This window comes from Lagenorhynchus albirostris, chromosome 2 (assembly GCF_949774975.1).
Source record: "Lagenorhynchus albirostris chromosome 2, mLagAlb1.1, whole genome shotgun sequence".
Classification (NCBI taxonomy): Eukaryota; Metazoa; Chordata; class Mammalia; order Artiodactyla; family Delphinidae; genus Lagenorhynchus; species Lagenorhynchus albirostris.
This window is the reverse complement of record NC_083096.1, coordinates 89,774,463-89,844,847: the sequence shown is the minus strand read 5'-3', so window position 1 is coordinate 89,844,847 and position 70,385 is coordinate 89,774,463. Positions and strand designations below refer to the sequence as shown.

General features: G+C 51.6%; 1 protein-coding gene across 2 annotated transcripts; it reads left to right on the top strand.

The window, feature by feature from the left end:
• Positions 1-13,688: 13,688 nt before the first annotated feature.
• SLC6A17 (solute carrier family 6 member 17) lies at positions 13,689-66,280 on the top strand. 2 transcript variants are annotated; one of them, XM_060139401.1, is made up of 12 exons: positions 13,689-14,024; positions 31,391-31,752; positions 35,129-35,286; positions 36,930-37,056; positions 37,801-37,982; positions 39,680-39,790; positions 56,130-56,371; positions 56,669-56,861; positions 59,147-59,339; positions 59,925-60,084; positions 61,750-61,912; positions 62,401-66,280. In XM_060139401.1, exons 2-12 carry the CDS (start codon positions 31,479-31,481, stop codon positions 62,767-62,769), a joined length of 2,172 nt encoding a protein of 723 aa, XP_059995384.1. In that variant the 5' UTR covers positions 13,689-14,024; positions 31,391-31,478; the 3' UTR covers positions 62,770-66,280. The 2 variants fall into 2 exon arrangements, with proteins under 2 accessions (XP_059995384.1, XP_059995385.1); XM_060139402.1 differs by having other exon boundaries at positions 13,689-14,122.
• Positions 66,281-70,385: the final 4,105 nt, after the last annotated feature.

Here is a 70,385-nt window from a genome sequence, read left to right as displayed (position 1 = left end):
CCCCTACCCGAGGGGCTGGGGCTTCAAGACAGCTTCTGACTGTCACCCAATTCCCACTACAGGGCCTGGGTTTGGGCTCTCATGGCCGCCAGGGGTGGCAGTATGTCACGGTGGTTAAGCACGTGGGCCTTGGACTCTAACCTCAAGTCTGCCACTAACTAGCTGTGTGACCTAGACAAGTGACCTAACCTCTCTGTGCTGCCGTCTCCTCACCTGTAAAATGGAAATGATACTAGATACCACACCTTGTTATGAGAATTAAATGAATTTATATACACAAAATACTTAGAACAGTGCCTGGCAAAAACAAGTATTCAACAAATATTAACTTTTGTAATTATTGCCTGGAATATAATCACCTCCTCAATGGTCTGTGCTTCCAATTTTATCCCCTACAATACATTCTGCACTCAGTGGCCAGAGAGCTTTCTCTGTCACTCCATGCAGGGTTGCCAGATAAAATACAAGATGCCCAGTTTAAATTTAAATAGATGTTTGGTATTTGCTAAATCTGGCAACTCTTCTCCCGTGCTTAAAATTTTCCCCTGGTTCTCCATTACCTTTAAAATAAAATCTAAGCTTTTTAGCATGACATTCAAGGGTGATTCAGACCTCTGCCCTCTCCATTTAATCTCTCACCTCCTTATTTCTTACCATCCCCAGCCCCCTCCTCTTATGCTCCAGCCATCTCCATCTGCCTTCTTGGAATCCCAGAGAATGACTCTTAGCATTTTGGAGCTAGGATGGACCATTTGTCACATGTTTAGATGAGGAAATTACGGTCCAGAGAGATTAAAGACCTGCCCAAAGCCACGCAGCGGGTAAGTGAAACTCACATCCCCTATGTTCTTGATGGGACCTCAAACCTTGGTTCCGCAGCACCGAAAGCCAGGCTCAGGCCAGAGAAAGATCCTCTTGGAACAACAAACATACTAGGTTTAAAATTCCTGGCCTCAGAGGACCAGCCGTGTGCTTCTCTTAGGGTCTGAGAGTGAGGGAAAGCTGGATCTGCTGGCCTGGAGCAGTTCCCAGGGGCCAGCCTCCGCAAACTGTGATGCGTGAGAGGTTCTGGGGAGTTCTGGGGGGCAGAGAGCTGACCTGGAGGTGTTCCAGGCTCAGGTAAGGAGCTCCTCAGGGTATAGGGAAGTGCTTCTGAGACTCAGGGCTAGGGAAGCAAGGCCCAGTTTGCAGCTCTGTACTTGGTGTTTCCCCAAGTCCAGGCAGCTGAGAGTGAGGCTGGGGATTATAAAATAGGCAGAATACTCATGGCTGTGAATAATCCTGCCCAGAAGACTTGTGGTGGCCTCAGGGCAAACAGAGTGCAGGCCATTAGAATGGGAATGGGGGACCTTTCCCACCGGGCTCCTGGGGCAGGTCTCAGCACTCTACAGTCACCCCCAGCATCAAACTTGAAGTCGACCAGCTTCCCAACGAGGTCCCTGGGAGGCTCTGGCTCTGTTTTAGCCATTCAATGCAAATATCTCTGCTCAGTGCTGAGAACTTGGTCTCCGTAATTGACTTGTATGATGTCCAAAGACTCTGTGCATATAACAAGCTCAAAGTGAAGCATCATCTTTAGCCAAAAGATTTATCATGGAACCTGTGACAGCTTCCCATTTGTCTGGAGCAGAAGTAGGAGCGACTCTCCTTGCCAGGAATCATCCTTTGTCTTCAGAGCAGATTCCTCCCAGGTTGGAGTCGTCCTGGGCCCAGGCTGAGACCTGTGGCCGACTTCCTGGCCGAGGTCCCAGAGTCCTGGTGTCTCCATCTCAAGAATCTCAGCCACAGGCAGCAGGGATGAGGGAGAAAGTGGAGCCCTGGGTTTAGGAGCCCCGAGTTCTAGAACTGACTCTCTTAGCAGCTGGATGTGACCTTGGGCAAGTCACCTGATACCTCAGGCTTTTACTGTTCTATCTGTAACATGGAATCTGTGATTCCTGTTTAACTATCTTACAGCAGTAATGGAAGAAGAATCACCCATCACCTACTTCGCAGGGAAGCAGTGTGGCCGGTCCTCAGTGTGGGCAGAGTCTCCCCGAGGAACATCCTGTGGGTGACAGCAGGGAGGAGTGACACTTAGATGGGGCTTTGAAGGACAGAAAGGCTTCTGATGAGGGGAACCAAGGGGGAGGGCCTTCTAGGCCGAAGAGATGATGCTGGGGGAAAGACTCGGGAGAATGCTGGGGCCCGTGAGCACGGAAGCTGGAACCCACGAGGAGATGCTTCCATTCATCCGCCCACTGCAGTAGAGGTGACTGCCTTTTAAAATCGCTTTCTATGTGCCGGACACTTGGTAATCACTCTAACTTTCACAACTTTCTTCAAAGTAGATAACCTTATCCCTTTCACAGATAAGGAGCTGAGGCCCAGAGAGTCTAAGTAAGCTCCCCAAGGGAGTCACAAGTGAGTGACAGAGCCAGGACTCAGATTCAGGTCTGTCTCCCCAGGGTGCTGTGACACCCCGCCATGCTAACTACCAACCAGCGCTGAATGAATGCGTGCCTCCATTCCACACCCACTGCTGGGAGCCAGGGGCGGATTTTCTAGAAACAGGTTGGGCACTGGTTCTGCACTCCAGCAGCTGGCGGCCTTGGTAAAGGAAACACGCACAGCCTGGGTGCTTGGCTGGCGGTGAAGCACAGAGGAAGTGTGGCCTGCGTGGCACGGCCTCCTGGCTCAGAGTACCTGCTCTCCACGCCCCCCGCCGTGAGCTCGGGCACGGGCTGGTATGGTCAGTCCACTGTTAGGCCGGCTAAGAGCCGGTGGGGCGGGGACGGGCAGGGCACTCTGTCCTCAGCTCCACGGAGACTGCACAGGTGATGAGAGTTAGGGAGACAGAGGCTCGCCCTGAGCCACTTTGGCTGCTCCTGGCCTCCAGCCCGGTGGATTTTAACCTCTGTGGAGCCTGCTGGACACCCGTCCAAGGCCAGGTGGTGACAGAGCCCATGGCTGATGCTGACAGAGGCAGCCCTGTGATGACGTTTGTTTTTCTCTTTCGATGCACGAGTTTCTTTGTCTTCTCTGAATCCACCTCCCCCTGGACCCTCCACTGCTGGCAGCTTGAGCCCACGGGATTGAACCAAGTGAATCAGGTCTGTGGTCGGCAGTGTCCTATCCCAAGACGTGGCTAGTGTTTCCTCCTCAGCCCACCTCAGTCAGAGCTCTGTCCCCCTCCCCAGGTCCTATCCCAGCACCCAGTATCCCCTGAGAATGCTCCTTCCCATCTGCCTGCCTGGCTGTGTTCTCCCTTCTCATCCTCCAGGAAGCCTTCCCTGACTTCTGTGGCCCAACCCTACTTCCAGACCCAAATGTCCCCAGAGCGCAGCTAATGGTTCACAAGATTCTCTTCTGTTCACTTATCCATATGTACGTAAAGCAGGGCAGCTCTGCAAGGGCAGGAAGAGTCCTTTCCTGCCTTTTCATCTCATCCTCAGCACCAATCAAAGAAGGGCAAAGGACCTGGTGATACTTAAGGGATTCAGCTGGATGGGGGCAGATCTAGGACATTCTGATCAAAAAAAAGATTTCCACAGATTACCATGGATGACCTCTGGCTTTGCTCGACACTGCAGGACTTCTCATGGTATATTAGCCACTCTCTCCACACGTATCAGCCAAGGGGCCAGGGCCGAGTCTCGGCACAGAATAATTAAGCTCTGTTCTCCTTCCTTGGAGGACCTTTGACTCCAGCCAGGTGGGATAACCTGGGAGCCAAGGTACCGAAATCCCCACTCATCAGAGTCACACTTATATCTCAGTGGCCCCTCGCAGTCCCCAGTCCAGAGTGGGGCCCCAGTGAGGCGGGGGGTGGGGGTGGTGGAGCCTGCTAAGGACACGCATGCTGATTCTTGCCCTGGTTTTCAACTGACTCGCCGCGTGACCTTGGACAAGTCCCTCGACCTTTCTGGGCCTGGTTACCTTCATCTGACAACAAGGGGATTGTAACAGTCCTCGAGGGTTGTTAAGGTGCTTTATGGCTCTGAACTTTTGCTTCTCTGACTCAGAGGCAAAGATGTCGATTGCTTCTCAAATAAAAATATTCCTCTCCTGACAGCCAGCTTGGGAGATCAATAATTCTGTCAGAGCATCCTTGCAGTAAGGCTGGAACTCTGCAGTTTTCCCCAAGACTAGACACTTTATCTTTATTCATTGTTCATCCCTTTTCTCCCTCTCCTTAGCCCTCCCTCCAGCCCCCTTCATCACCCCACCCCCAACCCAGGATGCAGCAACCTGCCTTGAATGAAGAGTGGCTGGTCACATGGCCTGGTCACCATGGAGACGGATCCCCGCAGACGAGGTAGGCATCAAAGTCACATGAGAACCCCAGAAAACTGGCTGAGGTATTTATAGAAGCAGGCTGGTGCTTTTACGGAAATGGGTCTATATTTGACTCCGGTACTGAAAACTTCATGCTGGCTCTGGGGCGAGGCAGGTTTTGCACCAGATTTTCCCTCCCCAGGTCGGGTGAGGCAGATAGCCCCCTGCCTTCCTATTGTCTCCTGGAACGTTCCCCTCCCCACCTCACGCCCCGCTGATGCTGCTCCTACTAGAGCAGAGCCCCACTCCCTCCTGTTTACATTGAACAAGGCTTCTTCCCAGGCTGGGAGTTTGGGGCTCCAGGATGCTGGGCATGTGGGCAGATTGGGACACCCTCTTTCACTACTCCCCCACCCCAAGTACAAACCAGAAGAATGTCCTTGCTGCTCTTCGTAAATGTTTGAAGATATTGCTCAAAGGCTTTGCCGCTTCTTTCTTCCTTCAAAGTTTGGAGACAGCTGCCAAAGGGAGGAGGGCTTCAGCCACCCAGCCCTTCGTGGGTGTTACAGCCGTGTTCCAGAAAAGCAAGTTCATGCTAGTGGGAACCGTTATTTATTGAGCCCTCACCTTATGCTTGTTATCTCATATACGCCCGCCTCACACGCCCTAGAACATAGATACTGCCGTTATCCCCATTTCACAGATGCGGACGAGGAAGCTCCAAGTCAGGATGAGAACCCCAACCTATCTGATTCCACAGTCCCCACCCTTCCCACCGTGCCCTGCTGTGGAGAAGGCAGAGCAAGCCTGAGCGAAGGGATAGGAGGGGAGGAAGGGGCCAAGGAGAGCGCGGCAGACAGTTGCAGTCTAGGGGAGCAAGGAGAAATGCATTTTGCTATTTTAATGAGCAGGTAATACATGCCCACGGTCAAGAAAAATTTAAAAACTCAGTAAATTCAATGCCAAATTTCTGTTCCCAGGGCCCTCCAGCCCCCAGTTTCCTTCTGCAGAGGAAGTCACCATGGCCAGATTCAGATGTCCCTTTCTAGAGGTATCATATGCACTATAGAAGCAGATATGGGTATACTGAATCGACATGGTACGGACATAAGGTATAAAATTCAAAAGGTGAAAAATAAATCTTTCTCCCATGCCTGCCCACAGCCAGGCTCACCCTAGAGGCATGCACTATTATCAGTATCTTATGTATCATTCCAGAAATATTTTATCCTCTACAAGTATGTGCAGCATACACAAATGGTCACACCCTCTCCACGCTATCCTGCATCTTTTTATCATTTAACAACACATTTTGCAGATGTTTCCAAATCAGAACATGGAGCAGACTTGTTCATTTTAATGGCTGCAAAAAGTTTGATTGTGTGATGGTACCATAAATTATGTAAACAGTTTCTTGTTGATAGCTAAATAGTTTCCATTTTTTAAATTACAAATACTGCTGAAGGAGAATCTTTAGATGAATGTCTTTAAACAAACACATATGCAAAAGGAGTGTGTACTTCCATAATTTTGACAGATGTGGCCTAATGGGCAATGGGATGCACCGTTGTAATTTTGAAAAATATAGTCTAATTATCTTCCACAGAGATTGTACAATTTTTAACTCTTCTCCCACTAGCAACATGTGTGTTATCAACCTTCTTTTACTAAAAAAAAAATTTGCAAACATACTGGGTAAAATATGGTATCTCATTTTTCAGTGTGCATTTCTTCTACTATGAATGAAACTAAACATCTTTTTATATATGTAGGAGCCACTTGTATTTTATTTTCCATGAACTTTCTATTCGCGTCATTTTCTCTTTTTCTTACTGATTTTTAGGCACTCTTTATATATTAAAAAAATACCTCCTCCACTTTTTAAACAGCCACTCCACAGATATCCCTCAACACCCACTACATGGCAGGACTGTTCTAGGCTCTGTTCTAGGGAATACAGAGTTCATCTGTCTAGTTGGGAGCAGACAACAAGTAAATAAACATGAATGTGAATTGAGTGCCAGATGTGAGAAGTGATATGGAGAACAATAAAGCAGAAGGAGGCAAAGGGAGTACCAGTCATTATATCAGACTTAGAAAGGTCTTCCTCACTCCACATTGTGACAGTTTTTTTCCCCATGTTTTCTTTTAGTCCTTTTAGGTTTCATTAAAAAAAAAAATTAGACTTTTCAAAGGACAAACTTCTGACTTTGATGATCCTGTTGTATGTTTACTTTCCTAGTTCATCAGTTTCTACCTTGTCTCTATCATTTACTTTCTTCGGGTCTATTTTCGTAAGTTCTTGAGATGATTGGTTGATTCATTGATTTTCACTCTTTCTTCTTTTCTAATATATCTATTTAAGGCTGTAAATACCCCTCTAAGTACTGCTTTTGATGCCACCTATGGATTATTTTTTTCTTTCATTTATTATCTCAATACATCTACAATGTATAAGGGTATAAGGGTGGGTATAAGGAGTAAGGCAGGGATTCAAATTTACTTTTTTGCAGATGGCCAAACCAATACCGTCTATTAAAAATCCATCTTCCCCCTACTCATTTGAAATGTAATCTTTATTATATTTTAAATGACTGAATATGGGTTTATTCCTGGACTATGTTCTGCTTCATGTATTTCTCATAACTAGGACTACATTAATTTAAACACGTAGCTTTATACTATGCTTTACCACCTGGTAAATTCCCACACCACACCCACTCTCTCCCTTAATTTCCCTGGATATTTTTGCTGGTTTCTGTTTTTCAAATGAAGCTTAGTATCAGCTTGCTTAGTTAAAAAGAAAAATAAAACTCCTTTGTTATTTTCATGGAGGTCATTTTAAAACATAGATTAACTTAGAGAGAATTAACATGTTCATTATGTTTTGTCTTCCAATCTAAGAACATGTGTCTTTTCTTATGGTCAAATGTCCTTTTGGAGCTCTCAGTGGCATTCAGGAGCTTTCTACACACCTTTTAAAGTTTATTTCTAAGTAGTTTTCTTTTTTTGTTGCTATTGCAAATGAAGCACTTCTTACGTTTTCTTACTGGTTGTTGTAGATCTGAAGGCTATAGATATCTTACATGTTAATTTTGCAAACAATCACTTACTGAATTATATTGTTTAAGATTTTTAGTTCTGAGTTATTTTTTAAATGAAGTTTTCAGCTTTTAAGGAAAGAAAGCACATTATATTTTAAAACTTCCAGGGTAAATGGCTATTTAATCATTCAATGAGTTAATAGCTGTAAGACGCTTAGAGTAGCATTGGGCACATCTTAAGAGCTAATAGCAACAGTGGGAATATGCCTTGAGTTTACACAGGGTTTTATCTCATTTAATCCTTACAAAGATCCCATGAGGTTAGAGAACACATTATTTCTATTTTCCAGATAAAGAATCTGAAGGTCAGGAGCTTCCCTGGTGGCGCAGTGGTTGAGAGTCCGCCTGCCGATGCAGGGGACACGGGTTCGTGGCCCGGTCCGGGAAGATCCCACATGCCGTGGAGCGGCTGGGCCCGTGAGCCATGGCCGCTGGGCCTGCGCTTCCGGAGCCTGTGCTCCGCAACGGGAGAGGCCACGGCAGTGAGAGGCCCGCGTACCGCAAAAAAAAAAAAAAAAGAATCTGAAGGTCAGAGATATTAAGCAATTTGTCAAAGGTCACCTGGCAAGGCAGTGTTGGATTGGCACCTGAGTTTATCTGACGGTATGCATAACACTGTCTCAGAGAAAGAGAACAAGGCAAGTCCTTCTGTCACGTGAAGGGTCCTTTAGAATCGCTCATCCCACAGGTGGGTTTTGATTTGTGTTTTGGATGTGTACGAAGGGGTGTGTTTAGTTGGGGCACCCACCGTGCTTGATAAGGGCCCTATGGAGTCAGAGGCCCCGGGGCCAGCATTCTAGGCCACTGAGTCCCCATAAGCAGGAGGTCGGGCTGCCTTTGGAGCTGGGCAGTGGGGCCTGGTCTGCCTTTGCATGGTACCTCTTGTTCCTGTGAAGAGCTGTCCATTCCTCTCCTCCAGCACTGCACATGACCACCTTGCGATGCTGATGCCGGGGGTGGGGGTGGGGGACGTGAGGAACAAGTGGCTCACAGGCTCAGCTGAGTCACACGTGGGGAAAATGAGGTGGAGGTGCAGGAAGAATCTGGAGGTCCCCTCGGTCCTCCTGGGCCTCTGACCTCTCACTGCCTCTCTCTCTCCTCATATTTCCCCAATCCTGCTCACCTCTGGGGTTCTCTCAGGCCCGGAAGTGAGGCTTCCACTTTACAGCCTGGGGAGTTAAGGTCAAGAACGAAGAGACTCTCAGAGCTGCTGTGAGGTGGGACCTGGGAATAGAAATTGCAGTCTCCTTTCAGGGAGCAGTGATGCTTCTGAAGGGCTCTGGGGTTGCCACCTCCCATTTAAGTCTAGATAGGAAGTCATCCCTATAATGTCACTATCATGCTGTAAAACGTTCAGTGGCTCCCTATTACCTTCTGAAATAAGTAGAGGCTTTTTTATCCTGGCATGTCAGGCCTCCACATTAGCAAATCCAACTTGCCTTCTGGCTTTATTTCTCACTTGTCCCCTAAGCCCACAGCTTCTAAATGGCCTGGCTGGATCCAGACCTAGGTCTGTGAGGCTGGAGACATGGTAAATTCCTTCACAAACTGAGGAGGAATGGTTGCTCTCTATTCCTTTAGAGTGGTCCTCTAGCTCCAGAGAGGAAGCTAGATAGACTGGTTATACCCATCCTTTCATCTGAAAATGATGATTCTATTAGTGCAGCTCAAACTTAACATCAGCTGCTCTAGCAGCATTTCACATGGCTGCTTCATATTTATAGCTTAAAATAAAATAAAACTCCAGTTATTTTCATATAAACTCTGATGGAACTGAGAAGGATGGATTTTGAGAAGAAACATGAAACAGAAATGTAAAAGGGAATGAAATCATCTGTGCTGTTTCTACAAAGATTCTTACATGAATCATATATATATTGCACATGCCCAAGCAGAGACAGAGAGGGTTGGGGGGGAAGAGATAGAGTCCTGTTCCCTTTTCCAAACAACATAATACTCAGAGCAAAAACTGAACTCAACACAAACCCCTAGGTGCTAACAAAGTCCCCTTTTCACTGCTTCAGGAAACATTTGCTTCCTCTTACGGACATAAGATGAATTTCATAGTTGTCTTCTCCCATCTGGGGCTGCCTTGGGGCTTTTGTTAGGCTCTGGCCTAGGCAGAGGAAAGTTGTTTAGCTCCTAACACCTTCCAAGTTGTCCTTGACTGGCTGTATAAAACCTGCCTCTGAATTTAGCCACGAGCTACTGAGTTTAGTACAGTGCCCGACACGGACTAGCTCTCCCCACATATGATGTCGTTGGATTTGAAGACCAGATCACTGCCTGTAGACAGGAGCAGGTGTGCTCAGAGCTATATGAAGGGCTGACGTCCTCCAAGGTTGGCACCAGGTGAGGCAGGAGAGGAGGGACAGCTGCCTGCATGTCCTGACTTTGCCCAGGGAAATCCCTTCCCCGTTGAGGTTCTCGCTGCTCCCTCAACACATGACTCGTTTGGACAGGTGACCTCCTGGATGGCCTGGTTTGCAAGGCAGAACTCCAGGTGCTATTGCATCTGCATGGGACCCCAGGACAAAGAGATCTGGCCTGAAGCCCCCCTTCCAAGCCCCTGGCCCAGCTCCTCAGTGTGTATCTTCACACCATCATCACCATCATCATCATCAACACAGCAGCAGGTACATGTACTGAGTCCTCCTATGGTCCAGGCTGCTCTTAGAAACGTGTTACTTGGGAAAAAAAAATCTCATTTAACACTCAATATCCCATGAAGGGGTACTATTATTCTCCCTATTTCACAGATGAGGAGGCTCGGCCCTGAGAGTTCCCAAGCTAGTCATAATGGGGTGAACTATGAATGCTGACACCTCGACTGCAGGGACCAAGTTTTCAGGCACAAATATCTTTCTTCTGTGATAGACGTTGTCATCTCACCTCTTGACTCCTCCTCTCTGTCTTCTTTCTTGACCCTTCTTGCTTCTCCTGCCCCTTAGAAGTGAGCACTGCCCTGCATCCCCCAAATTCTATCTTCTTGACCGTCTTCTATGTACTTCCTCTGCCACCTTTTCCTCCGCTTAACGACCCTTTTTATGCTTATGACTCCCCAGTCTGCATCTCTACCCTCTTTCCTGGACTTTATGCCCCTATTTCTAACCACACTTTATTTTTTCAGCAAATTTTTATGGAGTGTCTGCTCTGTGTTGAAGACGGTCTCTGCCCCATGAAGCTTACACCCCAGCCAAGGAGACCGTCACTCAGCCCCCAGTCACACCACTAAGTCCTCAGTTACATTCATGGTGAGGGCCACAAAGGAGAAGCCATGTCTACCTGGGAAGTGGACTGAATTCTTCTCCAGGTCGGGGGAGTGGATGGGGAAGGGGGGAAGAGGAGTGGGACGTAGCAGCTGGGGGCAGAGAGGGCACAGGGACTGAAGGCTGAGTCAGGAAGGAGTGGGTGAGTAAGCATGAGAGCTGAGAAGGTCGTGGAGGTAGTGGGCTGCAGGGAAGGCTGAGGGGAGAGGGGTGTGAAATGAGGCTGGAGATGATGAGGGGCCTTGAAGGACATGTTAAAGATGTGGGCAAAAGTCTGCAAGCTGGAGGAGGGTGTGAGCATATCTGTGCTTCTAAAAGATCACGCTCGCTGCTGCGTGGAGAAAAGGTGACGGGACTAAGTCTGAGTCAGGAGGCGATTGTGAGAGTTCACGCGGGTGGTGACTTTGCCTGGACTAGGGTTGTGGCAGCAGAATTAAACAGAACTGGCCAGATTCTAGAGGTACTTAGGAGATAAAATCTCCAGGATTTAGTGATAGATTTTGTGAGGGAGTAAGAAAGGGTTAGGGTTAGAAAGAGCAGGGTGGGTGTTAGAGGACCGTGGAGAGGGTTGGAGTGACCTTCATCAGAGTAGGGAAGTAAGTCGACCAGGGAGTCATAGGAAGGTGATCAGGCAGCAGGAGCAGCCCACCTGAGGTTGGAAACCATGAAGTTAGAGGGGGACCCATGTACCCCCATAGTGTGTTTTTCTCTAGAGAACTTGGTCTAGAGAAACCAAGTATTGAGTTCACTCAAGGTTCGGGTTTTACTGGGTAGACGTGATACAAAGGCAGACAGGCAAGGACACCTGCTTATGTCTTGATATCCCCGGATGCTTCATTCTCAATATGCCTCAAATCCATTATCTCATTACTTTCTTCCCCAATGCTCCCCAAATCTGCTCCTCTTTCTAGATTCCTTACCTTGGTTAACAACAATACAATTACCCAATAATATCAGTAATAACAGTAATTTATTAAGCAGGTGATATCAGATGTGAAACCAGATGTTTTAAAAGAATCATCTCCTCTGATCACCATAATAACTTTACGGAGTATGTGTTACCCATTTTACAGATGTGGAAACTGAGGCTCAGAGAGGTTACATAACTTACTCAAGGTTTCTAGTAAATGGCAGTCAGGATGAAAAGTTAGGTCTGTATGAGTCCAAAGTCCTTCCCCTTTCTCCTCACTGCACCACCTTCAAGTTCCCTGCCTTATAACCACCTATCTTGGATTCTTTCCTTTTCCTCCCTCCTACACAGGGTCAGTCATCACGTTCCGTTTGGTTTACGTCTGTCAAGCCTCCTGTATCACTTGCTACTGCCTGCCATGCCCCTCCACCCCGGCTCTGCATCGCTGGCTGGATCCACCAGAGTGGAAGCTCCACAAGGGCAGGGATCATTATCTGTCTTGTTTTCTGCCGTACCCTCAGGGCCTAAAACAGTGTAGGCAAACACTAGGCTAACACTAAGTAGTGGTTGAGTCAAGAGATAAATGTCTATCAGAAGATAATTCTCCATGAGTGACTCAAGTTTCTGCAAGTCTCATGGGTAGAGGCATTGATGGCTTTTCGTTCCAGACTATCTTTTTGAGGAGGTTTGCATGGCAAACAGCCTTGAAAGACAGAGATAGTGTCTCCCCCACGGGAGGCCAGGTATATTTGCCGTCCAGTATAATAAAGATAATGTCTCCCTCAGGATCAAAGGTTGGCAGGTTTGCTTGCATTATAAAAAGACTGGGGTTTCCTAAGCTTGGAGCTCCTCAGCATGTGCAGTATCACCTGGGCCCAGCCGCACATCCCTCCCATGGGACTTGGGGGTTAGAGAAACTGATTTGAATGCTAAGCTCATGCTACCTGCTGTGCTATGAGAACGAAAGTCCTTTGTCTCTGGCCCAGGAGTCCTTTGTCTCTGGACCCGGAGTGAGATGCAAGGGTAAAATCTCAGCGCCTTCAGAATTCATGACAACGGTCCTACTGCCTTTCAGTAGAGCAACCGATAAGGCCTCCACCTCCCATCCCTCCCAGACACCTGCCTCTAATGCCAAGGTCCCCTTAGTGTCCTCTAGAGCCGAGATAATTCATCCAGACTCCCCACACAGCCCTCCCAGGCCCTGAGGGATGGCTCCTACCTCCCTAACTGCACCTCCGCTCAGCCCACCCCTGCTCCAGCTCAGGCAGTCATCCCAACTGCACACCTTCTCCACACTCTTGCACCTTTGCCCTTATCATGCTGTTCCCTCCACAAGGGTCATCCTTCACACTTTCCACTGAAATCCTGTCCACCCTTTGCGGTCAGGATCCTGTCTCACCTCCTCCATAAGGTCTGCCCAGAGCTCAGTCACTCTCCAAGCTTCACTCACTTTACTCATCTTGTAGGGTCCTCCCATCCTTCTGTCTTGAATTGTGGCCTCCTGGGTAAACCCCACTCTGCCTCTCCCCGAGGTTCCATGCCTTCTTCTCCCAGAGCGGTGATCTTCACAACTCCTGCAGCCCCTGGCATACAGTAGGAGCTCAATAGATGAGCGATGTATGGAGGAGTTGAACGGCACAGGAAAGGGTCTTGCAGAATGGTAGGAGGGAAGGACAGTGGAATGGAAAAGTGTGGAGAAGAGAGTGAACAAATGCATTGAGGTGGAAGTGGCTAGGGCAGGGGAATAACCACTTTGTCGGGCGTTGAGTTCATACCAGGAGGCCGAAAGAGATGCGCCTGGAAAGATGAAGGAAGTGAGGCCCAGGGCTCAGAGGGCTTCGGCCATGGGGCTCCCATTCCTCTTTGAGGTTAGAACCTGGCAATGCTCCAGAATCTGGTTCCCTTGGTCAGGGGCCTCCAGAGGCTGCTCCCGGGGCAGCCCCCTGCCTCTCCTGCCCACCCCCTCTGTCTGGGTCGTCCATCAGAGCCTTGCTCACGGCCCCAGAGCCTCGCATTGACGCGGGCCCGTGCATGAGTCAAGCCTGCGTCACGGCGCCCCGCCGCCAGGGTGGCCTTTCGCAAAACGAGGGAACAGTGCGCGCTGCGCTCCGCCCCGCTCCGTTCCGCTCCGCAGAGCCGGCGCGGCCAGGGCGCAGGGAGGGTGGCCCTCGGCGCCGGTGCCTGCAGCCTCACGCGCTATCTCCGCCGCGGGACCTGGGTTCCCGGACCGCTCCCCCGAGGGCCGAGCGCGCCGCGGGCGGGAGACGGGCAGGGACAAGCGGCGAGGAGAGGGAGAGAGGAGCGAGCAGAGTCTCGTGCGCCGGCGCGCGGCCCCGGGTCCCCTCCCAGCCCTGGCCGGGGCCCGTCGCCGCCACAGTCGGACTGCCCGTCGTGGGAGGGGCTGTGCGCCCGCGACCCGTCGGGAACCGCAGCTGCTCGGTCGGAGTGCAGCGGCCGAGACCGCGCGACGGCCACGCGGGACAGGTGAGTCGCCGGCCGCGCCCCGTCTGGCTTTATGGGACCAGCCACCGCAACTTCAGCTATTCCGGCCCCGCCCCAGCCAGGGAGGCCTAAGGACCGAGGTGAGAGGCGGCGTTGCCGGGGTATCGACCCAGCTTTGCGAGGGCCCCGGGCTCCTCCCGCCACTCCAGCCGCCGTTGCCTGGCGACGGAGCCCCGGGGCCAGCGCTTCTCGGGCGCTCCGGGGGTGCCCTGCGCTGCGCTCACGGTTGGACACCGGACTCCAGCTTCCGGGGCTAAGAGGGCCCAAGAACTCCGGAGGTAATCGGGCAGAGTTGCAGAGGCAAGCGCCCGCGGAGGACCGGGGAGGAGGCCCGGCCAGAATCGCCGCCTGGAGCTGCGCGCCCAGGGCGCAATTCCCTCGGGGAGGCTCCTGCGCTGCAGGAGACCCCAGCCCCATCCGCTCGGCTTCAGGCCCGTGACCTTGACAGTAACATTGGCGAGAGAAGCAGAGCGCTCACGCGCGAGATGAATATTTAATTCTCAGTCTTGGGGCTGGTCCTCGCTGAATTCGGAGCTAGCGGGGAGCCCATCCTCCCTCGAGGAAAGCGCATCTGGGAACCGAATGGCGGATATGGGGGGCGTGCGCGGGGTGCAGGTCTGGAGGGGGCACCGCCTCGGGAGAGAGGCCTCTGCCACGTTTATACCTGTGCGCACCGTGCTCTCTAGCGATGCTAGTGTGTCTAGCGCACAGTGCTCTGGGGAGGGCCGCTCCTGCAGGGGCGCGGTCTCCTGCTCTATCCTTTTAAAGCTCAAACAGCCCTGTCAGGGCTGCAAGTGTTCAGAAATCCCGAGGCCACTCACCTTACAGGACCCAGTCGCTGTGACGCGGAGTTAAAAAAAAAATTGTTCCCACTCCTCTTTCATTCATTGAGAAAAAATTTAACGGACCCTTTGGATTAGGAAATTTCTAACCAGAGCTGCCTTTGGGGCAATTCCGCTGTGAGCATGAGGCAGGTGGGGTGGGGTTGGGGAGAGAAGTCAGGGGTGTAGAGAAGGAAGATTCTTTTGAGGGCACTGCCCCTGCCTGTTAACAGGAACTTTCAGGAACTAAGAAAATCCTGTAATGGCTCGCCCCCAAATTCAACCAAAACTTTAGTTATGCTGTGCTGGACCTGCCGACTGATGTCTGAAGAACAAGGCCAGAGTGTGTGGAGGTTAACAGAGGGCTTCTTCCGTCTCATGCTCTGCTTGCATTATCCCATGGTCTGGTGAGGTGGACCCATCACCTGGGCAGGAAGAGCTTTGAGGTCACACCTGCTTGTCCTTGGCCATGGCCCATCCATGGGACCATGAGAAGCTCAGCTCCTCTGCTGGCTTTTTGTCTAATAGAGCAGCTGTGGCTAAGTAGGTGGTGAATTTCAGCAAATCCCTGCATCTCAGCCTGGAGGGTGACTCAGTGTAGAAGGCAAATTGTGCCCACCAGCTCTGATTGGAGTGAGTGTGTTTGGCCTGAGTCACACACAGTCATGTGTCAGCTGTTTGTGAGTTGAATGGAGTTTACCAGGACTTGTGAGTGGCAATGACCCAAGCTCTCAGTGTTTTGGAGTCACTGACCAAAGGTGAGCAAGTCTCCAGAATGAGCTAAGCAGAGCTCAGGCTGCCTGGCTGCTGGGCGAGAGTCCTGGAGCTCTGACCCCGTGGGGAAAGTGAGCAGGGCCGGGTTGGGCGGATGTTGGAGGAGAGGCTTGGCGGGGGGGCCCTGTGATTTCAGTGAGAACTTGGCCCAGTGCTCTGCCATGTGCCAGCATGGGGTGACCTTGGGCAAGTCCCTTTACTTCCTGAGCCTTGGTTTCCTCAGCTGTGAAGCAGGGATGCCAGTGGTACCTTTTCTTTTTTTTCTTTTTTTTGCGGTACGCGGGCCTCTCACTGTTGTGGCCTCTCCCGTTGCGGAGCACAGGCTCCGGACGCGCAGGCTCAGCGGCCATGGCTCACGGGCCCAGCCGCTCTGCGGCACGTGGGATCTTCCCGGACCGGGGCACGAACCCGTGTCCCCTGCATCGGCAGGCGGACTCTCAACCACTGCGCCACCAGGGAAGCCCCGCAGTGGTACCTTTTCTGCAGGCTTATTTTTGAGACCAGTGCTAGACATGTAGCAGATGCTCGTTAAATGTTAGTTCCCCACCCCTTTCCTTATGGGCCTTAATCAGAGGTGATTCTTTCTCTTCCTGTCCTTGTTTCTTGGTGTGAGAGGGGGCATGGAGACAAATGAAAGTGGCAGGGCTTTCCATGTGGTTAAGAAGGACGCATAACTCAGCTTCAAACTGACCTATTCCAACCCTTCGGTCTCCCCTGGGAGACCCTGAATGGGGAAGCCTGAGTAAGAGCAGTGCTATGGTGGGTGGAGTGGAAGGTGGGGGGTGAGAGGGGCTGTGCTGGGTCTGCTGGGTGCCGTTGGTTGCCTGCAGTTGCTTCAGGGTGAGACTCTAGCATAGGCTTTGACTCCTGAGATTGTTCATGGCTGTGGCCTACACCCAAGTTGCAGCACTCGCTAAACTTCAGGGGTCCCTGCTCTTTGATCAGGTCTTGCCATCCCCCTCCGCACCTGTCCTGTCCGTAATGGAGTTGGGAGCTGCAGAAGAACAGTCCAGGGGAGGCTAGGCTGGCCTTCCTGGAGAGGAAAGGAGTATATCTCCTGCCTTTCCCGAAAGATCCTGGGCCACTGGCTCCCTCCTGTAATATGTCTAGACCTGGTGCTGAGCTAAGGTGTGTGCACCTTAAGAGCAAAGGAAATATGGGGATCCCCAGGGCAGCAAGAAAGAAGCCATGCTGACCCAGGGGACTCCAGTCTGCTTCTGGAAATGTGCGTGTGTTTGTGTGTGGGGGGGTGTTACGGGAACCCTGGAATCACTGCCCTCCCAATTGGATCTGGGAGCAAATTCCAAGGATGATAAATACAGAGATGGGAGGATTCCTAAGAAGCAAGTTCCTTCTGCCTGTGCAGCATCCCTTCCCTGTGCTCCTTCCTGTCCAGGTTTGCTGCAGCAGGACAATTCATCATAAATCCCTTCAAAACTGCTAAGATAAGCAGCAGAACAGTTTAAAAGGAAGATGGATTTCGTGTTTTTTTTTCCTGAAAACCAGGTCTGAGTTATTGCTTGCTCTCAGGCTGGGCTGCAAGAAGTCCTCACAACAAAATATCCGGGGCACCAGAATGGAAAAACTCTGTTAGCCCGTACAAAGTCCTTTTATAGCAGCGCTCTCCTGACTGCTGTCCCAGGCTTCCAGAGGTCAGAAGCACAGAACCGCAGGTAGATCTGTGTTAGCGCGCTGCCCCGAATGCAGGTGGGATGGTGATCTGTGGGGAAATGCCTACTTGGCCTGCTTTTAGGAGGGCCAGGTGCTGGGTTCCAGCAGCTCACTCGGTGCTTGGCACACAGTCATAACATCCAGGTTTTTATTGAGGCGTGTGCTAAGTGCTTTATTCATACACTGTCTCGTTTAACCTTTGCTACAGTCCCAGGAGGCATATTATTGCTCTCAGCAGTTTACAGATGTGGGACTTGAGGTTCAGAGAGGTTAACTAATTTGCTCAAGGTCACACAGTAGTGAATGGCAACCTGAGAATTTGAACTCAGGTCTGTCAGATTCCAGACTTCATGCTCTTGATGTCTATGTGGTGTGTCTCTGTAATAAGTTCTTAATAAATGTTGCTGACAACCTAGGCATTTACCCAGATGAGCTTGTCTAAACCTGTGAGTTTGGTTCTTTAAGCTGGTGCCCCGAGAAGGGGGTATGAGCCTCTACTAATGGGAAATTGGTAGAGGATGAACATATCTCGGTTTCTGAGTTTGGGGGAATACAGTATGTGCTTCCAGGTAGATTGGAATCCAGAGAACATCCCAGGCTCCATCTTGTCCTGTCCTGTGCATCTTTCTCTTTCTGACCTCTGCCACCCCTGACCTCATTCCCTTAAAGTTTGTCCAAGTCTGGGGTTGGTTCTGGGAGCAGTGAGGGTAGAGTCAGAGCAGATTGGAGGTTGCCCTGAGGATTTCTGTGTCTGCAGAATCAAGGACAGCCAGTCGCTGGTGGGAGCTCTGATGTGTCAGGTTTCTCTGCTGGACAGGGTGTGCTAGGGACCTGCAGCAGTTTCTGGTGAGGTCCCAGACCCCAGAGCAAAACTGCTAACACTCCAAGGTTATTTACAGCAGCTGCGGCATGGGCTGCCCAGAGGCATGTTGCTTGCTACCTGGTCCCGTCCTGTGGAGCCCACTCTCTCTATCCTTGGGGCTCCACCACTTGCATCCTTGACTGTTCTGGGAAACTTGGCATCCTCCTGGCTCTCCATCTCTTCTCTCTCTCTGAGAAATCACCTGGAGGAATCGGCCCATACTGTCCTAGCCTGCCTGGCACCTTCAAACCACCTTTGATCACCGTGGGGAAGTTTCTGAAAGTGAGGGTGGATAGTTAGAATGTAAGCATCTCCTCCGCCCCCAGCAGACAAAGAGGTCTTCCCAGGAACCCTTGCTCCACAGGCAGCCATTTTGAGGAGATACAGCCTTGGGGTAATTCTCTCCCCCCATCTCCCATCCCCCATGAGTAATTTTAAAAATTAAAACATGGTTCATCTCTGGATAAATCCAGTTATTTAAGAAGAATATAATTAGATATTCACTGTGTACAGAAAACTCACATGTGAGAACATAAACTCAGATGCAAGATGGATTACTGTACCAAATTATTCTCACATTTAAAACCAGGTATATATTGTTAGAGAATAATTTTGGGTCAGGTGAGGCCTGGGCAGCCTGAGTCCCCAACTTGGGAGTTGACACCGAAAGCGCTTTTGCTCCGAGGCCTCCTGTGGAGTGAGGGTGGGGTGAGCAGGGCCAGAGGAAGTAACACCCCAGCTCCCAGGCCCGGGGGTCATCGCATCAGCTGCATTTGACCCACTGAGCTGCCACTCTGTCTTCCAGGGCCTGATCACAGTTCATTTGAAGATAACAAGTTGCCTCTCGAGGTGTTCCATCATTTCTAATTTAATTACTGGTTTAATTAGAACTTCCATTGGATTCTTTGCACCACTGCTTTGCCACCTATTATTTCACTTGCAGATAGAATCTGTTGGTCCCCACCCCAAATTCCTGCTGGTTGCATTTTCTTTTTAATTATAAGACTTCTGGGCTCTGTGGTTTTAAATCCAACTCCAGGTCAGGAGTGCTGTTTGAGAAAGCTACCATTCAGGAGATGTGAGCAGTCACCTGGTGGAATGGCTCCAGCAGGTGCTGCCAGGTGAGTATTCAGGGAGGACGTGGACCTCCTCTCCCTGGGGGTCTACAGGGCGGAGAGCAAGCGTGCTCCTCTGCTGGGCAACCCGGCACTGGCTCCCAGAATGGCCTGGTGGGTGCTGTCCACGGTCCTGGCACACCTCTGAGACAACCTGCCTGCTAGGTTCCTTTGGAACCGCTGGAAGGAATCTCCTTGACCAGTCCCCAAATTGTATTATGACTCTAGCTTTGGGAAAGGGCCCAGCCAAGTGAGGGCTCCTGACCTCAGGGAGGAATGATGGTAGATGGACTTGTTCCATTGTTGACTTGCTGAATGAGGTTCACGTATGTCACTTTGCAGTGTGGCATGGTGCATTGGAGAACTTCCTAACCAGGGCCCCAGAGGGGTGGCATGAGGCCCAGAAATAATGATGCCTTCATTCCTTGGAATAGCCTTGAGTGGCCTAGGGTGGTGAAGCCTCCTCCATTTACCCCAGTGTGCCACAGCTGTATTCTCTTCTCTGTGTGTCATCACATGTGGAAGGGTGTAAAACACCAGTGTATTGGAAAGAGTATGGGCTATCGAGTGAGGTAGACCACAGTTTGGATTCCCTCTCCTCCGCTGCATGGCTCAGTAATCTTGTACATGGTAGTTAGCTTCCCTTAGCTTATGCTTCTTCATCTGTAAAATGAGAATTCCATTTTATCCCAAGATTTTTTTTGGGGGGGGCGGTAAATAACATATGTAAGCACAGTAGGTCTTCAAACATGTGTGCTCCCTCCGCTGTGATCTCAGGTGTCCTGCTGGGAGTGCTTTTCTGCCCACCCCTCCACAAAGCCGCACTGAAGCCTGGTGAGGAAAGAGACACAAACGTTTCTGGTTCTCAGGAAAGAGACATCATGTTGGGAGTGTAATTAAGGGTTTCTGATCACTGTTCCTTCAAGTGCTCTTCACAGTCTGGTGGGTAACTCAGGTAATTGGACACCCTTGATTCCTTCTGTCTCTCTCTGAGACAAGAGAAAATAGTGACTTTAAGAAAATCCAGGTCAGTGGATTTGGGCAGTAGCTGTGAGGACCCATCTGTCACCACCGTGGGCCTCCCATGAATAAGAAAAGAAGGGAGTGAGGCCTTCACTCGTTGCTCCTGGACTTTTTATTTTCACAACTGATTTAAAAAAATTTTTTTTTCCAAATCAGGACAGTCTCATGGATCTTCTGTTTGGGGCCTGTGTGCACTTCAGCACCCTGGGGTCCTCTGTTTCCCTCTCTCTTTAAAACCTAAACCTTATCCAACAGCCAGCCCAGGTCACCACCATCTCTAACCTACCATCCCCCCTTTTTCTTTTTTTTAAATTTATTTTATTGACGTATAGCTGATTTACAACATTGTGTTAATTTCTGCTGTACAGCAAAGTGCTTCAATTATACACACACACACACACATATATATATATACATTCTTTTTCATATTCTTTTCTATTATGGTTTATCACAGAATATTGAATGTAGTTCCCTGTGCTATACAGTAGAACCTTGTTGTTTATTCATTCTATATATATATAGTTTGCACCTGCTAATCTCAAAGTCCCAATCCATGTGCTTTTTAATTTGTACTATACTGATCTATTTAAAAAGTCAGGTGACATCAGTCCCCTGCTCGAAAACTGCCAACAGCTTCCTGTTATCCTTGAGAGGAAACCCAAACTCCTTTCTATGGCCTGCGGGTCCTGCCTGCTCGGGATGCCAGTTATCCTCCTGTCTCAGCACCTCCCACTCTTCCCTGGCTCAGGATGCACTAGACACAGGGCTCTTCCTTTTAGTCTTTGAACTCACCAAGTGCTGCTCCTGCCTCAGGGCCTTTGCACTTACTGTTCCCTCTGCCCTGAATGCTTTCCCAGGATATCCACATGGCTTATTCTCTCACACTATCAGGTCTTTATCAGAGTTGCTTTCCTAACTCCCCTACATATTGTAGCATCCCTACCTCACTCCATCCCTGCTGTATTATATATTTACTTGTTATCACTATGGATGCAGTCTATGCCTATATATACAATATTAATTACACATTTGTCTGGTTTTTATTTGTCCTCTGCACTGTAATATACATCCCCCAGGGCAGGGACATTATTTGCTCTGTCCTCTGCTGTACTAGGACAGGACGTGGTGCATAGTTAGTGTTCAGTAAATATCTGTTGAAGGAAGTAAAGGACAGGAGGGAGAGAGAGAGGGAGGGAAAATATAGAGAGGAATTTTTAAAGTCCCATATTTCAGCAGTATCCCTAGTTCGTGGGAGTTTCTGGGCGTTTTTCCGTTCTCCTTCAGCCCAAGAGGGGAGTGGGGAATCAGTCGGAGCTCCAAGCACCTGCATCCCCCACCAGCCCCACATGTCCTCAGGTACCTGCATGCTTGTTCCACACCAGTTCCTGGCCATTTCGGGACTGTGGGTGGTTGGGCCTCTGTTCCTGGTTGGACCCATTTCCCCCATGTTCTCACGAGGAGGGGCAGCTGGTGTGGGTTTATGGTGTGGCCCCTGCGTTTATCATTTTATCCTCATGACAACCCTGTGAAGTCAGAGCCTCATCCCCATATTTTCAGGTCCAGAAACTGCAACCAAAGGAGAAGGTGTACTTCCCCAAAGACTCCCAACTTGTAAGTGGCAGCAGAACTCAGACCCAGGTTTCCCTGGGTCCAAAACCCACGATCTTTCTGGGACAGTGTGGTGGTTGGGAGATTCTGAGTCATCCTGTGTTGGTTGGGACTCCGGGCCTCCGCCGTTTGACGGTGTGCCGTATTTCATCAATTCCAAGGTGTGGAATCTTGCACGGTGCCACGTCTTAAAATCAGGATGTGCAGTCAACGACGTCTCAGATTGGCTGTTGGTCAGGTGGAGTGGTGGCCTAGTTGGGTGAAAACCTTCCATGGACACTTTCTGGTAAGTTCAAGAAAGTACCAGCACCAGAGGATCTTAAGTTCAATGAAATATAGGTAATGAATCCCTCTGCGCCTCTACTTCTTCATGTGTAAAATGGGGATAAGAGAGGCACCAGCCTCATACAGTTATTGGTGGGGTTAACGGAGACGATGTCTGCTCTACACAGTGGCTGCTGTGGAGGTGACCCTCGAGAAGTATCACCTACGTGCTGCTGTTGTCATTGTCATTATTACCACCCCACTCTGCCCTCAGCAACCTATATTCTAGTGCAAGGCTCAGGCGTCTGTGGGGCAGCCGTGGTACTGCTCTTGGCTTGTACACCCACTGGGCGTGCATCTCCCCCTCACATGATATGGTAGAACCGAACCAAAAGATTTTGTTGGCACTGGCCCCGCCCACATTTTCCAGTGCCAGTTCCTCCCCCTGTGGACCATCTGCCCCTTTTCCTGCTTTCTTTCCTCCTTGACTAAGAAAACAAAATACCAGCTGCAGAGAACACGCTCAGCAAATGCAACAGGAAGGTGAGACGGGCTGCAGAAGATTCCACTGGCCCCTTTGCCTGTTTGTTGTCTGGTATGGTCTACCAGCCTCAGAAACGCTCCATGCCAAGACTGTGCCCGTCCAGTGTTTATTTCTCTCTGGTGAGGGTGGATCCTGTCTGCAAAGTGGAGAAAAGGAGGCACAAATCATGGCTCCTTTATAAAAGGCAAAAAGTCAATGAGCGACGGTCAAGCTTCTTAGTTTACCTTAGCTTTAAACTGCCGCTTGGGGCATCAGATGCTCTTGGGATCAGGATGTCCTGTCAGAAAATGGGGAAAATTTGAAGCTGGAAGATTACATCAGACCCTAGAAAATTTGGGGAGTTCAAAATACTTTAATTCATTAATTCACACACTCACTTCATTCATATCATATTTGTTGAGCACGTGTGGTAGTAAGTCACCAGGATTTGGCCTTGCAGAAGCAAAGATGCTGTCAATCTGGATAAGGACAGGAGACCACAGCACAAACCCAGCAAATCTGTGAAATGGAGTCAGAAGTAACCATCCTATTGATTTGACTTCTCAGTAAGCTTTTCTTGCTCTTCCTCCTTCTATCCATGTGGTAACCAGATGCAGTTGGTAGGTAAGCACTGTTCCCTATTTTCCAGATGAATAAGGAACAGAAAGCCGTCTTCCAAGGCCTGGGGTCCCCCTGACATGTGCTGCAGGGCTGTGCCGGATTAGAGCCCCCGGCTGGGCAGGCGACTTCTGGGAGGTTTACCGCCTCTTCTCTAGTCAGAGCTATTAGCTCTTCGCCCCAGCCTCTTTGTTTCAAAGGCAAAGGCAGTGGTTCAGATTTCAACATAGGAAGCGGGTTGTTCTTGGAGGGTAGGCAGGCAGAGACCCTGGAGCATCTGTAAATACCACATTCTGTCTGGTGTGCCAGGCCCTGCTGGGCCCGGGGCAGGCAGGAGGGGCACAAAGCTGAATACACCTTGGGTCCTGCTCTCAGGGAGCCTCGTGGTTAGAAAAGGAATCGGGCCTGTAAACAGCTAGCTATGCTAGAAAGCCAAATGGCAAAAGTGTAAAATAATCTTATAAAGAGCGTGCTGAGGAGAGAGACAGGGATACTCATTCTTACTTAGAGGACTGCGGAAGGTGTCGCAGGTGAGACGGTGGGCCTCGAGCTGGGCCGTCAAAGACTAGAAGGTCCAGGAGGCAGAGGATGGGGAGTGGTGGGTGGGCAGGGGAGGTGGAAGGGGGCCCAGAGGAGGAGCTGCACATGTCTTGGCCAGGGCAGTGCGTTGGCAGTGGGTGCAGAGGACGTGGTACCCAAGAAGCCGCCTCTGAAGGCCTGGAGGAGAAGTGAGCCAGGAGCCTGTCGCTGGCCTCTAGTGGAGAGAAGTTCTGAGCTAGAGCATGAGGGGTGGGAAAGGACAGATCTGAACCCACTGACAGGAATTTGTGACGTGGGCATGAAGGGTGAAGGAGGGAGAGGCCAGGAATGGTGCTGGGTCCCTGCCCGTGCGTCCTGGGTGAGAAAACTCAAGGCGGGTGGCCAGCAGGCCCATCAGGACCAGTTTGCCCCACGTGACTGCCAGAGGTTCCAGTAAGACAATTAAAAATAATTTGGAGGATAATTTAGGTCTCTGATAACAGTCTGACCTGTTTCGGGCTCAGTGGAAGCCCAGAGGCTCTGAGGTAATTGGGACAACTGTGTGGGCCACCACCGCTTGTCACCTGGAAATCAGGAAGCTGTCAAGTTCCCTGAGAGAAAGGGGCCCGACCTTGCTTCCTTCTCACCACCGCCTAGTCCTGAGTTGGACCTTGGCAATATGGTGCGGGGAGCTGGGTGTTCTCCACAGCTTTCCTCTGCTGGGGGCTCTCACGGCTTCCCTGTGGTGGAGGTTTGCATTTACGAATGTGCAGCACTCTCTCCAGAGCCCCCCCCGACCCAAGAGCAGCAAAACTGGGCACGCCCCCTGGGGCTCAGTGAAGCCAGCACTCGAGATCTGTGGTCCCCTTGGCTCCTATATCCCCAAGATGGCAGCTTGTCCACTCAGCTCCCCCGGGGTCTCCCTTGGAAAATAAGTGGCTCCCTTGAGCTTGTCCCTTGAGGTATCTGGTACAAACTTACTGACCCCAGGAGGCAGGTGCTCAGAGGGTCCCCGCCCCCTCTCTGGCTGCTGTCGAGCGGAGGGGCCTCTGGCTTGGCTCTGGTTTCAGGGTGAGCAGGCACCCCCTTGGGGTAATTGCTGAGCGCTGTGCTTGAAAAGTCGTGGAGCCGTCAGTCCTCTGGCAGGAGATATTTTTACCTGTCTGCCTCCTAGTGGCACTATTTTTTTCTCTTTTTAAGAAGATTCACAGTTCACTCCCTGGTCCTGCTTCTCTCACATGTGCTATTCTGAGCCTAAGCTGCATCTGTTGCTAAGCGACGGATCTGGCACCAGGCGCTTTCTTGGCATTCGAGCCCCTCTGCATTCTGCTTTAAGTAACTGAGGCATTCCTTTCCGAGAGTACCATGGACGGATGCGCTGCTTGGGAAAGCAACTTTATAACCCCCCCCCCCAACTACTACAGGGCGATGATCTGAGTACGACTGGGTTGGCCGTCAAAGCATCCCCACAGTGCACCAGTGAGCTCTCAGCTGGCAGAGGGTGGCCTGACAGACCAGCCCAAGGACCTGCAGTGTCTAGTGCCTGGGGCTGGTCACCCCTTGCTCACACGCACGTGCAGGAGGGGCACTCCCTGGATAGATGCAGAGCTGAAAGAGCTTCAGAGATCATCCAGACCAAGTCATTTCACACACAGGGAAACTGAGGTCCAGAGAGGTCAGGGTGATGGTGCCAATTTGCACGGTTGGCTGGTGGCTGGTCAAGACCAGCACCGAGCCAGCCTCCCACTGCTTGGATCTCGGCTGGCTCCACGGTCCGCAAAGGCAGGGGCAGAGAGGAATCTGCCCCCACCCCCGGGTTTTCTCTGATCCTGGCGCTTGTCCCCAGCAGTGCTTTGGGGTCCCTGGCTGGTACACATTGGATTCCTGGGCCCTGGTCTGAAAGCTCACCTTTCCCCACAGACGGCCTCCAGGCTTCAGGGAACTAGTGCGTGCAGGGAGGGAGGGTTGTTCTGAGTCACTGCTGCCACCTTCCCTTTAAAGGCACGGAGAGAGCACAGGAGTGAGGACGCCTGGGTGCTGACAGCTGTGTGATGTGAGCCATGCCCTGTCCCACCCTGGGGCATAGCTGTCCAGCTCACTTCCCGGGCCGGGCTGTGAATCCGAAATGATAAGAAGAGGTGACGTTTGTGAGCACTTGGTGGGGGCCGGTCCCCTTCTGAGACCTGTACAACCTGTCCTCCTCATGACATTGCAGAGTGAGCACTGCTGTCCTCGCTGACGCTGAGGAAACGAGCTCAGTAAGGTGAAGAAGCTTCCCAGGCCGGCAGTTGGTAAGGAGCGAAGCTGAGATTCGAACCCAGGCAGTTCGGCTTCGGAGCAGAATCACCCCGTACTGTGCCCGTAGACCGTGTAAAACATGTTTTTAAATGGTTTCAAACTATTGCAGATTTGAGCTATAGTTTGAGTAATAACACTGCTAGACTTTACTATGCGGCCATGTTTTTATCAGTAATAACCTTACTGATCTTTGGGCCCAGGATCTGGCGCCGCATGGCCTGTACCTGCTTCCCTTTGACCCTGGGGCGGGTGAGTGGGCCTGGGCTTCGCGGGGTGCTGCGCCACCAGCCTCAGGGTGCTGTCACTTCTCGCAAACAGAAAAAGACATCTCCGAGCTGGTGGTGTTGCAAAATGCTCTCCACCCTCCACCCCACTCCCCCCCGCAAACTCATTTTGGCTTTTCCTGAGGAGAAACAGGGCACTTATGTAACAAAATATAAATAGGGGGACTTACATATTTTTAAATGAATAAAGGCAAACAACACCAGGCTTCCAGGTAGCAGCCTCTGTCATTTGGGTCCTTCCTGGTGTCAGGCCCTGCACTAGGCACTTGGTATGCATCTGCTCATGGAATCCTCACGCAGCCCTGCCCGGGAGGCAGGAACTGTCATTAGATAGAACATTTTCACCCAAGAGGGAGCCCGATGCTCGCATAATTCAAGTGAGGTGGCTGCCCCCTCACTCGGCACCAGCTGATGTCTTTTTTTTTTTTTTTGCCATGGTTTCCTTTTCTTTTTTTTTTTGACATCTTTATTGGAGTATAATTGCTTTACAATGGTGTGTTAGTTTCTGCTTTATAACAAAGTGAATCAGTTATACATATACATATGTTCCCATATCTCTTCCCTCTTGCATCTCCCTCCCTCCCACCCTCCCTATCCCACCCCTCCAGGTTGTCACAAAGCACCAAGCTGATCTCCCTGTGCTATGCGGCTGCTTCCCACTAGCTATCTACCTTACGTTTGTTAGTGTATATATGTCCATGCCACTCTCTCACTTTGTCACAGTTTACCCTTCCCCCTCCCCGTGTCCTCAAGTTCATGCTCTAGTAGGTCTGTGTCTTTATTCCCATCTTACCCCTAGGTTCTTCATGACCTTTTTTTTTTTTAGATTCCATATATGTGTGTTAGCATACGGTATTTTTCTCTTTCTGACTTACTTCACTCTGTATGACAGACTCTAGGTCCATCCACCTCACTACAAATAACTCAATTTCGTTTCTTTTTATGTCTGAGTAATATTCCATTGTATATATGTGCCACATCTTCTCTTTCCATTCATCTGTTGATGGACACTTGGGTTGCTTCCATGCCCTGCCTGTTGTAAATAGAGCTGCAATGAACATTTTGGTACATGACTCTTTTTGAATTATCGTTTTCTCAGGGTGTATGCCCAGGAGTGGGATTGCTGGGTCGTATGGTAGTTCTATTTGTAGTTTTTTAAGGAACCTCCATACTGTTCTCCATAGTGGCTGTATCAATTTACATTCCCACCAACAGTGCAAGAGGGTTCCCTTTTCTCCACACCCTCTCCAGCATTTATTGTTTCTAGATTTTTTGATGATGGCCATTCTGACCTGTGTGAGATGATATCTCATTGTGTTTTGATTTGCATTTCTCTAATGATTAGTGATGTTGAGCATCCTTTCGTGTGTTTGTTGGCCATCTGTATATCTTCTTTGGAGAAATGTCTATTTAGGTCTTCTGCCCATTTTTGGATTGGGTTGTTTGTTTTTTTGATATTGAGCTGCATGAGCTGCTTGTAAATTTTGGAGATTAATCCTTTGTCAGTTGCTTCATTTGCAAATATTTTCTCCCATTCTGAGGGTTGTCTTTTCATCTTGTTTATGGTTTCCTTTGCTGTGCAAAAGCTTTTAAGTTTCATTAGGTCCCATTTGTTTATTTTTGTTTTTATTTCCCTTTCTCTAGGAGGTGGGTCAAAAAGGATGTTGCTGTGATTTATGTCATAGAGTGTTCTGCCTATGTTTTCCTCTAAGAGTTTGATAGTGTCTGGCCTTACATTTAGGTCTTTAATCCATTTTGAGTTTATTTTTGTGTATGGTGTTAGGGAGTGTTCTAATTTCATACTTTTACATGTAACTGTCCAGTTTTCCTAGCACCACTTATTGAAGAGACTGTCTTTACAGTTGCTGGGGTGGAGGCGTCCAGGGTGGAGGGCAGGGGCTTTGAAGTCAGACAGACACTTCATTCATTCACTCACACACTTAACATACATCTCCTGATGTATACGCCTCTGCTCCGATGTCTCCTCCTCAGAGACGCCTTTCCAGACCATAATATAGCAGCCCTCCAGCTCGCGAGCCACCCCACTCTCTACCCCATGTTATTGTCGTTATAGCAAAAATCACCCCTGGCTATTTTACCTGTGTATTTCTTTCTCTAGTATCTGGCTTTTCCACTAGAAATATAACCTCCGCAGGAGGAAGCCCTTGGCTTATTTTGTTTGCTGCTGTATCCCTCACACCTGGAACAGAGCCTGCTACAGAGAAGGCACTCAGTTAATGTATGTCAAGTCAATGAATGAGTGAGTGAATGAATGAATGAGTGAATGAAATGGGCTCTCAAACCCGGGCCTCTCTGACTTCAAAGCCCCTGTCCTTTACCATGAGAGACGACTGTCTTCTTCCAGTGTCCCACCCCCCTTGCTGCTGAGTCTGACCCAGTGGCTTTGGGCAATTCACCTCCTGTCTCTGGGCCTCAGTTTCCTCATATATAAAATGAAAATGTTGCTAGGATCCCTCAAACTTTAATATTCCAGATGTTGGACTCTGCTGTCACATGAGCATATTCACTGGGCACATACGGTTCTAGTCATGATTGAAACCCAGCCCAGTGTCTCAGCTTGCAAGTTTGCACCAGCACTTTGCTTCCTGCAAACCCGATGGCCTAGGAGGACCCCGGGCCCCCATCCTGCAGTGCAGGATGTTCGTGCACATCAATGATGTCTTGGGAAGGAGGAAGAAGCTTATATTGAGCTGATGCCTATGGTTTCCGTGATGCTGCTGCGGGTATCCTTCTCTGGATTTACCAGAAGGTGTTCATTTTGTCCTTGAGCCCACTTAGTTTAAAATGATGCCTTCCTCCCCTCCCCCCTGCTTCTCATGCTGGTGACCAGAGCTGCCACTCACTAATCTATTTATGGGGAAATTAGAGAATTTATGTTCTCTGATTGGTCAGCCTCAAGATAAATTCTGCAGACTTGCAGGAATCCCCCTCGGTTTTCTCCACTTGTGGCAAGATGAACAGTACGTCATATCTCACGCACAGCAGATTGTTCTGATCAGATCCTGCTGCAGGCTGGTACCTGTAGAGAGGCTCCGGGCTAAGGTACCTGGTGATTGTGGTTGCAGGAGGGACCCACCCTCACCCTGCTCCCCATCTCTAGTTTTTAATAAAACTCTTGACGTAAGCTGAGGAGAGATGGGGTAGCTGGACAAGCAACCACTGCATGTGCCTTAGGTTTTGTCCTCCATTTGAGAGCCTGGGGACAGGGCCCTACTGACTGGGGAGGGGGAGGGGCTTGTCCTGGCGGCCCAGGCAAGAGCACAGGCCTCCCCCTTGCACAACTCCTGGGGGCACCATCGGCTTCTGTAGCACAGGCACCGTAGCAGCCCGGGGGGAGGCTGAGGGCTGGAGGGGCCACAGACACAGAGTCCCACCTTGGAGCACCCTCCAGGACATGATGGAGTGTTCAGCTGACCCACTGTAAAGTTGAGTCCCAACAGAGAGCTACATTTCTTGTAGGGAATTCTGAGGTCTTTCAGGCAGGCTGGCTCTGTCCCAGTCACTCCAAAGCCCAAGACCCTGGCTGTGCCTGAGGTGGAAGGGGACAGTCCCTAAAGAATCACTGTCCCCCTTAGATGAGGAGAGCAGGGAAGTGTCACCTGCTTGTGTGGTCCGAGGCCTGGCCTGGGGAGGGCTGGCTAACCCCACAGACCAGGGTGGACAGTTGTCCCCATCTGCCAGACCTCCCAGCTTCATTACGTGTGTAACGGGATCTGGCCAGCCAGGTCTCCTTGAAGGTCCTTGTGGCTGGAGTCAGCCAGGAGGTCTGGGTCAAGCCCAGCAGGACGGGCATCCCTGCACGCTTCCGCTACAGAGGGACCTTGCCCAAGAATTCAGGTGGCACGTGCGAGGAGAACAGAGGCAGCTCCTTCCCTTAGTAATGGCAGAGCCGGATAATTTACATCCCTAGAAAGATGCAGGGCAACTGCCGGCCGGGGTGTATGTGGTTTAATTTTAAATCCTCCAACCTTCCCTTAATGAGGAGGTGCTTCAAAACAAGCAGAATGTTGGGATCCTTCAAAGGACTCATTTCCTTGGTGCTTTCTTTGTTTAAGGGAAAGCATGATACACGATGGGGAATTGCAGGAGTAGGGAGGGTTTTGCCTCCCCCGCCCACGTTGTGCAGACATTATCTGCTGTAAAACTGTCACTGAAGGATGGAGAACTGGCTCTTGGCTGTGGTGGCCTTCAGATAATGTCACTGCTGAGTGATGACCCAGGATTTGTTGGCACTGAGCAAACATCTCTAGGGCTCTGCTGCCAGAATCCTTAGCTGAGCCCGGCTGGTGCTCCTGCCTGGGATGCTGGTGTCCAGAGGCTCCATGGTAAGAGCTGTAGGCTTTTTTTCCCCCAAGCATTAATGTCCCTCTGAATCACCAAAGGTTTTGTAGAAATACAGAGAATGATTCAGTAGGTCTGGGGTGGGCCTGAGAGTCTGTGTTTCTGACAAGTTCCCATGATGCCACTGGCCCCAAAACTGCATTTTGAATGCAGGCGCTGGCTTCCTGGGTCCCACCAGGTGGTCTGACTAAATAGAACACAAGAGGGCTAGGACTTGGCTATACCCTGTGCTGCCCTGGGCAGGGAAGGCAGTGGAGGCTTCCAGATGTTCTTGAACATTCTAGGATCTGTGGTTATGAAAGGGGTCAATGTTGTCGTGGACGACCCCTTATTTGGGTTTGGTGTATGATGTTGCTTCTTTCGTCCCATTAGGCTTGCCTTTCTGATGATGCTCAGGTAAGAAGGCCAGTGGGGAAACTGAGTGTGCAGACCTCGAGCTCCTCAGCGGGCACCTCAATGGGGAGGAAAGCGAGCTCGATGTCCAAGGCCACTGAGCAGCCTCTGAGTGAATGACGGGGAGTTGATGAATTGATTGGGTCGTGTCCACTTGGGCTCCCCACCTCTCTGGCGTGGTCAGCTAATCCTCTCCTGCTCATCTGGTTTCAGAGGTCCCTGGATGAGAAGGAGCTGACAGCGGCCGAGTCCCACCTTCTCTGCGTGCTGGGGAGCAGGGCTGCGTCGCCCAGGTGGCCCAATGCCGAAGAACAGCAAGGTGACCCAGCGCGAGCACAGTAGTGAGCATGTCACGGAGTCGGTGGCCGACCTGCTGGCCCTTGAGGAGCCTGTGGACTATAAACAGAGCATCCTGAATGTGGCCGGAGAAGCAGGCGGCAAGCAGAAGGTGGCGGACGTGGAGGACCGGCCGGCCTGGAACAGCAAGCTGCAGTACATCTTGGCCCAGATCGGCTTCTCTGTGGGCCTTGGCAACATCTGGAGGTTCCCCTACCTGTGCCAGAAAAATGGAGGAGGTAAGAGGCAGCCCTGCTTGCCCTGGGGGCGCCCTGCAAATGGGCCGGGCTGAGGGGAGAAAAGAAACACCCCTTTGCGAGGCAGAACCAGAGCCCTCGTAGGTTGGAGCTCAGAACTCGAGTGAGACCCCCCCAGGAAGAGCTAATGGCTAACGGCTCTCAAGAGGCTGCAGGCATGATGATAAGAATGTGGGCTCTGGCCCTAGACAGCCTGGGTTCAAATCCCAGTGCAGCCACTGGGACCCTGTGCAAGTTGCTTAATTTCTCTGTGCCTTGCTGTTCTGTGTTTGTAAAATGGGAATAATAGTAGTTCCTGCCTCACAGGATAGTTGGGAGAATTAAATGAGCTTTACATGTAGAACGCTTACCACTGTATCTGACACAGTAACTCTTGGCCATTGTTACTAAATGCGTATTACTGCTGGGCACTGTTGTGAGCACTTCCTGGATATTAGGCTGAAATACATGAAACTGCTGATATGTGAGTGTCTTGGAACAGCCAAAGCACCAATTTCATATGGTTCAACCATCATATCCTCCCAAAAAGCCTATGTGAGGAAGAACTATTCTCATCCTCACTTTAGAAACTGCAAAACAGGCACAGAGAGGTTAGATCACTTGCTCAAGTCACACAGCTAGTGATAAAGTCAGGATTCAAACCTGAGCACTTAATCACTATACCCGCAGCCTCCCAGGTAGGAAGGGTCTTCACGCTGCCCCCTGAGTTTCAGTCCCCCCAGAGGATCCTGCCCGTGGTATCAAACCCCTTCTACTCAATACTTCTAGCTCCCAGGGAGGGTAGAAGCCCACAGGCCTTATCCCCCAGCACCTGAATGCAGACTAGAAAGTTCCAAAGGCAACTTGCTTTGAAACCGGGGGGAAACTAACCAAAAATAAGCAAGGCAAAACCCAATGGACTGACAACAATGACGCTTCCAAGCTCAGACCTCTGGTCCTGGGAAAGTGATTTGAGTCAGAAGAGAGCTTTCATGCCCCTGAGTCCCTGTGCCCTGGGACTGCCACACTCCAGCCTGAAGGTGTGGCTGCCGCTTTGCAGGCATTTTAACCCTGCTGCCTCTCTCGCTGCCCCGTGGGACTCTCCTCCCAGTGATGGAGCCCTATTCAGGGACCCTCCCTCCTCTCTGGGACACCCTCCCTGGTCCAGAAAGCAGAGTCTGGCTGGAGGCTTCCCCTCCTTTGCGGTTTCTAGTGAAGGGCAGGGAGTGAGAATGCCCGCCTGACTTAGGCCAGAAACTTCCATCTCGCCACCAGGGCACAGTCTATTCCCCCTATGCTCTCTTTGCTTTGAAGGATCTTTTTTTTCTCCCCCAATCAATAATTGCCGAGCAGAGCTTTCAGTCTGTATGGCATGGCCAGGCCCAGGTGGCTGAGTTGATATAAGACCAGCCCAAAGCAAAGATACAAATGGAAGTGTGTGGTTCCCTTAAGTGCTGTGAGATGTTAAGAGCTCAGAGTACCCGAAACAACTTTGGAGGACACGTTACATTTGGGAACTCCGGCTGGCAACCTGCAACCTTGTCCTTTGTGGCCGAGATAATCAGTCTGCCTGAGCACTGGTGCTGAACACAGAGTCCTTCTCCCCACTACACATTCTGCCCGCGCCGCCGCTCCCCCGGGCAGCGTTCTTGCCAAAGTCTGTTAGTTTCCAGTGTCACCAGACAGTTGCCACGGCACCAGACATCACGAACAACCCCTGGAAGAAAAGCGTTGTCGGGTCTCAGGACTCTGAGCTCCCCATCCCATGTTCCTACCTTCATTTTCCCATCCTTTCTGACTCCTGGAATCCCTCTTTATCTCTACCTTTAACTCTCCAGTATTTTACCGTTTTTATAGTAAGTCATCTTAAATGTATTTTGGAAGGAGGCAAATTATCACAGGAAGGAGATGATTGGTCTGAGAGTCAAAACTCTGGCTTTGGGCCCTGGGTGATCCAGTCAAAATTACTTAATTTTGGATGGAAACTCTGGAACTCTGCCTCGCTCTGCCAGATGTTGACAGTTTATTCTGCATCCTCTCAGTTTACTTTTTTTTCTCTTTATTTTTATGAGAAGGAGGCAAATGGTCATCAGGTGCTTGCTATGGGTAAGTCACTCATTTAATCTTCACAACAGCCCTGTGCAGTAGGTATACAGTTGAAGCATATGAAATGGCCATTTTCATAAGTCAAAATGATCAAATATCAGCAGTTTCATATGGTTCTACTTAATATTTTCATCCTCTTTACATAGATGGCAGAACAGTGGCACAGAGAGATCAAGCAATTTGCCCAAAGTCACACAGCTAGTAAGTGGCAGAGCCAGGATTCAGACACAGGAGGTCTGGCTCCGTGGTCTGGATCTTAACCCCTACTCAGTGTGCATCTCAACAGGTTGAGACCGAGATGGTCTTTCAAGGCCCAGGAATAACCTTGGGGTTTGCAAGAAGCGAGACATGTATAGACATGTCACACAGCCTCCCGGGTTTTGTATTTCACCCGCAAGTCCTCAGGTCGGGCAAGATGTGCAGGGAGATGTGTCCCTGGCCTTTCCTGCAGATCACTTCTCTCCTCTTCTGCATCCCTGAGCCAGAGACCAAGAGACAGAACTAGGTTAAAAGACAGAGCCAGGGGTCCTTCAGGCCCTCCTCCTTTTAGGATCGTGATACAGCAGGTTGTTAGTGACAAGTGGAATTTCTGTGTGCACGTGACCCTGTGCACCTGTGTGTTTAATGTATTAGATGCTGTTATATGAGGTGTGGGAGGTTGCTCACCTGGAAGCCTCTCCTGATTAGCTCCATGGGACTCACACCCCTCCCTCAGGACACACGTGCTCAGTTGGCCGTGTGTGATGTGTGTGCATGCACTGACATTGCTCGTGTGAACCTGAAGGTCCCGCAGCTCTCTTGGGATAGCGTCTGTGCCTTCTGTTGCCCTGATATCCCCACTGCACACACCTGGTACAGAGTAGATAACAGCTGACTGTTGCCAAGTGCCAGGTCGTGCGCCCCGGAGATGCCCGACCCCCTGGACTCATTGGCAGTTTGGGCACATGTTGGGGGGACAGGTGTCCACGGAATATGTCAGGAGGTGGCTGTGTCTGTCTCTGCGTCTAGCCTCGTGAGTGGGAGGCATTGCCATACATCTGGATCCTCCTTTAGTGTTTCGGGTCAGGGGAGCCAAGGGCTAGAAGGAGGTCTGGGCGGCGAGCGTGTGGTAGGTCGCACGTGTGAGCCAGACCGTTCCTGGAGGAGCACAGGGACTGGTGACGGTTTGAGGATGATTGGAGATGTGGCCAATGCTATGGGACCTGGCTGCCACCCCTCCCTTACCCTGCTGCTGTGCTCCAGACACCCTCCAACATCCCTCCCTCCTCCCCAGGTGCCTACCTGGTGCCCTACCTGGTGCTGCTGATCATCATTGGGATCCCGCTCTTCTTCCTGGAGCTGGCTGTGGGCCAGAGGATCCGCCGCGGCAGCATCGGCGTGTGGCACTATGTGTGCCCCCGCCTGGGCGGCATCGGCTTCTCCAGCTGCATAGTGAGTCGGGGGCTGGTGGCGGGCACTAGCCAGGAGGCAGAGGGGCTGCTCTTGGGCACAGGGTTTACAGACCAGAGTCCTGGGCGGGGGTGAGGGCAGGGAGGGAGACTCTCATCATGAGAATTGCGTCCAGCTGGTGTCTCAGGGCCACCTATTTCCTAAACCGAAAGTCGGCACCACTCTCTGATGGTCTAATATTTGGGATTATTATGAAGGAGGGAAGGCCTGGGACATCTCCGCCAGAGTTCTCTGGGGACATGTGGACCATCTCAGATTCCCCTTTCTGCCTACCAGCCCATCAGCTCTCTGTGAGGGAGGCCCGTCCTTTTTCCTGGGTTAAAGAGTATTTTACTTGGGTAAGTGGGTGGCACGAGAAAAGGCAGCCCTGGGGTATGGCGTCTCCTTGCCAGTTTGCTGTGCGCATGAGCAGACCGGAGAAGGACTCAGGAGCCTGGGGCTGACCCACGAGGGGTGAGGCTTTGGAATAGTGGGAGACAGGGAGACCCCACTGGCCTGGATGGGGAACTCCATGAGAGCTCCAGGCTGATCCACGGGGCAGCAGATGAGGCCCTGCTTAGCTCTCTAGGTGAGGAAACCGAGCCTCCCTTAAGGGCAAAGCCCGCAGGTGCCCATGCTCACACCTGGGATAAAAACTGGAATCTGCTTCTGGAAGGGACTGAGGCTCTGTCAGCCCCGGCAGCAGGGCCAGTCCAAACCTGCCTCACTCAGCGCCTGGGAGAGATCACCTCTACACAGGTTGACATGGCTGGGGCTGGCCGGGGTGTATACGCATGAGTGTGAGTGGTCTGCCCCTTGGACTAAAAACATCCAAGTAAAGATAGCGGGTGTCTCTCCTTCTGTATTCCACATAAGGTGTGCCGTAGGAGTGTCTGCTTGTGCATACCCGGGCTTAGGTGAAATTAATAAAGCGAGGGGCTCTCAGCTCTCACACTGCCCGGCAGTGTCACTGATGCATCATGTAGTTGGGCCCCTGGAGATAGAAGGGATCTCTTGACATCCAAAGTGGATGCAGCAGATCTCTGCATGTAAAAGCATTGCTTTCAGAGAAACCCCTTGAACCCTCAGTCAGAATCCATGTGCTCCTGTTTTCAATACAGTTCTACCAGGGTTGGTTATCATGTTTCCAAGAACGAGAAGTGATGTCTTTCTAGAGGCAGACTGCTGACAGTACCAAAGAGAAAGTAGCATCCCGAGAGAAGGAAAGACACGGGAAGCCAATAAGAAGCATTTCCAAAACCTCAAAAAGCACAGCCGTCTGGGGCCATTTACTGTAGCGGCAGTAGCTGTACATGCCTCCATCGCCCTGGAGGGCAGCTCTGGAATTGTAATCCTGAGTCATCAGGAAATGATGGGGAAGTGCTTCAAGCATCTTAGAAGAATTTCAAACTGGAGAGGATTAACATTTTAAGAGTTTACTGCTTAAAGGAGAGAACTTTAATATCTGAAACATTCCTCTGTGGATTCCCCAAATAGCAGATGAGTGGAGGATTAGGAACAGGCCCTCAGCTGCCACTGTCCCAGCATCCCATCCCTTCTCCTCCTCCTCCAAGGCTGTGCGTGGGGAGGGGGCGGGGGTGGAGTTGCCTGTAGCCTCTGTGACCCCCATGGACCCCCATCTGCAGGTCTGCCTCTTCGTTGGGCTGTACTATAATGTGATCATCGGGTGGAGCATCTTCTATTTCTTCAAGTCTTTCCAGTACCCGCTGCCCTGGAGTGAGTGCCCTGTCGCCAGGAATGGGACCGCGGCAGGCAAGTATGGTTCTTCTGAGGAACCCTCCTGGGGATTCCAGCCAGCTCTGTCCCAGGAAGGAGTTGAAGGAGCCTAAGGGGCTAAGGCACAGATTTGGGATTTCATTGACTTGCTGTGCCACCTTGGATAAGCCACCTGCCCTCTCTGATGCTCATTTCCCCTTCTGATGGTCTCTTGCCAGCCTATCCCACAGAGTTCTTACAGGGATTGAATGAAATAGTGAGTGTAGGTATAACTCTGGAGACTGTGACTTTCGTTTAGTTATTATTAACTACCCTATGTTACTCTAATACCATCCTGTCTGGAAACAACCTTAATTTGCATGCCAGTCCCCTAAAGGGCTGGCTGACTTATCCCACCCACAGATGGGTAAACTGAGGCCCAGAAACAACTTTCCCATGGTCACACCACTGATTTAACCAGGGATGAAGGATGAGAATGCAGGTCTCCAGCTCCTCGCTCAGAACCGTTCCCAAGGAACTTGAGGCCAGTTCTGCCTAATCCTTCCTGCCCTCCATGGATGGATGTGGGCAGGGGGATGCCATGAGTGGGAATTCGGTCAGATCAGTATATCCTGAAGCCTCCCAGGCCCCTTGAGAGCCCAGGAATCCTCAGGGTCTGCCAGATCCTGGCTAACCCAGAACGATATCATTCTTCCCGGCTGCCCTGGGTGGGGGTCAAGCGGAGGAGGTGGTCCCACAGGCCCCTCCGCCGAGGCCCTGTGGCCTTTGCTGCCGTTTCAGTGGTGGAGCCGGAGTGTGAGAAGAGCTCGGCCACTACCTACTTCTGGTACCGAGAGGCACTGGACATCTCCAACTCCATCTCAGAGAGCGGGGGCCTCAACTGGAAGATGACCCTGTGCCTCCTCGTGGCCTGGGGCATCGTGGGCATGGCCGTCGTCAAGGGCATCCAGTCCTCGGGGAAGGTGAGCGGTTGCGGGGGGCACCCACACTTACACGGGGGAGGGGGTGCCGCAGAAAAGTGTGGGAGGCAGGGGTGGAGAACTCTGGGTCGCCCCTGCAGGGTTCTTTGGGTGGGCCTGGCCTCTGGATGGCTCAGGATGAAGACACAGGCCTCTGAGGAGGTGATGGGAGCATCATAGCCACAGTATTGTTCCCTGTGGACAGCCCGCCAGGGATGGGCTTGTGGAAGATCACTGCCTTGACCCCAGCTGCCTCCGTGCTCACATAACTCTGGGTTGCTCCCACAGACTTTAAAGAGAAGGAAAACCAGGAGTACTGAGCTAGGACATTCGGCTAGACCCTAGCCCCTCAGCTTCCCTAGCAAGAGCCCTAGAAGGGCCTGCTCAGCAATTTTTGGTGAAAACCAACAGCTCAATGTATCTACAACTAATGAGCTCTGGGAACGGGTGGGTGCTGTGAGTGAAGGGGGCTTTGGGGGCCTCTGAGGGAGCAGACCAGCCAGGCCCCACACACACCTTCTCCCAGTAGGTCAGATTCCCTTCACATAAGGGCACTTTCTTCTTTGTCATGTGTACCAGTATTCGTGGACTGCCAGGGCTGGAAAAGATATTAGAGATCCTATAGCCCAATCCACCCATTTTACAGATGAAGAAACTGAGGTTCCAGAGGTGGGGGGAATATCTCACCTGAGATCAGGCAGCCAGTCAGCCCCAGGGCTGGAACTAGAATCCTGGCTGTCTGTCTGTCTGAGGCTCCAGGCTCTTTGGTGGATTTGACGAGCAGGGAAGCTAAGCCCTGGAAAGGTGGCGTGGTCTCAGCCACCACTTCTTCTGTCTCCAAAGGCCAAAATAGTAGCTGGCACATCGTGGCACTGATCAGGCACTGCCACCTGTGTGAGTGCCTTTGGGCCACAACAATCTTAGGAGTTAGGGGTTATTTTACCCACTTTATATATGAGGAAAGGGAGGCACCCCGAAGTTAAATAAATAGCTCAAGGTCATGTGGTTGGAAAATGGCAGTCAGGATCAGAACTCAGGTGGTCTGGCTCTGGACTTGCGTGCTTTTAACCTTTACACCATCCTCCCTGAGCAGCCTTCTTGGTTTGTTTCAGTGCAGCAAACTTTTTGTAAGCATCTCCTTTGTGGGAGGCTCTGTGCCAGGCCCATGGAGATATAGAAATGTTCAAGAAATGCACGTGCTAGGAAGTAGCATTTAATTTATAATCACAAGAGGCAGGGCCTTCTTCTGATGCTTTTGCTTGGGAGCCGTGCCTATAACCTCCTGGATGCCTTCTGTCAAAGGAGCTCTAAGGACAGGGGAGATCTTTAGGGGGTCCACTGGAGTCAGGGACAGAAAAGCAGGCATGAGATATGAACAAATGAAGAGAGGAGAGAAAAGGGTTCCTCGCCCCCTTGGGGGCCCTTGGGGGCGCGGAGGCTGCGAGCCCAGCCCCACCAGCCCTTGAAAGGAGGAAACAAGCCTCAGGCACAGCCATGCTGACTCCAGCTCGTCTGTGTGGCTGCTTCTGCCTTGGCTCGATGCCAGACGTGCAGTGGGTTTGGCCCCGTGCCCAGGGGTCCGGGGCTCTGCTTTCTGCTGCCATCAGAGGAGGCGCGTGTACCCCAGCTGCGAGCAGGGAGGCGGATGCCAGCTGCAGGAGGGGCTCTGGCCCACAGTGCGTCCCTGTCCTCTCTTGCAGGTGATGTATTTCAGCTCCCTCTTTCCCTACGTGGTGCTGGCCTGCTTCCTGGTCCGGGGGCTGCTGCTGCGGGGGGCCGTCGACGGCATCCTACACATGTTCACTCCCAAGGTAAGGGCCTCGGGCTCCCCAGGAACACGGACAGCTCTTCTGGGCCTCGTCTGCTTCAGGCAGTTTAACGCTGCCTGAGGACGTGCTGTGTGGCGGGCACTGTGGTGGGCGCTGGAGGGAGGCACCAGGGAGGCTGCCCGTGTGGTTCCAGGGAGAGGGACAGGGCAGGGACACCACATCAGTATGGGTGAAATCAGAAGAAGCTTCAGGGAGGAGATGATATCCGAAACGAGCCTCGGGGAGCAGATAGGATTTCAGTGGGCGGCAGTAGGACGTTGCAGTCAAAGGAACTGTATGAGCAACAGTGTGCAAAAGCACTGGGCGTGCTTGGGGCCATGGTGTGAAGTCAGTTTTGGCTCGGGTGTGGGGGTAGGGCACCGTTTCATTGAGTAGATTTGTGACAGCAGGAACCAAGGAGATGCCTAAGAGAAGAAGCTCCCTGGGAATCCCAACTTGTACCCCAATCGGGGGAATGAGGTTACGATCTTATTAAAGATAAAAGACCACGTGGATAGAGATTTTTACCCTTACCAAAGCTATCCACATCTCTCATTAGATCCTCCCGGTAGCCCAGTGAGGGATGAGCAGGACCACGGTGCACGGTGTCCTGAAGGTGGACACCTATACTCCTTAGGGAAATGGAAACAGCCAGTTTCCTAAGCATGGTCTCTGCCCACCAGGTGGCCCTGCCTCTCTGTTGCCCTCCAGACCACTGGGCACAGCTGGCATGAGCCAGTCCACCGAGGAATAAGAGAATTTCAGATGCAGAAACGGCATGCCCTTCAATGTAACCCTAAGCAAAGTACATTAGTCGCCCCAGCAGGCAGGCTGGGAAGTCCACCTCCAAATGCCAGCAGATCAGTAAGCAGCATCGGGGGCCTGGTGAGGCTCCAGTCCACAGGCACAGGGTCAGAACCCTGCCAGGCCAGCTTAAGGCCCTCAACACTGTCCCTCAGTAGTGCCATCTCACTCATGTGTGCGCACACACACACACACACCCATACACACATACACACACATACACACACGCATTAATGCTTACACAGAAGGTTCATACAAATGGCACAGGGAGAAGAATCCAGATCTCGTGGGGTTTGAAATCCCTGTTCCCTCCCAATGGCCCTGCTCTGCAGCTGCAAACAGCCCCTGATGTTTGGGGCTGGGGAAGGTGGGTAGCAACGGGCAGGGCATAGATCCCTCCATATCCACTGGACAGAGCATAAAGGGCCCTCAGCGTTCTTGGATGTAACATCCGAGGTTTCTACGTGAACAAGCGCGGAGGTCCGCTGTATGGAGCACTTAGTGAATCTTCCGAGGCATGAATGTGACTACCGAGCCACTTGGCTGGGGCAGGGTTGTTGTGAACATGTGATGTCTGACAAAGAAGAGAAAAATGCAAACCTGGTTTCTTTGGGGGAAAACAGCCGTGAGACGAAAGCCGATGGTTTTTATGAATGAATTCAACTGTATTTCTAGAACCGTGATCAGTCTAATGTGTTCACTTGAGTCTTTCCGTTATACTTTATTGAGCTTTATGAGAAAATTATATACTCTGGAGATGTTAATAAACATGGAGATTCACACAGGTCTCCAAACGGTCCCCTGGGTGGTGCTAAGAGAGCCTGGTACGTAACTCAGAAGCCAGTGGAACCGATTCATAAGATCAGTTGCCAGTCCCAGCACACACAATACCGCTCCCCTTCTGATTCAGACACTCTTTAAAACATTTTTTTAAGTGAAACATCTCAGACATATAAACACACATATAATAATATAATAAACATTCTTAAGAAATAAAATATTACAGGTGTCATAAAAGTGCCCGTGTAGCCAGCCCTCATCCCATTCTCTTCCCTTCCCTAAAATAACCACTCTCTTGAATTTGGGGTTTAACCTGCTAATACATTTTTAAAATTTTGTAATACATATATGTGTATACTTAAACAAGATATAGCATTATGTGCGTACTTTTAATCTTTTTTGTATCATATGCAACCTTCTGCAACTTGCTTTTATTTTTGCTAATCACTCTTTTTTGAGATTTTAGCTATATTGATATATGGAGGTCTAGTGCATTCATTTTCATGGCTGTATTGTATTCCACTGTGGCACTAAACTAAAATTTATTTATTCATTCTCTAGTTGATGGTCATTTAAGTTGTGTCCAGTTCTCACCATTGCTAATAAACATTATGACACAGGTCTTCATGTGCACACATTTCTCTCGGGCGTATATGTTTTGGAGTGGAATTGCCATCTTAAAGGGTATACATGTCTTCAGTTTTACTAGGTGTTGGCCGAGTTGCTCTCCAAAGTGGCTGCATCTATCGATATTAACACTCCCACCAGTTGTATATGAGAGTCCCAGTTGCTCCACATGTATTACATTGCAATTTTTGCCAATCAGGTGGATGCAAAAAGGTTGATGTACACTTTGAATAACAGGGGCACTCTTTTCCCAAAGCTTTTCCTGGATGTTCAGGAAACAGATGTTCAGGAAACAATGTTCAGGAAACACTGTTTCCTGGCAGGGTTCTGACCCTGTGCCTGTGGACTGGAGCCTCACCAGGCCCCCGATGCTGCTTACTGATCTGCTCATTGTTCCACTTTAGCATTTGCAGAGGCCCCGAGTCTTCATGAGGTGAAACTTAAATCAAATCCAGAAGGCCCTAGAGGAGCCAGGTCACCAAGAACCAGCAGGTGTGGTCCCTGGTCCGTCTAGCTCTTGTGACCTTCAGGTATGGATAGAGCCTATGGGGCCCATCTTGAGACCTTGTCCACGGAGCAGTGCCATGGGGCAGCTCCTGCCCTTGACCCTGGAGGGATGTATTGAGCAGGGAAGGGGAGGCTTGAGGGCTTCAGAGGCCAAACCCCTCCATCAGGGATCTCCTTCACAGCCTGTGTCACCATTTGTTTTAGGCAGGTGAGTTCCAGTAGTGATGGCTGGGGTGAAGTTCCTGTTTACAAATCCTTCCAAGTCATCTGCAAAGAGTGTGGACCTACTCTCAGACACAAATGTCTGACTGTCCATACATGGCAGGCTACTGTTGCAGGGCTGGGACTGTTTCAGCATGGACTTGGTGGGATATGAGGAACCCAGGAGCCTTTTCAAGTCCTGGCTCTAGTATAGTGCTGTAGAGTGCCAGGGTCGCTGCACACAGCTGCCCAGCCTGTGCACTGCTCCATTCATATTGACCGAAATGTAAATGACATCACCAGGGGTCATGCCACTTGGCAGCCATGGGACAGTCCAAGCAGATTTTTGTCCAGGGCATCTCAGAATCCACCTGAAAGAAGCATAGGCCCTCCGTGGGTATGCTGAATAACCAGGAAGATGTCCCCTGCTATAAAATCTTCCAACATCAGAAATAATCCAAGCTAGAGGACCTGGGCTCTCAGTCCATGCCTTCAAGCAGTTATTAAGTGTGATGAATGCAGTGTGGCCAGGATACCATGATGACCCACTAGCACTTTTTTTTTTTTTTTTTTTTTTGTGGTACGCGGGCCTCTCACTGTTGTGGCCTCTCCCATTGCGGAGCACAGGCTCCGGACGCGCAGGCTCAGCGGCCATGGCTCACGGGCCCAGCCGCTCCGTGGCATGTGGGATCTTCCCGGACCGGGACACGAACCCGTGTCCCGAAACCGTGTCCCCTGCATCGGCAGGCAGACTCTCAACCACTGCGCCACCAGGGAAGCCCCCACTAGCACTTTTGATGGGGACAGTAGCTCATGTTAATGGCTACCGAACTTCTTGAATTCCTTGGGCTACTTTCTGGATTCTTCTTTCCATCCAGTTAAATACCCGAGTCACTATGGAGTCCCATACAACTAACCATGTGCTTTGCTCAGTATAAAATGGATTATGGTAGATTTTGTAACCGCCGAAACTTCCAGGGAATATTTATCAAAATTACAACTGTTCACATCCCTTGGCCCAGCAATTCCACTTCTAGGTATTTGTCCTACAGATGTACTCACCCACAAACAAAATGATCTGTGCATACTATTGGTCATTGCAGCATTTGTTTTAGTAGCAAAAGAGTGAAAACAACCTGAATGGCCATCATTTATTTATTTCTTCATTCAGTAAAGGCTCATTGAATTCCTGTTATGTTCTGGCACTGTTGTGGGTTCTGGGATCCAGCAGATAAACTTCCTGGCCGTGTTGGAGCTTATATTTTAGTAAAAGGAGACAGATAATGTAAGACAAAGGAGTTGTTGGATGGTGTTACTAAGGAGAAAAATAAAGCAGAGAAAGAAGGATTCGGGGCACCGGGGAGAGTGTTGCTTACTAGTGTGCTCAAGGAAGGCCTCCCCGAGAAAGTGATATTTGAGTGAAGACTTGATGGAGGTGAGGGGGCAGGCCATGTGGATAGTTGGATAGTATCCCATTCTAAACAGAGAGAACAATAAATGAAGAGCCCTTAAGTTTGTACGTGTCTGTCGTTCTCAAAGAGGCTGTTGTGGCTGGAGTGGGAGGGGAGAAAGATAGGACCTGTGGCCACGGGGCCAATGGGGAGCCAGAGCAGGAGGGTCCTGTAGGCCAGGTAAGGACTCTGGTGTTTCCTTGGGGTGAAATGGGGGCCACTGGACAGTTCTGAGCAGAGGAGTGACATGATCTGATTTCCGTCTTCTGAGGATCACTCTGGTTGCCATTGAGAGTCTGAGGGAGCAAGGGTAGACTAGGGAGAAGCCTCCATCCAGGTGCTAGAATTCATCCAGGTGGGAGGTGACTGGCTGGAGCCCAGGTGATGTCAATGGACGTGATGAGAAGTGGTCAGATTGAGGGTATATTCAGAAAGCAGAGTCAACAGGATTTGCTGCTGGATTGGATGTGAGATGTGAGAGAGAGGGTGACAAGGGTGACTGCAAGGCCTTTTGCCTGAGCAACCAGGAGGATGTGGTTGGGGGGAACAGGTTTGGTGGGGAAGACCGAGAGTACTGATTTGAACATGGCGGGTCTAAAACATCTAAGAGATATCCAAGTGGAGAAGCTGAGTAGGTGGTGGGATAGATGAGTCTGGAGGTCACGTGGAAGTATAAATTTGGGAGTCTGAGAATTTAAAGTCGTGGACTGGTTACAATCACATAGTGAACATAGAGAAGAGGACTAAACACTGAACACTGGGGTCCCAGTGTTTAGAGGTTGGGGGAGAGATCGCCAATGAGGGCGGAGGAGAAATGAGAGAGATAGAGAGAGATAGAGAGGTCCATCCCGGAGGCCAAGTGGAGAAAGTGCTGTAAGAAGGAGGGAATGGTCAGCCAAGTCCAAAGCTTCCGAGGGGTCAGTGATGAGGACTGAGAAATGGCCAATGTGCTTGGCAGCAGGGGGGTCACCGGTACCTCAGCAAGAGCTGTTTCGGTGGCATGCTAGGGACAAAGTCTAGTAACAGTGGGTTCAAGGGAAAATGGGAGGGGAGGAACTGGAGGTGAGCAATAAAGACCACTGATTTTCAGGAGTTTTGCTGTAAGGGGAGCAGAGGAACAGGAAATGGGGTGGTAACCAGAGAGGACCATGGGATCAAAGGTGTTATTTAAGAATTTTATATCATGATAAAAATAATCCATCATACGTTGCTGGTGGGAATGTAAAATGGTGCAGCCGCTTTGGAACAGTCTCGCAGTTCCTCAAAAGGTTACACAGAGTTAGTGTATGACCCGGCAACTCCACTCCTAGGCGCACATCCAAGAGAACTGAAAACATATGTTCAAAAATTTGTGCGCAAGCGTTCATAGCAGCATTGTTCATAAGAGCCAAAAGTAGACACAACTCAAATGTCCATCAACTGATGAATGGAAAAATAAAAGGTAGTGTGTTCGTACGATGGAATATTAGCTGGCCATACAAAGGAATGAAGTACGTGCTACAATATGGATGAATTCATCCTTGAAGACATTATGCTGAGAGAAAGAAACCAGTCACAAAAGACCACATATTGTGTGATTCTGTTTATATAAAGTGTCCAGAATAGGTGATTCTGTAAAGACAGAAAACAGATTAGTGGTCGCTTGTGGGGAGGTTGGGGGAGAAATGGGGAGTAACTGTTAACGGTATGGGCTTTCGTTTTGGGGTGATGAAGATGTTCCAAAATTGATTGTGGGAACGTTGTGCAACTCTGTGATATACTAAAAGCCGTTGAACTGTACAGTTTTTTAAAAAATCCAAAAAAGAGAGGGAAATTGATGCTATAGGAGAGGAGGGAAGCGAAGTCCTTGAATAAGCAGGAGAGATGGGACCCAGTGCCCAGGTGGAGGAGTTGGTCTTAGCTTGGAGCACACACGGTCCCCGTAGGAGCAGGAGGGATGGGCCAGCCTGTGGCACACATGCTGGCAGCTGAGAAGCGATGGCGAGGATATTCTCACTGTGGGAGCTCTCTTCTCATTGGGTCATTTTTCGCTGTAAAGTAGGCAGCAAGGTCATCAGCTGAGAGTAGGGATGGTGGGGGAGGGGCTGGAGGCCTAAGGAGGGGTGAGTGTGACGTAATTGTGACGAGATGGGGATGCATGCACACGGGGGTGGAGGGGACAGGAGCTGGAGGTCAGGGGTCGGGGGAGCAGGGAAGGCAGCCAGCGTGGTTCCAGTTCCACGGTGGACAGTTCTTCATATTTTATCATCTCTGAAGGCAGGCTGTTCTCACCATCAGTGAGACACTTAGAACAATCACATGTTTTCCAGCAGTCAGTGCTTACTATGTGAGGCACCTTACGTATATTAACTCATTTAAACTCATGACAATTCTAGAAGTATTATTATCACCGTTTTCCACATGGGGAAACTGAAGCACAGAGAAGTTAAATAATTAGTTCAAGGTCCCATGTGTCCTGGGCCCAAGGTGTGTGCTGTGTCCAGCTACACTTGCTGCTTGGGGGCAGGCCCAGAGTAGATGGGGGGTTGGTCATCCCCAGGGTCAGGAGCTTATCAAGCGATGACAATGGAGAGATGGCAGGGGAGATGAGTGTAAGCAAGGAGTGACGAGAAGGATGGACGTTGACTAAGCCAGTGACGAAGGAAAGTTAGGATACAAACAGGGTGAGGGGCAGTGAAATGGAGGTAGGCCAAAGGATTGGAGGTCCCAGCAGGGCTGAAGAGTTTTTAGAGTTTAGATACTAGAGGTTAGCTGGAAAGATGGGGTGCTTTGGTGTATGGGACCCTTAAAAACTGAGGTTTAATTGGAGCACAGCCAGTAGTCATGACAAAGGCCGTGGCATGACCATAGGAGTGGGGGAGGACAGAGTACTGGAAGTGTTGTAGGAAAATGGGGCCTGAGAGGATGGTCATGGCCCAGGTCTCGGGTGAGTCCCTGGGATGGGCTGCCAAGGGAGGGTCCTTGACTTCACGCAGGAAAGAATTCAAGAGCAAAAGCCATTGTAAAGTGAAAGCAGGTTTACTGAGGTACACAGTGGGTCTCAGGAGGCCCCAAGGGGTGAGGTGGGTAGTTTTTATGGTCTGGGTAATTTCATAGGCTAAGGTGTGGGAGGATTATTCCAACTATTTTGGGAAAGGGGCGGGGATTTCCAGGAACTGGGCCATCACCCACCTTTTGGCCTTTTATGCTTGGCCTGGGAACTGTCCTGGCGCCTGTGGGTGTGTCATGTAGCTAATCTATGACATGAATGTATCATGAGGCTCAAAGTCCACTGGAAGGCGAATCTTCCGCCATCTTGGGCCTAATCCGTTCTAACCAGTTTTTGTTGTATCCTCAACAGCTCTGTCATTCTTCTAAAGGTTGTGCCCTGCCCCCTTTGCTCCTGTCTCAGAAGGGAGGAAGAAAAGGGACCCAGAGGCAGATTGTTGGAGGGGACATTGATGGAGATATTGAAATCACTTAGATGACAGCAGCAGTAGTGTTGGGAAGAGCGACAGTGTGCAGTGGAATGTGGGGAGCGGCCGGGAGAGCGGACAGCACTTTGTCCACTCAGGCCCAGTGCTCCTAAGTGTGCAAGAAAACAGCCTTCCCCCTGAGAGGCTGCAGGGCCCGCCTTGGCCTCAGGGCCCCTTGCTCAGCCCTTCCCTGCACATCAGGCTCCCCTGGGAGCTGTAACGACCAGGAAAAGCTACCAGTGCTCAGGCCCACCCTCGACTAATGGGAATCCAGCAATCGGACTCGTTAATCGGGATCGCTGGGTGTGGTGTCCAGATGGCAGTAGAGCGTCAGAGGGCCCCAGGTGATTCTAATGTGTAGCCAGGATGGAGAGCTGCTGAGTCACAGCAAGAAGGTGAAGAGAACTGGATGCGCTGTAGTAATGGGCATTGTGCTGATAACAGGGCCCAGTGGTAGGGTGCAGGCAGTTGTTGGCAGTGGCGCAGAGACTTGAGCCAGAGCAGGGGACACACCTGGCCCTCCCGGGATGAAGGCCAGATGAAGGATAACCCTGGAGTCGTGGACATCTTGCAGCAGCGGAGCTAAACTGGGCCCTGGGACCGAGGACCTGGCCTGGTGGTCCCTTAAGCCAACTGTGAGAATGAGGCTATGAGTGGGCAGGGGCGGGGGGGGGGGCGCAGCTTACCAGGAGCCCCGGAACCCTGTGGGTTCCCAACTCAGCAGGATGAGGGAGTGTTAAGGCTGGGAGCGACATCTCTGGTGGACAGTAGGGAAGAAACAGGGAGGAACACACACACACGTAGATATGCACGTGTGTGACCTGTGTGTGTGTGCATGGGTATATGTGTGTGTGTGTGCGTGCATATATCTATATTGCTGGTATACACATAAAATATCACTAGAAGGGTAGGGAAGAGAACCACACTGGTACTGTGGTTACATCTAGGGAAGAGGAACTGAGTATCTGGAATACAGGGGTGAGAAAAAGGAGACCCTTTTCTGCCTTTTGAGTTTTAAACCACGTAACCGCGTTACCTATAATCAGTAAGATGGAAGCCACACCAGTTTTTCAGGGGCGGGGCCTGGCACAACCTGAGCCGCATGGGAGCTGCGGGCATCTTCTTTGCGGCCTCTGGGCTCTAGACGAGTGAGTGGTCCTGTCCGGTGAGGACAGGCCGCAGGGTCAGGGATGTGCGTTCACCCTCAGACAGGAGAAGTGGGGTCCCTGCAAAGGCCCAGGTGTAGCGGTTAGTGGAGGAACTCCGTGACCCCCGCAACTAGCGTAAGGCTTCTGAGCAGGGTGGTGAGGGCAGCCCAGCCTTGTTCCCAGTGGTGGGCTCTGGTGCTGGACAGTCTGGCTCAGATCCCAGCTCATCACTCAGTCGTGGGAGGACAAGTTCCTTGGCCTCTTGTGGCCTCAGTTTCCTCAGCTGCAAGATGGGGTGAACCACGGCAGCTCCCTCACCGCACCATCAGGAGAGCATATAGGACTGTCTCGGGGTGCGGGGAGTGCATGGTGAGCATTAGCTAGTTTTCTTCTCCGTCATGAAGGTGACACTGCTCTTGGGCAGTGGGAACCAGGTGCCCCAGTGCCATCTGGCGTCTGCGGGCCCGTCTGTGCTGAGAAGCAAGGGCGACGTGCGCTCCTGTCATGCACCAGCCTGGGCTAGGGCGCAGCAGCTGCTTGGCGATTCAGCAAGCATCTTCATGCTGCTGAGTCAAATGCCGTGGAACACCTTGCTCCCCGCGTGAGGGAGTGACTCAGCCGTGTGCCAAGGGAAGGCAGGACGCCGTTGCTCTGTTTCAGGGTGGGCACCCTGAGGCAGCTTTGAGCCTTGTTTTCAGTGGGGAAAGCCCGTTTCCCACCTCTTTTCTTGCGGTCACATCCTGATGTCCAGAAAGGACACTGGGTTTCCTGAGGTCTGGTCTTGGGTTCATCCTCCGTTGACGCTATGATCAGGACCTTGTTGAGATCAGGCACTATCATCTATGAAATCCTCAAAGAGCCCCTTTAAATGCAGGGAACACAGGCGTTCAGTCCTGAAGGTGCCTGACTCTCTTTACGCCCAGATGTGCACTGGGCTTCCGGTCCTCTCCACCGGCAAGAGTGCCCCTCCACACTGCAGGCTGGAAGGGGGGATGCCCAGGGACCATTCACATGAAGGCCAAGCTTTGGCCCTCTCAGCTGCTTTCCTGGGGGCTTCTTAATGTCAGATTTGGATCCATCAACTTACTTCAAAATAATCTAGAGGTGGGTGGGGAGAAGGGTGGGGATATAGAGGAAGCAAGATTAGCCGTGTGTTGATAATTGTTGAAGCTGGGTGATGGGTACATGGGGGTTCATAACACTATCCTCCCCACTTTTGTACATTTTGTAATCAATGTTCTACAATTCTTAAAAGTGGAAAAATAACAGCAATTAAATACCATCTTAACATACGACAAAAAACAGTTTTTGAAATAACAGCAATTAAATACCATCTTAACATACAACAAAAACCAGTTTTTGTTTCCGTCCAAAATCATTGCATGTAAGGCAATCCTACCCTGTCCTCTGAGAAATCCTGCATGCTATAGGGTCAGCTCTCATGGCACAGTTTGGGATTATGGTGTCCTCCCTGAAGTGGCCGCCTCCATTTATGAAATGGGCCCTGATGGTGCCTGGGCCTAGGAATTTATCCACATCTTAGTTTTAGGCTTAGGAAGTGGTGAAAATCCTAATGATGACATGTGTTTGAGTCTCATAAATGGCCCAGACCTTTCTGTAAAAACTTTGGTAATGACTGACATAGATCAGAAAGGAAATAATTACTTCAAGATGAGAGAGAGTGAGAGAGAGAGAGAGAGAAAGAGAGAGAAGAGAAGGAAAGGAGATGGAAAGGAAGCCAGCATTGAAATAGGCTTGTTTTAGAAAGTAGAAGTTTAAAGTCCTAAGGATCTTCCTGTCCAAGAAGACTGCATCTTAGCACAAAAAGGCTTATACAACTTCATAGCCCCTGGCGTGGTCCTTCCTGATCAGCTCACCTCGAGGACACAGGTCAGCCTTTGTCTGTCTCTCTCTTGCCCCCCACTCTTTCCTCCTCTCCTATGTGCCAGGCACTGCTCACACAAAGGTGAACAGGAGATGTGCTCCACCCCTAACAAGCACCAAGTGTGGAAAGGAAGACAGACACATAAACCTGAAATGCGGGTATGGACAAGAACTGTGAGAGTCCAGGGACCACGAGTAGCTCTGCCAGAGGCAGTCAGGAAAAGCTTCAAAGAGCAGGTGATATTTGTGCTGGGTTTTGAGAAATAAATAGGAGTTCACCAGAAAGTGAGTAGGTGGAAGGGAATTCCAGGCAGAGGGAACAGCCTGGGCAAAGGCCAGAAGTATAAGACCACGGTGCTTTTGAAGAGTGGTTAGGATGTTCAGAACACAGAATGGAAAAACATTTTCCAGCAGGCAGCGGGGGAACCATGAAAGATGTTTCAACATGCAAACGACGTTGCCAGCGCTGTGCCTGTTTCAACCGGCCCTTTCTCACAAAATCTTATGCTTCCTCCTAGTTGGAACTCTGCAAACTACCCAGAGCCCTCCCACTAGGTCCAGGTTTCTAGCCTGAGGTTCCAGCGGATTGGTAGGACTGTCATGACTGACATCCGTGAACTTCAGTGAATACCAGCACGCCTTCCAGACATAAGTAATCCACCCATTTCTGGAACCTTCTGAGAGGATCATTTAAAAAAACACAAAAACCCACCCAGGAGAAGGGAGGTACAGAAGTCCTTTCCCAGTGGAACTATGATTATTTTGTTCTCCCTTTTAAAATAATCTCCAGATTTCTATTAGGAGCATGTATAGGCGCCTATTTCTTTATGCACAGTTCCAAAATCCAAATAGCCCTGAAAAACAAAAAAAAATTTTTTTCTTTCTCCCAGAACTCATTTGGCGACAAAATGACCTGAACAGATGTGAGACTATTTATAGTCTTTATCGATTCACTTGGTGTGAATATTCATATTCTGCTGCAGAAATACTAATGTGTCTGATTACAGGGTGCTGCCCCAGACCCCATGGGGGGTGTTATGTAATTATGTGGCATATGCACCATATTACCTTTCGACGATAAAATTGGAAACAAAACTGGTTTCCAAAACCAGTCTGGTCCCAAGGCTTTTAGATGAGGAGATGCAGGTCTGTACCACTTTTGTAAAGAAGATGACACTGCAAGCGGGCCCTCAACAGTGTGGAATGACCCTGCGCCATTTCTCTGGCCATCTTTCTCTCCTGTGTTCCATGGTGAACATTTTCAACCCCTTTCACTGTCTGAACCTTCTGACCTCTCCTCCCAGTGCACCTTACCCCCAACAGTTGATTTTGCCTCCTGCTTTATGGGGAAAACAGAAGCCACCAAGACGAAAACTCCCTTAGATGGCGGAGACAGAAACAGAATATGTATACAGCCCTGCCCACAGCTGCCCCATCCTGTCCTCCTTCTGTCGTCTCCCAGGTGAGCAGCTCAAGGGTCCCCTATGGCAGATAGCTCCTCTTCCCTCCTCTAGGTCTGCTGCCCTCCATCAGCTCTAGGTATCGTCAAGTCACTGCATTAAAAACAAAAACGAGACAACAAATCAAAAAGCAACGCTCCAGATTTCGTAGCCTTCCCCCGATACTGCCCTGCCTTTCATTCCAAGCCTAGCTTCTCCAGAGTGTCCGCCATTTCTTCCCCTCTGCTTCTCAACTCTCCTCATTCCTCTTTGTCTTCTGGCCCCATTGCTCCCCGTACAGCTCCGACTAAGCTCACCCATGACCTCGTGGCTGTAGCATCTTTCACTCCATAGCAGGGGTCCCCGCTCCTCCCTGGCGGCCTTTCTTCCCATGGCCTCCGTGATCCAGCCCTCTCCTGCTGTTCCTCCGGCCTCCTCTCCCTCCCTGTAAGACCCTCTTCCCTGCTTTAAACTTGCAGATGTTGACTTGCCCCAGGCTCTTGCCTCTTCTCACTCTATCCACAGCCTCAGGGCAATCACTGCCTGTACACCTGCTACGCACACATTATACCTCCAGCTCAGCGCTCTCCTCGAAATTCCAAACTCATTTGTCTAACTACTGGCTTGACATCTCCTTGTAGATATCATTTTTTTTTTACATCTTTATTGGAGTATAATTGCTTTACAATGGTGTGTTAGTTTCTGCTTTATAACAAAGTGAATCAGCTATACATATACACATATCCCCATATCCCCTCCCTCTTGCGTCTCCCTCCCACCCTCCCTATCCCACCCCTCCAGGCGGTCACAAAGCACAGAGCTGATCTCCCTGTGCTATGCGGCTGCTTCCCACTAGCTATCCACCTTACATTACGGACGCATTAAACTCAGCATTTCTAGAAGGGATGCTTTGATCTTCCCTGTTCTAACCCCATCGACACTGACCCCTCTTCTGCTGTTTCCACATCCACCCACTCAGGTCTGCAGGCCAGAGCTGTGGCCGTCACCCTGGCATCTCCCCTTCCAGCGCCCCCCATCTCCAGTCCGTCACTAAGGTAGACTTGTGTTTTCCTGCTATACCCTCTCTGTCTTCACCACCCTGACCCTAGGCAACGCCACCATGACCTCCCACCTGAATCCCAGGATGTGCTTCCTCGCAGATCTGCTGCATCCACTGGTTTCTTTAAGAAATGCCCATCCGATTGTTTCCCTCCTCCTTCACACCCCTTCGTGCTTTCCCTGGTTAAGTGCCTTTTTAGGATCAAGACAAGGATCCTTACGGGCCTTTGCTGTGACTCCTCTGACTCTCCCAGCCTTGCCTGTGCCACTCCTGCCTTGTCCTCTCTGCTTCCCTACACACATAACTCCCCGTGCGAGGAGGGTGTCCTCCTCCGTCCCCCCTCAGGGCCTCGGCACACACTGTTCCCTCTGCCTGAATGCTCTTCCCTCCCTTTAGCAAGGGCAGCTCAAAGATCCCTTCCTCTGGAAGCCTTCCCTGACCTCCTAACTCACTCAAATCCCCCTATCACAGGATCTCCCAGCATTAGGTACCTGGCTTTCCCAGCCCTTGTCACTTTTGCAACTTAGCATCTATTTATGGGGTCATTTGACCAATGTCCATCTCTCCAACCAGAGTGTCAGCTCCACGCGAGCTGGGACCTTGCCTCCTATTGCTCCTCGTGGCTCCCCACCACCCAGTACCAGGCCTGGCCCACAGTAGGTGCTCAGGGTTTGATGGACGAGTGGCTGCATGTCGTATCCACAGGGAGCCCACCACACACGTTACAGCTGTTGAGTGTACAGCGAGGGGGAGGGGGTGGGAGGGTGTCACCTCCTCATGAATGACAAGGGGCTCTTGGCTCCTTAAGGTCTGGGCTCGGGGCTTTCTTGGTGGGCCAGAGATGGCTTTACCTATTTTGTGTGGACTGAGGGACTGTAATCTCCCCTGGAATGCATCTCCCTCCTCCTCCCCTAGCCCATCACTCTGCCAGCCTCCAAGCTTGCCAACGCCTTCTCAGCTGGGCAGTGACTCCTGGTGCTCAGACACGCCTGGGAAGCTGCTGAGATGGTGGGCCTCTGTCCTAGATGTTAGGACTGAAATATTAGAGCTGGATGGACCCTAAGCCCATCACTTTACTGTACACACAAGGAACAGACTCTCTTATAGGCATGCAGTAAGGGGCAACTGGGCCAGGACCACTTGGGGCTTGTGCCCACAGGGTGAGTAGTAGACTCTCTAGTTCGCTCCTTGCCTCCCTCCTCTGTTTGGAGTGAAGTCACTTGGGTCCACCTCAGCAGCAAAGGTCCAAAGGGAAAGTGGTCTGAGGAGTATAGCGGCAGACCAGCTGAGTCAGGAGATGGTGCCAGGAGGGCGCCATGGCCCGATGTCAGCCGATCTGTGTTTTAGTAACTCCTCTGCCCCAGCTGGCTGGCTCCAGTACTTCGAGTGAGTTATTTCCCCCTTGGGTCTTAGTTTACTCTTCTAGATGTAGATAACAATTCCTTCCCCCACCAAAAAATACAAACAAAAAAAACCCCCAAAGAACCCAAAACCCACCTCTGTCCTGACCAGGTCAGAGGCAGGATTAAATGCTCCTATGAGCCAGGCATTACTTGAGACTGTACATTTGGTCCTCAGAATCATTTTTGGAGGGAGACTTTGTTATTATTCCCATTTTTCAGGAGGCTCATAAAACAGGCACTATCACCTGTCTAAGCCTTCTCAGCTATTTAAAGAGGGAGTCAGACTTAGACCTGGGTCTTTCTGACTCTAAAACCCTACGCTGGGCCCAAGCCCTAGTCCCTGCATTGAGGAACAAACAGTAAAAGGAAAACAGACATGAAACGCGTTTAGAAATTGCCCCAAGCCATCTAGATACTGTGGACGTCCTGGCGCCTGTTGGGTCTGAAGGCAGATGGACAGGTCAGGTCGGGGCTCCCCTCTCCAGGAAGTGTCTGGGTTCTGTGCTTCAAGCTGGGTGGGTTGGGGGTGATTCTTCTGTGATCTAGGGCCTGTAGATGTATATGAATGAACTTAAGGTTTTTTTCTTTTTTGGAAAAGGGAGTTTGGGTGGGCAGGAGGGAGAGGTTGGTATCTCTTTTCATGGTTTGAGGTGGCGGAGTTGTCTTGTACAGTTGTGCAGGCTGTATACTGCCCGACTCCAGGAGGCACCATTTACACTATAGTCTAAGTGAATGTCACTCCCTAGAGTTTGCCCTACACATCATTCCTGATGGCCTTGAAGATGTTCCTTGGTATGATAGCTCCATGGTAAGCAACGATAGCAGTTAAAATTAACCGAAAACTTACTATGTAAGCATGTAGCGTTTATTTTATCTTACCTGGCTCACAACAATCATCTGAAACTGATACTCTTTTTTTTAATTGAAGTATAGTTGATATACAATATTATATGTTACAGGTATACAGTACAGTGATTCACAGTGTTTAAAGGTTATACTCCAGTTATAGTTATTATAAAATATTGGCTATATTCCCTGTGATGTACAATATATCCCTGTAGCTTATTTGATAAACAATAGTTTGTACCTCGTAATCCCCTCCCCCTATTTGCCCCCCCTTCCTTCTCCCCACTGATTACCTCTAGTTTGTTCTCCGTATACCTGTGAGTCTGTTTCTTTTTTGTTATAGTCACTACTTTGTTGTATTTTTTAGATTCCTGATGCTCTTGCTATCTGTGTTTTACCCATAGGAGACCTGGGGCTCAGGGGGTGTTAGAGGAATTGCCCAGGCCGCACGTAGCTCTTTACCACTGTGCCACGCTGCCTCTGGACTCCATGAGGCTGAGGAATTGGGGTGTGGTGGGAATTCCACTGCACGAGAATAAAGCCGTTATCTTTTTTTTTTTTTTTTTTTGGCTGCGCTGCCTGCTTGTAGGATCCTTAGTTCCCCGGCCAGGGTTTGCGCCTGGGCCACGGCAGTGAAAACGCCGAGTCCTAACCACTGGACCGCCAGGGAACTCCCTAAGCCATGATCTCTGTGTCTCTTTTCTTCCCCTGCCATGGTCGCCCCTCCCCCACCACAGCTGGACAAGATGCTGGACCCCCAGGTGTGGCGGGAGGCAGCCACACAGGTCTTCTTCGCCCTGGGGCTAGGCTTTGGGGGTGTCATCGCCTTCTCCAGCTACAACAAACAGGACAACAACTGCCACTTCGACGCCGCCCTGGTGTCCTTCATCAACTTCTTCACCTCGGTGCTGGCCACCCTCGTGGTGTTCGCTGTGCTGGGCTTCAAGGCCAACATCATGAACGAGAAGTGTGTGGTCGAGTAGGTGGCCCCTTTCTCCTCCTGTCCTTTTCTCTCGCCGTCCACCTTCCCCTGGGAGAGTCCCCCTCCACCCGCGCTGGGAGATGGAGATCAGAGGAGCTCTCTGTCCCCAGCCCTGGACCACAGGGACAGCTTCAGAGATGTCTCCGTCGATGCCCATGGCATCCTGCCTGGGTGTCTAGGAGGTACCCCCAGGATGGTGCCCAGTCCTGCCTTTTTACCTGAACTTTTTTTTTACCTTTTTTTCAATTTTTTTGTTTTAAACCTTTTGACTTTACCCTTCCCTTTGTGCTGCAGGAATGCCGAGAAGATCCTGGGGTACCTCAACACCGACGTCCTGAGCCGGGCCCTCATCCCTCCTCACGTCAACTTCTCTCACCTGACCACTAAGGACTATGCGGAGATGTACAAGGTCATCAAGACCGTGAAGGAGGACCATTTCTCAGCCCTGGGCCTCGACCCCTGCCTTCTGGAGGATGAGCTGGACAAGGTATGGGGCAGGCTGTCCTTCCAGGATGGGCAGAAAGGCAGGTGTGGGAGTGCAAGACCCAGAGACAAGCCATGGGTGGCTGGAGCTTGGGTGCAGAAAGCCTCCAGGGACTCATTTTTTTACTTGATAAGTGAGGACCTACAATGTGCCCAGAGAAGCACAGAGGGAAGGTGTTGGCCAAAACCCCTGCCCTGAGGTAGGCTGAGTCTCTCTGAGAAGACGAGGCAGGTGCACAAGTCCCAGAAATCAACGGGAACGGGGACGGCTTTCACGTGTCTTGAATGGGTTTCCTGCGCACCCGTCTCTGCCATGTGTAATGCGTTTGGAACAGTGCCTTGGACACAGCACGCAGAAAGTAAGTGTTTACATTAGCGTCTGCCCTTTGCTGTCTATCCCCTGGGCCCTCGTGACAGAGCCGTGAGCCGAGTATTAACGTTGTCTCCTGTTTTACAGGCGAGCAGCCTGTAAGCTGGGAGCCTGCTTGAGGTCTCACAGCTAAGAAGTAGGGGAGCCAGGGTTCAAATCTTGATGCTTCTGCCCCTCCCCCAGCTGCCCCACTCCCACTGCCACAGTGACCCTTAGCCCCTGGGGAGGGCAGGGCAATGCTGCCGCTCATTAACGTGCAGGCCCAAGTTTGGACACCTTGCTTCTATCCCCGTTTGCACAGCTGGAAACTTCAAAGTGACTGTTCTGTTAGGAGGGGTAACAGGAGAGAGACATACCCACGGGGTCCTGGGATCCAGCTGGTGCCAGGGCTCACATGGGGCTGAGCCAGCTCCTCTCAGTCAGCCTCGATCAACCCTCCCCTTCCCCGTGGAGCCAGGGAAGATGACGCTTTCCCTGTGCTTGTGAAAAAGTCAGCTGCATTCTACTGGCGCCAGCCTAATGCTGAGGGACTGTGTCGCCTGTGAGCTCTTCCCATGTGATCAAGAGTGAAAGGGCCATGTCTGGGCACCCCTGCCCTGGTTTCTTCCCCAGGTAACTGGCAGCATAAAGGACGGCGGCCTTGCTTGAGACCCTGCCCCATTCTCACAGGCGTGGCCGGGTCCTCTGAATAGAAGTAGGATGGTAGGGCTTCCCTGGTGGCACAGTGGTTGAGAGTCCGCCTGCCGATGCAGGGGACACGGGTTCGTGCCCCGGTCCGGGAGGATCCCACATGCCGTGGAGTGGCTGGGCCCGTGAGCCATGGCCGCTGAGCCTGCGCGTCCGGAGCCTGTGCTCCACAACGGGAGAGGCCACAACAGTGAGAGGCCCGTGCACCGCAAAAAAAAAAAAAAAAAAAAAAAAAAAAAAAAAAAAGAAGTAGGATGGTAGCAGGCTTTTTAAAAAAACATTTATTTATTTATTTGGCTGTGCAGGGTCTTAGTTGTGGCATGCGGGATCTTCATTGCCACGTGTGGGATCTTTGTTGCCACGTGTGGGACCTTCGTTGCCGTGTGTGGGATCTTTAGTTGCGACATGAGGGATCTTTAGTTGTGGCATGCGGGATCTGGTTCCCTGACCAGGGATAGAACCCGGGCCCCCTGCATTGGGAGCACAGTCTTAACCGCTGGACCACCAGGGAAGTCCCCGTAGCAGTTTTTTTACATAATACAATCTTGATAACATCTAAATGACAAGAACTACACTCTCACAGTTTGGGGAGGTGTTCCCTCGCAGTCCGCAGACACTACAGGATAGCACAGAAGTGATGTCAGCGGACAGTGTGTGGTCAGTTCCCTGTGAGCAGGGACCTGGGCATTAAAGCAGTGGTTCTCTACCTTGGCTGCCCATCAGAGTCACCTGGGGGCTTTATAAAACCCTGATACCCAGCTTTACCCCCAGGCCAAACAAATCATTGTCCTCGTGGAGAGACCCAGGCATCAGTGTTTTTAAAAGGCTCCAACATGAGTCCGTTGGGCAGCTGAGGCTGAGACCACTTCGGTAAAGTCTGGCGTTCAGAGCTGGGGGCGGCTGCATTGCTTAGAGGAGGAGAGTCTTGAGCTGGGTGTGTTTCTAAAAGTGAGCATCTTCATCTGAATCACCTGGGGTCCTTGGACAACTCATAGATTCCAGGCCCCACAGGTGAAGTCCTGAATTAATGTTTTACTCCCTGGGGGGTATTCTGATGCCCACTCACATTTGAGACCCACTGGCTGAAAGCAAGAGGATTTAGGGGGGCGGGGATCTCTGTGAAGGAGGGAACAGCTATATTCCTAAAGCTCTGAGGGCAGAGATAAGGAAGCAGGGGGCCCCCAGGTGGGCGTGGACCCTCACTCAGCCACGCCCTCCGCACCCACCCTCAGTCCGTGCAGGGCACAGGCCTGGCCTTCATCGCCTTCACGGAGGCCATGACGCACTTCCCCGCCTCCCCGTTCTGGTCCGTCATGTTCTTCCTGATGCTTATCAACCTGGGCCTGGGCAGTATGATCGGGACCATGGCGGGCATCACCACGCCCATCATCGACACCTTCAAGGTGCCCAAGGAGATGTTCACAGGTAACTCCTCCCGGCAGCCCCCACTGGGCTTGTGGGCTGTCCAGGGGAACAGTGAACAGGTTGTGACTCTGACTGTAGAAAGATTGGGTTCCCACTGGGTTATTCATGACTCCATACTTAGAAAGCTCCACCCCCCCACCCCCCACCCAACCCGGCACACAGCTGGAGCCTGGCTACGCCACCCAGAGAAGAGCACTTCAGAGCCGGAAGGGAGAAGGCTGTTTGGGCATCTGTGCCAAACCTGGGCTGGGAGATAGGCCTCTTTCTTGGTTTGTTTGCCCTTCTCCCCAAGGGCCTGCTGAGGTGTCTTAGCAGGGGTGGCCTCCTCCGTGCAGGCCCTGCACCCTGTTCCATCCCTGTCACTCCCAGCCCCAGGGTGCTCCCTGCCTAGTAGAGTAGGAGCTCAGAACCTCAGCATCTGGACCCCCTCCCCACCTCCATGCAGGGCTGGGCCTACCAGAGGGTGGGCTGCAGGCCTGCTGTGAGGAGGGGTGAGATGGGGAGGGACCTGGGTGCCCCTAAGACCCCTGGGGCACCACCCACCCTGCACCTTTGGCCCCATACCGGCCTCCCGGCTCTCTGTAGTGGGCTGCTGTGTCTTTGCCTTCTTCGTGGGGCTGTTGTTCGTCCAGCGCTCCGGAAACTACTTTGTCACCATGTTTGATGACTACTCGGCCACCCTGCCACTCACCGTCATCGTCATCCTTGAGAACGTCGCTGTGGCCTGGATCTATGGAACCAAGAAGTAAGGGGGACATGGGGGAGAGCTGGGGACAGGAGGAGGGGTCTATCCCACCCATCATGACTCCCTGGAGAGTGCTGTGTTCCCAGGGCTGCTCATGAGTGGCGCAGGAGATCACAGAGTCAGAATGTCAGCCAGAAAGTGCCCTTACAGATCACTTAGGGAAACTGAGTCTCAGAGAGAGGACACGACTGTCCAAGGCCACTGGGCTGATGAGAGAGAGAGCCAGGCTGAGGACATGAGTCTTCTGGATTCAGGTGCTGGCATCATCCTGAATGGGCTTAAACTACCATAGCATCTTTCCTGGGTACCAACTCTTCAGAATTCTGTCAAGCTCGTTAAGCACTTGGTGGGTACACAAGAGGCCCCTGCCCTCAAAGAAACCATTGACTTCAGCAGCCTGACTCATAGTTCTAGAGTGAGCTACAAAGGAGTGTGAGACAATGTGTGGTTTGGGCCCTAAGTTTGGGGTTGGGTGGGGGTAAGAGAATTCAGCAATATGAAAGGATTGGGTCTCGTAGCCTGAGCCTCAGGGAAACCTATACACACTGTCAGCCCCTGGCCTCATTCCTCATTTCAGGACAAATCTGTGTCCCCAGGAAGTCCTTTCACTCACTCAGTAACGCCCGGGGCTCCTCTAACCCACTCAGCCTGACCCACCCCGATGTCTAGACCTGGTCTCAGAATCAGACTCTCACAGGCCCTGCTACAGCTATCTACTTCCTAGGAGAGTGCAGGAGGGAACGGGCTGATAAGACAGAGAGCGACCCTGTGAGCCGGGGTTAGAACATGCTGCTGGAAAGGCTCTCCCTCTTCTGCAGTCTGGTGAAGCCCCGTACCCCTTCTCAGACTGTTATTTTTTAATGCACAAGATAAAATATATAAGATTATATAGGAAACTAGTTATATTGAAAATTAGCAAAATAATGTTTAAAATCTGTGATACAGTAATATACGTGTACTTTATTTTTACTGCATTAAGTTACAAGATCTAGCTGTGGGTCTAATAACAATGGTAATTTCAAAGCAGTGATGAGCATAAATGATGTTTGTCGGTATCTCAATTGTAATGTGATAGGGAAATATCTGTGATTTAATCAATTGCTTACAGCATCTTGGGTACTCTTAATACTACTGTTGTTGCTTGCACTTAGAAAGAAATGCAAGATTTCAGCTAGGTGTTACTGAGGTAAAGATGATTTTTTTTTAATGCCATTCATGTACACAGCCTGCCAGCCTCCCGGAATTTCACCCACATGCCCAGTGGTTAGGCATCCCTGAGTCAGGACGGCCTTCTGCCTTTGGACACTAGGAATGTGCACTTCTACCTCTCTTCCAGCAGGGGGAGTCTAGAGCCAGGCCAGCACCAGGCGGGCTGGGTGCCCAGCAAAGCCCTCTGGAGCCTGTCCACCTGCCCAGGGCGTGTCCTGTGGGCTGTATCATATCCCTGGGTGAGGTGTGACGTGACATAGTCAGAGGAAGTTAGGGGAGGACAACAGAGCCTTTTCAGAGGCCAGTGGGGCCACAGAATAATGTATTGAATGCGAAGAGTGTAATAGCCTGGGAGGGAGGGACTGGTCAGTGAAGGCTTCCTGGAGGAGGTGGCTGGGGGGCATGTGCCGGCATAGTGTGGGTGCCAATTTCTGGACCCTGCGCTGTGCTTGGCAGGTTCATGCAGGAGCTGACGGAGATGCTGGGCTTCCAGCCCTACCGCTTCTATTTCTACATGTGGAAGTTCGTGTCTCCGCTGTGCATGGCTGTGCTCACCACGGCCAGCATCATCCAGCTGGGGGTCACGCCCCCGGGCTACAGCGCCTGGATCAAGGAGGAGGTGAGAGGCGGGGGCCTGAAACCCCAGGGCCATTGGCATCTTCCCAGGCCTTTAATGCCACAGGTGGTAGAGATAACCCCTTATAGGGCAACTACTCGGTGCCAGACCCTGCCAGAGGCTTTGCACAGCTGATCTGTAACCTTCACAACAACCCAAAGAGAGAGGTGGTGTTATCGCTGTCACACAGATGGGGAAACTGAGGGTCAGAAAGGTGAACGCACTTGTCCAGTCTTTCTAACCCATGTTTTCTCTCCCTGTGGAGTCCGTGGAGTGGAACCACCCCAACTTTTTACAAGTGCAGAAACTGAGACCCAGGGAGGCTCAGGCCCTTAGCCAAGGGGACCAGCTCCCCCAAGGAGCAGCCCCTGATGAACCCCATCTCTGCCAGTGCCTGGCCAGGATGAGTGCGGCGGGGAAGTTGTCCTGGAGTCTGAGAGGGGGAGGCTGCGGCAGGGCGGGCAGCAGCCCTCACCCGTGTCCACCCCTAGGCTGCCGAGCGCTACCTGTATTTCCCTAACTGGGCCATGGCTCTCCTGATCACGCTCATCGTCGTGGCTGTCCTGCCCATCCCCGTGGTTTTCGTTCTGCGGCACTTCCACCTGCTCTCCGACGGCTCCAACACCCTCTCCGTGTCCTACAAGAAGGGCCGCATGATGAAGGACATCTCCAACCTGGAGGAGAACGATGAGACCCGCTTCATCCTCAGCAAGGTGCCCAGCGAGGCGCCCTCCCCCATGCCCACTCACCGCTCCTACCTGGGGCCCGGCAGCACATCGCCCCTGGAGACCAGTGGCAACCCCAATGGACGCTATGGGAGTGGCTACCTCCTGGCCAGCACCCCTGAGTCGGAGCTGTGACCACTGCCCCGCCCTGCCCGCCTTGCCTCCCACACCCAGCCAGCCCACGTGTCCCAGCCTGGCTTTTCCTTCCAGGCCAGGCCCTCTGCCCAAGGGGAGGGGCTCTGCCCTGCCTCATCCTCCACCCCAGTCCCAGCCGACTTCTGCTTCCTAGATCTGAGTGGGGGCTGGGAGAAGCTCTGTCCCCCAGTCTAGGCCCCCAACCCAGCTAACCTTCAGAGACCCCCTTACCAAACTACAGCTGAGTTACTGGAACCGCCCAGATGTCCCGATTCCCAGCACAGGGGAGACTCCAAGTGGCCACTCCAGGGGTCACTCCACACTCCCTCTCTCCTGCAGTTCTTAGGTCTTGGAGTCCCTTAGGTCTGTGCTGCCAGGTAGTGGTGGTGGCTCAGGGATGGGTTGGGTGGGGTGTCCCTTTCCAGAGGTGCCCAATTTAAGGTTGGAGATGGGGCAGAGATGCCAGGACTCAGGGCTTAGACTTTGGGATGGAGTCTGCAGAAATCCCCAAGTTCTGTTTGGTGAGGCAGACGGTGCCCTCTGGTTTAGAGCATGAGCCTTGGCAGCGGGGGTGGTGGGATGAGGGGGCTCCTTGGCCTCAGGCTCAAGGTGGACCTTCCAGTGTTCTTGGCCCTGCCTGGGGTGGGGGGATGTGCTCCCGCATCCTGCCTGGTAGGGCAGTGACTGGCCCCAGAGCCCTTCCCACCTCCATTAGAGCTTAGCCTGCCCTCTCCCCACACCCCCATCCGGGAGCCCAGAGTCGTGGCCTCTGCCTCTGTCCTCGAGAGAGGAGAGGTCTCTAGAGCACACCTGATGGCTCACAGCACAAGTCAGATGGTTTGGAGCACAGCTGTGAAGCACAACCCCTCCCCTCTCGCCAGGGGCCCGACTTTCTCGCTAGCGGCAGCTTCTGCCCTGGAACGGCAGTCCCTGGAGTTCAGGGGCTCACACCTGGGAAGGAGATAATTTCACTGCCCCTTTGGGCCGCCGCCCCTCTCCTTGTACAAGCACAGCCACCTGGTGTGCACGTCGTGTGTGGACACCTCGGAAACCTTTCCCAAGCCGCCCGGCCCGTGGCGGGGTGTGGGGGGCACAGGCCGTGCTGTGGCCACTGGAAGCTGCCCAGGGGGAGGGCCGGGCCTCTGTCCTGGGGCCCAGCCCTGCGGCACCCCACCCATGCTTACCTTTGCCTCCCCGGAAGAGGGCCGCCCTCGGAGTGCAGGCTAAGAGGATTGGAACCTGATTGGAGGTCAGAAGTCTGCAGAGAGATGAATGGACTGATGAAAGGATGCAAGGATGGGTGGATGGAAGGAAGGAGGGGTGGGGAGGAAGGAAGACTGGCTGGGACAGCAAACCTCCATCTTTGCGAGCTGCAGTGGGCAGGGCAGGGGCAGGCCTGGCTCCTTCACAAAGGGTCCTGAGTCACTCTTGTGCCCCTGACTGCTCTCAGCCCTGGGAGGGACACACTAGGCCCAGGGGTCCCTCCTCCACCCCTTAGTCCCTTGGTTTTCCCCGCCCCCCTTGGGGTCCACTCACCACCTCCCTTCCTCATCCTCCTCCCACACGTGCTCCCATTTCCAGCCCTCTCAGCCCCACCCATCCTTCCTGAGTGTGTGGGGGAAGGGGGAGTCCCACATCTCCACAAAGACATGAGCTTCTGGGACACCACATCACGCCTTAGGCCCCCTCACCTGACAGCACCTCCTACCTGGCCCTGTGCCTAATCCCAAGCAGAAATAGCAACAGGAAAAGCAAGGCCCCAGGAGAGACACTACTATATATACTCTATATATTCTATTTCTATTGTATATTCAATCTGTACATGTGGGTGTAAATGCTGTTAAATGACAAACCCAATATTATACTGTGGCTGGTGGACTATTTTCATCCTCAGTGCTGTAAAGATCTATTTTCATTGTATATTTGATATATTTTTAATTTTGTAGCGTGTGGCTGGACCAGGCCCCATCACGCCAGCCTGTGACAGGGCGGCTGAGCTGGGGCCGTCAGCTTGGTCCTCGTGGGCTGGGTAGTGCTCGTAGCCGGCTGCCGTAGGCCGGGCCCTGTCCTGCTGCATCTCTGCCATTAGACGTAGGGCCCCGAGCTTGGTGTGTGCGTGTGTGTGTGCACGCACACGTATGTGGGTGTGGGTGTGGGTGCGCGTAGGGTGCTGACTTGTGATCCCCGTGTTCACCACATTCCTGAAGGCCACGCTGCCCTCCTGCCACCTCCTTCTCCTCTCAGCTCCGTCAGGCGAGGCCTCAGGGCAGGGTTCCGTGGGAAACCCGCGTCCTGGGAAAGGCACATGCCTCTCACTGGTGACTCGCTGCCTTCCCCCCATTGGGCTTGCCAGAAACAGAGAATGAGGCATCTTAGGGGAGTGGGGGAAGTCCCCACATTTATTTTATTTTCTCGCTGTGCCCACTGGAGACACAATGTCTTCAGCTCCGGGGAAAGTGCTGGGTTCCTTAAGATGGTGAGACCCCAAGAGGGCATCATCTCACCGTGCCTCTGTCCTGTGTTTGTCCTTGAGACATCCCTGACAGTGTTCAGGGGGAACAGCCGCCCCTCCCCTGTGCTTCTGACACACACACACCTCTGCTCACTCCTCAGGGGAGCTGGGAGTGGATGGGGCCGATGGGGTCAAGAGCAGGTAGGGCGTCTGACGGAGGGAGATCCAGCCCCAGATTCCCTGGAGGAGCAGGACGTGGCCAGAGAGGGGCAGGCCCTATGTTCCAGCACAGGGTCCCCACCCCACTGACTTCGGTGCTGTCCATGCAGTGCCCACAGGGGACAGAGCAGACTCCGGGGCAGAGCAGGGCAGGCCAGGGGTGTACCTGAAAGAGTCCCTGGTGGCTGGTCCTGCCTCTGCCCGCCCTCCAGCCCCAGTCACCAGCTTCTTGCCCAGGGAGCCCACTCCACTGAGGCAATGTGAAGCCTGAGGCCCAGATGGGTGGACGGGTGGGCACAGAGGTTGATGTCAGCCAGGTTGGCTTTTGCAAAAAGCAAAAAGCAAAAAGTCCGTGGGGACTAGTGCTAGGAGAGGCCCTCCTGACTCAGCCTACGGGCCGTGAGGCTGGGGGCCAGAAGCTGTGTGGTCCCAGGCCCACGCAGGCCTGCACTAGTACGGGGAGGGGGCTGCCCTCTAGCTTCTTCACAGCTGCACCTCCCCCCTCCCACTGGAGTACATGTTGGGACGCACCCGACTCCCTGAGCGCCCACCAGGCCCCCAAACTGGGGGGGGGCCTGCTGCCCCTTCACCAGAGCCTAATGACTGGGGATGGGGGAGAAGGGCCCAGCGTCCCTTCTCATCCTATGCACACATGCCAGGTGTCACTTTCGGTTCTGGCGCAAGTTCAGAAAAATTCTAGTCCACGTGCCCCATGCTGGTCAGAGCCCTGGGTCCAGACCACTCAGCCCAGGGGAGGGGATGAGGCTTTGTCACCCCTGGAGCCCCTCCTTCCTCTCTACACCCCCCATGGTGTACAATAAAGTGTCTGTTCTTACCAAACCCCTCTTGCCTTTCTGACCTGCTCTGGGATCAGGGAGAGGGGATGGGAGAGGCCGCGGATCCCGAGGGCAGCTTTGGGTTGAAAGCCTGGATGGGATGGGTTGGTGAGGACCGCTGTGGGACTTTGGGGGCTGCCTGGCTGTCTGGCTGTCTGGCTGAGGAGGATGAAGAGGGGCATGTGTTTATTTTCCTAGGAATTGTCCAGGACAGGTAACCGCATACACTGGTAGGAAGCCTTACGGATTCCAAGTACTTCACACATCTAAGCTCGTGTGGTCACGGAGCAACAGCTCTCTGAGGGAGATATGCTGTTGTCCAAGTTTTTCCAGATGAGGCAAGTGAGGCTTCGTCTGATGTGAGGATGGTGTCTTGTGTCCGTGAACGGGACCTCGTAGGGAAAATTCCGACCCTGCCTTACTGCCAGGAAGACAGCCATCTAGGCCTGTCAGTTCTGCAAGGGGGGAGGTGGGAGGGGCTGAGGGTGGGAAGACGCCAGTGTCCAGAGGCCTGAGACTGAGGTGGGGGATGGCCGGGGACTTGAGGGTTTGCCAGGAGCAGGCCACTTAAGTTCTGGGAGAACGGCCCCTCTCTTCAAGGTAGCTATCTTTTTTGCAAACTTCAGTAGAAGGTAAAGGTGAAATTATGAGACTGTTCATTGCCTATTTTCACAAATTTCAGTCTCAAGTATTTATTGAGCACCTACTGAATGCTTAGCTCTGGAGAACAGAATGACCTGGGGGTAGGGAAGCACTACTTCTTTGCTTACCCTCAAGGAGCACAGACACTGGAAGAGACAAGAAGTATGGATCCTGGGGGAGGCCCCACCACACGGCACTCTACTCCAGTCTAGAAAGATGCTACCTGATACCTGACACCGCCAAAGTCCCCCAAGGAACGTTCCATTTCCTTCTCCTGCCACAGAGAAGAAAGTGTTGTTCCAGGAATAGCCACCAGATGGCAGGAAAACCTTTCTCTCCAGGTCTTGGTCCACTTACCCGTCTAGTCCAACTCCATCACTTATTCTTTTGTGGGCTAATTTATTCTTGAACAAACATTTATTAAGTATCCACCATGAACAAGCTCTGTGTCAGCTATGGATACACAAAGATAAATAAATCAGCAGCGCTCACTGTCCTGAGTTTGGGGAAGGGAACCCCTCCTCCCCCGCCCCCCCATCTTCAAATCTCCCCATATATCTCTTAAACAGGGAATGTCTTGGTGCTAAAAATATCACTCCTTGAAAATGAATTCAATTATTTGTTTAAAGTAATGTTTTCGGTTGAAATGCCAGTGCTCCCGCCAGGAGGGACACATAGATCCACTAAAAAGCGATATCACAAATGCTTGGGTTTGAGGGAGTTATGGAGTCAGACTTCCCAAGTTCAAGTTCAAATGCCAGCTAGGCTTCCTGCTTCCTGAAAGACCTAGGGCAAGTTATTTAACCTCTCTGAACTTAAATTTCCTAGTCTGTAAGACAGGTATAACGAATGGATTGAATGAGATAATGCATGTTCCTGTGTATCAAGTTACTCCAAATCTTAGTGGCTTGAAACAACCGTTCTATTATATCTCATGATTTTGGGGGTGAGGAATTCAGGTATGGCTTGTCTGAGTGGCTTTTCTAGTGGCAGTTGAGGTCACTCAGTGGTATTCAACCGGCAGATGAGCTGGTCTGGAGGGTCCAAGGCAGCCTTGCTCACATTCATTCAAATGGCTGGCACCTCAGTGAGAACAGCTGGCAGCCTGGGCTCAGACTGTCCCCAGATGAGCATCTACAACTGGATTCCACAGCACAGTTCATCTCTGGGTGGCCAGACTTGTCTGTGATGGCTCAAGGTGCCCAGAGAGATCGATTCAAGAGATGGGAGATGGAAGCTGTCAATTTCTTAAGGCCTGGGCCTGGAAAATGGCATAGTGACACTTCTGCCATATTCTGTGGGTCACAGCATCTGGCCAGAGTTAATGGGAGGACATACAGATCCCGCTTGTTGTTGGGAAAGGGGCCAAAGAATTTGTGGCTGCCCATGAAACAGGCCTATTCCAGGGTGCCAGAGATCTTCAGTCACTGGTGCCTGAGTGGGGCACAAACAGCTAAGTTCTGATGGGGAAGTGAATGGCTGAGCTTGGGCCCTGGGTATAGAGAGCAGACAGGGAGGAAGAGGAGGGCGTGAGGGGGGCATGGGAGACAACTTTTTTTTTTTTTTTTTTGGCGGTACGTGGGCCTCTCTCTGTTGTGGCCTCTCCCGTTGCGGAGCACAGGCTCCGGACGCGCAGGCTCAGCGGCCATGGCTCACGGGCCCAGCCGCTCCATGGCATGTGGGATCTTCCTGGACCGGGGCACGAACCCAGCGTCCCCTGCATCGGCAGGCGGACTCTCAACCACTGCGCCACCAGGGAAGCCCCGGAGACAACTTCTTTTGACGCAGGCTTGCCCGGGGCAGGTAGCATGAAGTAGGTTTGAATCATGACTCTATCACCAACCCTATGACCTGGGGCAAGTCCCTGAACCCTCTGAACCTCCACTTTCTATAGGGAGAATGACAATAACAACGCTTCCTTGCAGAGATGTTGGGAGGAAAAAATGAACTCTTTCTGGAAAACCTACTGGAATCCAGTATAGAATTCTTTCCAAACTGGAATATAATAGGTGCTCATTAAATATTAGTTTCCTTCCTTCTTGCAACTGGAGTAAGTCCATGGGGCCTGCTTCATTCTGGGGGCCCCATCACCCTTGCAGTGAGTCATTCTCCCAGAGCTAGTTTGAAAGCCTAAAACGCAAAGAAGCCAAGGAAGGAGGGGAGAGAAGGCACTGTTTTAAGGAAAGGGAGTATCAGAAGTGTGGGTGTCTCCCCAATCCCTCACACCATCATGCTCCCCCCAACAAACAGCCATAAACAGCTACACAGATTGAGCCAGCTCCAGCCACAGGGCCTTGGGCTAGAGGAGAAGGATTCTACAGACCATAGGGATACGGAGGCATTTTTAAAAAAGGCCCCAAATTCTTTAACACTTCAAGGGAATGGAGTCCATGCTCCTCCCCTGGAATCTGGGTGAGCAAAACCTTCCTTTGACCAACAGAGTATGGCAGAAATAATGCTATGTGACTTCTGAGGCTAGATTAGAATTGGTCATGCCACTTCCGTTGGGAGTTCTGGGGAAACCCAGCCACCATCTAAGAGGTACAGCTACCCTGAGACTAGCCTGTGCCAGAGAGGCCGAGTGTTTGCAGGTGTACCACTGACAGCTTCAGCCAAGCTCCCAGCCAGCAGCCAGCGTTAACTGCCAGCCACATGCACACACCACGGTGAATATTCAGCCCAGCTGAGCTTCAGACGTCTGCAGCCCCGGCTGACATCTGCCTGCAGCTGCGTGAAGAACTCTAAGCAAGGACCGTCTGACAGCCCTTCCTAACTTCTGACCCATAAAATCATGAGCAAAATACAGCACTTGTTGGATTTATACCGCGAAGTTCGGGTAACTTGTTTCATAGCGACAGTAACCGGAATATAAACCTTAGTGCATATCTGGCCCAGCCTCCTCGCAGAATAGTTGGAGAAACCGGCCCAGAGATGGGAAACTCAGAGCCTCATACACCACGGCGTTGGAGTCAAAGGGCTGGAAGCGATCTGAGCGTCAACCAAGCGGGGGCAAAATTGGGGTCAAAGACTGGGTTTCTCCCAATCCAGTGCACCCTCCAGTAGAGCAAGATGTTGACAGGGAGGGCTCCCACCTTCTCCCACCCTCATCCCACCCTCATCCCACTGCCTCATTGATTCCATGCATCAAGTATAAACCAAGTGTTCTGAGTGCCTAGGACTGTGCTAAGCACTGGGAATATACAAAGGAGGTCAGGCAGGGGTCTCTTGCCTCGTACTTCTACTGCCTTGTAGAAGCAGTAATAATCTGACTTGGCATGTCCTGTCACTGTCACACTCACCGGAGCCAGGCACACTGCTGCGTTTACTTACATGGTCTTACATGGGAGGAAACCCTGGGAAATGGGGAGAAGACCATGTGTGTCGCTCAACAACCACCCAACCATTATTAGGATTACTCCAAGCGAGCCACGGTACCAGCTGTAGAGCAGAGCTCCACCCTGGGGCTC

Excerpts from the sequence above, each read along its gene's own strand:
- SLC6A17 (XM_060139401.1), top strand. The coding sequence starts at position 31,479 with ATGCCGAAGAACAGCAAGGTGACCCAGCGCGAGCACAGTAGTGAGCAT. Across the intron at positions 35,287-36,929 it reads TCGGCTTCTCCAGCTGCATA|GTCTGCCTCTTCGTTGGGCT; the intron begins GTGAGTCGGGGG and ends CCCCATCTGCAG. Across the intron at positions 56,372-56,668 it reads AACGAGAAGTGTGTGGTCGA|GAATGCCGAGAAGATCCTGG; the intron begins GTAGGTGGCCCC and ends TTTGTGCTGCAG.